Source organism: Sminthopsis crassicaudata, chromosome 1 (assembly GCF_048593235.1).
Source record: "Sminthopsis crassicaudata isolate SCR6 chromosome 1, ASM4859323v1, whole genome shotgun sequence".
Taxonomy (NCBI): domain Eukaryota; kingdom Metazoa; phylum Chordata; class Mammalia; order Dasyuromorphia; family Dasyuridae; genus Sminthopsis; species Sminthopsis crassicaudata.
Window position 1 is genome coordinate 52,242,828 of NC_133617.1, and position 63,443 is coordinate 52,306,270.

At 47.4% G+C, this 63,443-nt stretch overlaps 3 protein-coding genes across 10 annotated transcripts; 1 reads left to right on the forward strand and 2 right to left on the reverse strand.

Moving 5' to 3' along the window:
- Positions 1-690: 690 nt before the first annotated feature.
- On the reverse strand, positions 691-24,497 carry COPE (COPI coat complex subunit epsilon). 3 transcript variants are annotated; one of them, XR_012488272.1, is made up of 10 exons: positions 24,304-24,496; positions 18,866-18,928; positions 17,039-17,139; positions 15,406-15,558; positions 10,662-10,715; positions 4,635-4,716; positions 2,231-2,386; positions 1,770-1,865; positions 1,460-1,564; positions 691-970 (listed from the first exon to the last, which is right to left on the reverse strand). XR_012488272.1 is itself a non-coding variant. In XM_074303114.1 (10 exons), exons 1-10 carry the CDS (start codon positions 24,433-24,435, stop codon positions 923-925), a joined length of 933 nt encoding a protein of 310 aa, XP_074159215.1. In that variant the 5' UTR covers positions 24,436-24,497; the 3' UTR covers positions 691-922. The 3 variants fall into 3 exon arrangements, 2 of the variants coding, with proteins under 2 accessions (XP_074159215.1, XP_074159227.1); XM_074303114.1 differs by having other exon boundaries at positions 1,460-1,534; positions 1,797-1,865; positions 24,304-24,497; XM_074303126.1 differs by lacking the exon at positions 4,635-4,716 and having other exon boundaries at positions 1,460-1,534; positions 1,797-1,865; positions 2,231-2,311; positions 10,688-10,715.
- Positions 24,498-24,580: 83 nt separating this feature from the next.
- On the forward strand, positions 24,581-34,639 carry DDX49 (DEAD-box helicase 49). Of its 3 annotated transcripts, none has more exons than XM_074303054.1 (14): positions 24,750-24,861; positions 25,463-25,610; positions 25,722-25,845; positions 30,495-30,580; positions 30,716-30,837; positions 31,212-31,399; positions 31,822-31,962; positions 32,164-32,239; positions 32,459-32,535; positions 32,958-33,055; positions 33,345-33,419; positions 33,572-33,660; positions 34,043-34,114; positions 34,191-34,639. In XM_074303054.1, the coding sequence occupies exons 3-14, from the start codon at positions 25,733-25,735 to the stop codon at positions 34,467-34,469; spliced, it is 1,416 nt and encodes a 471-aa protein (XP_074159155.1). In that variant the 5' UTR covers positions 24,750-24,861; positions 25,463-25,610; positions 25,722-25,732; the 3' UTR covers positions 34,470-34,639. The 3 variants fall into 3 exon arrangements, with proteins under 3 accessions (XP_074159145.1, XP_074159155.1, XP_074159163.1); XM_074303062.1 differs by lacking the exon at positions 24,750-24,861 and adding an exon at positions 24,895-25,021; XM_074303044.1 differs by lacking the exon at positions 25,463-25,610 and having other exon boundaries at positions 24,581-24,861.
- A 1,324-nt stretch (positions 34,640-35,963) lies between these two features.
- Positions 35,964-45,108, reverse strand: HOMER3 (homer scaffold protein 3). 4 transcript variants are annotated; one of them, XM_074303093.1, is made up of 12 exons: positions 44,947-45,108; positions 43,678-43,777; positions 43,041-43,109; positions 41,287-41,377; positions 41,007-41,163; positions 40,216-40,347; positions 39,983-40,090; positions 39,092-39,213; positions 38,630-38,786; positions 38,019-38,129; positions 37,590-37,676; positions 35,964-36,939 (listed from the first exon to the last, which is right to left on the reverse strand). In XM_074303093.1, exons 4-12 carry the CDS (start codon positions 41,295-41,297, stop codon positions 36,748-36,750), a joined length of 1,077 nt encoding a protein of 358 aa, XP_074159194.1. In that variant the 5' UTR covers positions 41,298-41,377; positions 43,041-43,109; positions 43,678-43,777; positions 44,947-45,108; the 3' UTR covers positions 35,964-36,747. The 4 variants fall into 4 exon arrangements, with proteins under 4 accessions (XP_074159194.1, XP_074159203.1, XP_074159186.1 ...); XM_074303102.1 differs by lacking the exon at positions 43,678-43,777; XM_074303085.1 differs by lacking the exon at positions 44,947-45,108 and having other exon boundaries at positions 43,678-43,945.
- Positions 45,109-63,443: the final 18,335 nt, after the last annotated feature.

Genomic DNA, 63,443 nt, shown 5'->3' on the forward strand with positions numbered 1-63,443 from the left:
CCTGGACAAGTCGCTTAACCCCAGCCTCAGGGGAAAAAAAAATAACAAGGTAACTAACATATAATAAAGTGATTTACAAGTCTTAAAGCACAATATAAATATTACTATCAAAGCCTGTTAAAACCTCTCTAGTCTCCCTTCCTTCTGGATTCCAGTGCAGCCAAACTGGCTCCTGTCAGTTCCTGGTACATGGCTTTCTCCAGCCCATGGGCTTCCCACGTGGACCACTCTGTCAGATTGCTGCCATCTTCCTAACAGTTATGTGGCAGACCAAATCCAATGAGATCGTAGATGTGAACAAATGTCAAGTACTTCACACATGCAGAACAGGTAATATTTCCATCCTGCCCAGAAGGAGAAGCTCCTTGGGAGATGTCACAAGCTCTGGCCCCCAGGGGGAGGGAGCAGGGTGTGGCTCAGGTAGCCAAGTGGGGATTACCCTCACCCACCCACCCAGCTGTACTTTCTGGCAATGAGCCCTGATGTCCTAATTATCTACACCTTTCATTTCCAGAGGAGAGGTTTCAGGGTGTGCAGCACAGGCCAACTGTACCATCCCCCATCAGACAAGCAAGCAGAAGTGAGTAAGAGCCTTGCCCAGGCTCCCACAGGTAGCTCTTGGATCCTTCTTCATTCTCTTCAGCCCCCCGCCAGACCCTTGCCTCCCCACCCAGACACATGCCAGGGTCCTTGATTGCAAAAGAGCCTTTATTGAAAAAGGTACTGGGGGGGCCTCCTTCAGCTCTGGCTCCTGGGCCTAGCACAGCTCAGGAGGGGCTAAGGCCAAAAAGCCTCCGGGGGAGGCCAGGGACTCCAAAAGTCCTGGTCCTTTGTTTTGGGAGGTGGGGCCAACTGGCCAGTGAGGGGTTTTCTTCATTTCTGGGGAAGGCGTCCAGGGCCTCCACAAAGCCCTGAGCCCTTCTCATGCACTTGGAGCATACTGCAGAGCCAGCCGGTCAAAGTCATTCTCCTTCAACAGAAAAAAAAGGCAGAGGAAGCCCCTCAGTTTCAAGCTTGCCACAAAGGTTGAGAAGGAAGCACCCCTGCCTGAAGAGGGAAGCTCCCTCCTTTATGGCCTAGATAAGGGCTCATCCCAGCACCTGCTAGAAGGCTTCCCACCATGGAGAGCTCCAGAACTCATAAAGAACAGAAATCTGTTTCAGAAGCTATGTTCCTGGATCTGCCCTCCGGGGACAGGCTGCACAAGTCTAAATTTCTCTTCCTTGGGGAGCTCTCCATGGTACAGAACAAACCAGGGAATGGCTTCAGTTTGGTCACTCCCTTGGAGCTTACCAAGGGCTCAGTTTTCTTCAATATTAAAAGGACTGGGGGGACCTGAATGGTTTTTGTGTAGGAAGCAGAAAGAGCCCACGATTCAGGGTGGGATGCCCCAGGATGCTCAACCCACAGAGAAGAGGAGGGTCTGCACGAATTGGGAAGGGCTCTGGGCTGGGCTTACCTTGCTCTGGTACTCTTTGATGAATGGATGGGATCGGTGCGCATCTTTCAGTTGTGACAAGTATCTGTTGGTGACCTAGGGGAGAAGAAAGCTTTCTTCCTTATCCTACAGGATGTCTTGCCACCTCTAGTGCTATGTCCTTTTTGCTCTTCCCCAAGCCCCCCCCTGGGTCCCCTTGAAAGAAACTGCCCAGCCCCAAGACACTAGTCACCTCAAGTGCCAGGACCATGCAGCAAAGCTATTTTTGGAAGGCTCCAGCTTTCTCCTGTGTCCTCCCACCTGAGCATGAGGAAGGCAGTGAGAAAAAAGCAAGGGGGAGAGGGAGGAGGGTCCTTACCTCAGGGGGCTTCCCCAGGTGTTGGGACAAGACAATGAAGTTGATTAGGGTCTCTGGGTGGCTGCTATCCTAGAAGCAACAAGGAGAGAAAGACCAGGATAAAGACAAAAGCCTTGTTTGTTTCCCTTCCCAATCTGCCCTCCAGACTCAGTGAGCTCGTGGTGTCCAGGACTTTGTCCTGTCTGTGAGTAACATCCTCTGGCATGGCCCCTTTTCTAGCACTAGTCTTTTCCGGGAGCTACAGGACACTCAGGTGACTCAGAAGGCGGCTTCAAACCCAGGGGTGGGAGGCCACATCCAACTCTTTCAGCAGAGATGGGGCAGCACGGCTGTCACCCCCACTGACCGCCTATGTCTGGTGGAGAGATGATCCTCTGAGCATGAAACTGGCACTGCCAGGGCCCTGACTACCTGCTGCTGGGCTGGAACCTAACCTTGTCGAGTGCCTCTTGGAGAACTCCTTCCGCATCCTCCCACTTGCCCTGGGCCATATAGCAAGCAGCTTGGCCGTTGAGCAGGAGCAGGGTAGAGGAGCACTTATCTGCCATCTCCTGGAAGATGTAATAGGCATCCTGAAGCTTCTCACCACCCTACAAGAAGACACAATTGTTATAGTTTGGAGGCTCACCCTGCCACCACCCAGGACACTCTTAAGCTTCACATCTTTCTATTTAATCATCTAAAAATCCAGTAATAATGGGCTTCCCTTCCCAGACCCACCCTCACTTCCTTGTGAGGCAACTCCATTAATTGTACAGACACAAACAAGCTCAAGATCTGGGAAGCTTCCTAGAGCACTGACTGTCAGAACCACATGGCTTTCTGGAAAGCAGAATATCAGAAAAGACAGAATAGGAACAATCAAAAGTCAGGAACCCTGAGATCATCTACTCCATCTTTCTCCCCTATTTTCCTTGCTCAGACCTGTGACTTCCCTTGGATAGGGAATTCCCAGTATAGAAGAAATGCCCTCCACCGATGGACGGAAATGGATGTCTCTTTAAGAGAGAAAGGAAGACCACTGACCCTGCTAATTTACTGAAGTCTCAAAAAATCTCTATGGGAGCAGGAGGAGGCACTTTAACACAGGGAATGTGTTGATTTCCCATTGCATCTACTATGCTCGGCTTACCCTTCATCCCCCATTTTATGTTTGGGAAAACTCAGGCCCAGAGAAGGGAAGGAATATGAACAAAGTCAGAGACAGAGCCAGGAACAGACTCTGGCCTCTCAGCTGTTAGTCTGTATCCCTCAGAGGCCTTGATGGCTCTGACCCACAAGTCTCTGAAAAGCCAAGAATTGAAGTACACAGCCTGAGCTCTGGAATTCATTCAGGTGATGGAAATGGACTGGTAAGGCAATTCTAGCTCCTCACTGAGAAAAGGCAAGCCCAACAATCCTCAAGTGGGAAGACAAGCCAGGGAAAAAGTCCAAAGCTTGAGGAAACAAATCTTTTAGGCTCCATGGCACTGGCATTTGAGCCAGCCCAGGTAAATGACTGTGAATGCCTTGTGTGTTCCTAAAAGAGTCTTCTGAAAACAGTAATAAGCTGTCTAACAAAAAAGCATGTCAGAAACCTGGAAAGCCTAGCCAGGGACAGCCAGACTGCCAAGAGAGAAGGGCAGAAAGAATCGAAGGCCCTGGCTTCATCACTCTAAAAATGGATTAAAACAGAAAGAGATGGAACTAATGGACCCCCAAGAGAGGATATATGATGTGAGAGGAAGCTGGTCTGTAGTCTGCTTTCCCTTGTTGGCAGGAAGGGCCAACCCTAAGGCAAGGCAGAGAAGCCCACAGCAAGTAGGCCCACTATTATCCTCACTGCTGGACACCCCAGTGGCCTGGGAGAAAAGAGGAGGCGACTGACAACCACAACTCAAAACGGATGCTTAAAATGAAGTCTCCCATTCTCCGACCGAGGGACATTGGCTGACAGTAGTCATAGGGTGATGTGCTCATGGAGTATGTCTAGGATGGGACCTATGGCTTCAGGCCCTCTCATGAACATGGAGCCCCTTGCTATGGACATACTGTACATCCAGTCAAGCGTCACCACAGAAAGTAGCCCCCAAATATTCTTTAGTGGAACAAGCTCTGGAGCCATTCATTTCACCATCTATCTGCTAGTGAGTATTCATGATCTGCATGGCCCCGTACTTGGAGCCTGAGAGCAGGAGATGATAAAGAGACCACCTTTGTGCTCTGGATGAAACAAGTGGGGATGGTTGGCTTGGAGAAGAAAGACAGGGAGAGATGGAGGCTGATGGTTTTAAATATCAAAGGTCCATCATGGGAAAGAGGCACTAACTGTGCTCCCCAGACAAGAGAAGTGCCCTTAATGGGGAATATTAACAGGGAGGCAGAATTCTGCTCAGGAAGGGAAAGAACTATTTAGTGATCTGTCCATTAATAGGTTACATTCCCTGCAATGTCGAGCCAGCCCCCATCACCAAAGGCATTCTACCTCTTGGGAATAGCCCAGAGGAGAATTAGAAACTGATTGGATATTTAGATAATGGCTTAGAGCCACTTTCCTGATATTGGTCTTTGTACTTCTTTATGCCACAGCCTTTTCCTGTAGCAAAAGATGCGAGGTTCCTGGAAATGAAGAGAGTCCACTTCCCTTCAGGAGATTACTGCACAGAGGGACTGAAGGGAGGAAACGTTTTCCATTCCCAGGGCATGGCTACAACTGCAGGTCACACTCCCAGAGGTTCACTCAGTGCAGGAAACCGCTTGCTGACCCCCTGCTCTGGGAAGTGGGCCTGGCCTCCCCCCCTGCCTCCGAAGCATCTCTCTGCAGTGTCACAGCTGGTGGCTTAGAGCTCAGGGACTCACCATGGCCAGATTGACCCAGGCAGTGGCCAGCTGCGTCAAAGTGGCGTCCTCATCCTGCTCCTGCATCTTTTTTAGCTCCTTGCTGTAGCAAAGGAAAGAAGGAAAAGTAGAGCTGAGAAAGAAACTTTGGAAATTTGGCACAATAAAACAATGAGAGTGGAGCTCTGAGTGGATCCAGCTACACTTGAAAGCAACTTAGAATATATATATTTTTTAAGTCTGTACCCTTTAACCCCGAGATCATACTGCTAGAAATATTCCAAGGAAGATAAAGAAAGTTCCTATACAGTCATGACAAAACAAGAGATTAGAGCAGTTCACAAGAATATGGATAACTAACTGATTGCATAAAATTAAAGTTTGTGCATATGCAAAATTATAAGAGAAGCAGGAAACTGAGAAAAATCTTTGCAGCAAATTTCTCTGATAAAGGTCTTATTTCTAAGCTATTTAAGGAACCAAATCGAATTTATAAGAATAAGAATCATTCCCCATTTGATAAACAGGCAAAGGATATGAAGAGGCAGTTTTCAGAGGAAGAAAGACAAGCTATAAATAGCCATCTTTAAAAAATGATCACTAATAACTAGAGAAGTAAAAATTAAAACAAATCTGAAGTACCATCTTACACTCATCAGTCAAGAGATATTTATAAACACTCATGTGCCGGGCACTGTGCTAAGCCTTGGTTGGAAAAAGTTGATAAAAAGGGAAGGTGAGCCGTGGGAAAAGATGCACATTAATGCACTGTTGGTAGAATTGTGATCTGGTCCAGTCATTCTGGAAAGCAATTTGGAACTCTACCAAAAGAGCTATAAAACCAAACTTATCCTCTGACCCAGTAATACCACTACTAGATCTATACCCCAAAGAGACCAAATAAAGAGGAAAAAGCCCCATACATGCAAAAATATCAATAGAAGCTCTTTTTCTGGTAGCAAAGAATTACAAACTGAGGAGGTGCCTATCAAGTGGGAAATGACTGAAGATCTAATGTATAACATATGGTACACAAAGGAGGCAACACGAATGAAAGAGGTGACACAATTGAAAGTAGATGGGCTTTAGAGTCAGGAAGATCTGAATTCAAATCCTGCCTCAGACACTACTAGTGTATAACCTGGACAAGTCACTTCACCTCAGCCTCAATTTTTTTTTTTCCTTTTTCCTGAGGCTGGGGTGAAGTGACTTGCCCAGGGTCACACAGCTAGGAGAAGTGTTAAGTGTCTGAGAGCAGATTTGAACTCCGGTCCACCTGAATTCAGGGCTGGTGCTCTATCCACTGTGCCACCTAGCTGCCCCCAGCCTTAGTTTTTTAAAAATTATTTTTATTTCACTAAATATTTCCCAATTAAATGGAACTCCAAATACTAGCCCTCTCTTCTGTCCCTTATACCTTTTTCAGAAGGCAAACAATTTGATAGTGATTATATGTGGGAAGTCACACAAAACATATTTCCATATTAACCACATTGAGAAAGAAAATACAAAATAAAACAATAAAAAATAAAGTAGAAAAAAAATATGCTTCGCTCTGCATTCAGAGTTCATCAGTTCTCTCTCTAGAGGTGGATAGCATTTTTCATCATGGGAACTTTGGAATTGTTTTGGATCAGCCTTTTTTTTTAATAATAGATTTTTATTTTTCATAATAAGAGTAATAATTTTCAACAGTCACTCTTGCCAAATCTTGTGTTCAATATTTTTTCTCCCTCCCTCTCCTAGGCAACAAATAATTCAATATAGGTTATAAATATGTACAATTCTTCTAAACATATTTCCACATTGATCATGCTACATAAGAAAAATCAGATCAAAAAGGGAAAAAATGAGAAAGAAAACAAAATGCAAGCTAACAACAGCAAAAAGAGTGAAAATGTTCTGTTGTGATCCACACTCAGCTCCCACAGTATTCTCTCTGGGTGTAAATGGCTATCTTCATCACTCTCATTTCTTATAGCACAATAATATTCCACCACAAGCATACACCACAACTTATTTAGCCATTCCCCAACTGATGGGTTTAAAAAAAAAAAAAAAAAGAATTATTATAAGCATTTTTGTATAAACATGTTCTTTTCCTTTTTCTTTAATGTTTTTGGGATATAGGCCCAGTAGTGGTACTGCTAGATCAAAGGATATCCAGAGTTTTATAATTCTTTGGGCTTCATTCCAGATTATTCTCCTGAATAACTGGATCAGTTCACAACTCTACCAACAGTGAACTAGATTTTTCCAAATCCCTTCCAGCATTTGTCATTTTCTTTTTTGTGTGTCATGTTAAGCCAATCTGACAGGTACGAGGTAGTATCCCAGTTTTGTTTTAATTTGCATTTCCCTAATCAGTAGTGATTACTGGAGCAATTTCATGTGATTAGTGATAGCTTTGATTTCTTCTTCTGAAAACTCTCTTGTCCATAACTTTTTTTTTTTTTTTTTTTTTTTTTTTTTTTTTTTTTTTACTGAGGCAATTGGGGTTGAATGACTTGCCCAGAGTCACACAGCTAGGACATGTTAAATGTCTAAGGCCATATTTGAACTCAGGTCCTCCTGACTTCAGGGCTGTTGCTCTATCCACTACACCACCTACCTGCCTCCATACACTTTGATCACTCAATGACTGGAGAAAATCTATCTCAGCTTTCTTAACTATAAAATCAAGATAATAACAGCATGGACCTCTCAGAGTTGTTGTAAAGTTAAATAATATTTGCAAGCTATACAAATGCTAATTATCATTATGACTCTGATGGAATAATATTGTGCTGTAAGAACTGAAGGGGATAATTTCAGAAAAACCTGGACAGATGTATATGAACTGATAATAAGTGACATGAGCAGAACTAGGAAAACAATTTCTACAATAACAACAGTATTGTAAAGACAAACAACTTCATAGTTCAAAAGGACTTATAATGAAATGCTGCCCACCTCCAATTAGAGAACTGATGAATTCAGTGCAGATCAAGGCATTTTTTTTTGAATGTGACCAAAGCAGCTATTTGTTTTGCTTGACTATATATGTTTGTAATTCCCCCACATATACAACTTGTTTTCTTATTGGGAGAGGCAAAGGAGAGAGAAAATACAGACCTCAAAATAAAACTCAATTTAAAAAAAAGGGTTGCATATATTTATGACAGCTTTTCTTTTTTTTTTTTTTTTTTTTTTTTTGCAGTAGCAAAGAACTGAAAATGAGGTGGTATTTATTGATTAGGGAATGGATACGCAGATTGTGCTTTCTAAATGTGATGGAATATTACTGCAGGATGATGTAAGAAACTATGAGTATGATGACTACAGTGAAGCACAGAAAGATGTATATGAAGAAGCAAAGTGAAGTAAACAGAACCAGAGAATATAGATGAATAAAACAATGAAAATTAGATTGTAATGACTGAGCTTGACTCCTGAGATCATAGTTTTAAAATTTTGAATACATCAATAAGTCAGTTAATTTTACCAAAATTTTTCCTTTTAAAAAATTAAAGATTTGTTTTCATGAACAAAAATATATTTTGTCTCATTTTCATTCTTTCCTCTCTATCCCAAATGAAAGGAAAAACCACTGTAATAAATATTCATAGTCAAAGAAAACAAATTTATGAATTGGCTGTATACCAAAAACTGTCTTTTTGTGCCCAATGAGTGGATAGTGGATAGAAGCTTCATGGGAATATGGTCCTCTGTGATCATGAATGATTACTGTGTTGATCAGAGTTAAGTCTTTCAAGTTGTTTATTTTTAGAGAGTTGTTCCAAGAACACAACGTACATAGTAACTAAAACAATTTAAAAGAACAAAAAAAAAAAAAAAAAGATTGAAACTAGACACCGTGTAATTAAAATGACCGTTGTTGGCTCTGAAAAAATGGCCCATCCTCTCCTTTTCTACAGATGTAGGGGAGTGGGGAAGGGAAACAATGGTGTGGAACATAGCATATACTGTCAGATTGGTTAATGTGTTTGTTAAGTTTACTGAGCTGCTTTTCTATCTTTCTTTTTAATTCTTTATAAAAAGGATGGAACTTGGAACCCTGGGATGGGAGTTGGAAGAATGTTATTTTGAAAATGAAGATGAGGTAAAAATAAAAGCTATTCTGAATCACTGACCTCATCGCCTTTCTTCCCTTCCTCTTTCTAACTTCCCCATCACCCTACTGGTTACCCAATCATCCTTAGGTGACTCCTCACTATCTCCCACCATCCTCAACCCCCCCCAATCAGCAGTCAAATCCTATCGATTCTGCCTTTGCCACATCTCTTGCATAGGACTCATTCTCTCCTCTAATGTCATCCCAGTGCTTCTTCACTAGCTGCTGGTTAGCTTCTCTCACCTGTCAAAGTGATCTTCCTGACCATATTACCCCCTATTCAATCAACTGCAAAGGAGGTTTATTCCCTGCAGGATCTGCTTGCCTTTTAAAGCCTCCATCATCTTTATAATTTTCTTAAACCCCACTGCTCCCCCAATACATCCTGTGTTCCAACGGCCCTCCTTCCTTGCTCTTCCTCAAACAAGGCCTTTGAAGGCCAAGAAATACCTCAGTCTTCCTCAGCCTCAGTGCTTCCCTCTGCTTCTTCCCAATGTCTCTCCCTGCCTTTCTTTCATTTGTTCATGATTGCTGGCATGTCACCTGCCCCTTTTCCTATTCTTGAATACAGGAAGGGGACCATGTTTTTGCCTTTCTTTGCATCCCTAGCACTTAGTTCAGTTCCAGACACAGTAGGCACTTAATAAATGCTTGTTGACTTGACTTGGTTTGCTAGGACATGCTTGAAAAGAAGAAGAAGAAATTGCCTGACTGGTTCTCCTTGACATGATGTGTTAGGGTTTGTACAAGGGGTCCTTCAGTTTCTGGGAGGCAGGTGGCACAATGCCACCAACCCACATCTTACCAAGGAGAAGCCTGGTCAGAAGAAAGGGGGCACCTCTCACAGTGGGATCTCCTTGTGTGAAACTCCAATGAAAGGGATTCTCAGCTGTTGCCCACATATCTCAGTGAACTCCCCAAAGGCTTTCGTAGGACCTTGGGAGGAAGCCCAGGAGGAAGGCCAGCAGACCTGGAGGTCCGGAGACTGGGATGTGCACAGAGGCTCTACTCATGAAGTAACATTTGCCTAGTGCTAATAGTTCTATGCAGGATCCCTTTAGGAGCTCACTATGTAACTGCCCTGGGAAGAGAAAAGGGCAAAGACATAATGAAGGGTTTGAGATCCAAGCTAGTGGACCAGAGGCGTGTGCAAGCACCTGGGTGACGGTCCATCACCTCTATAACAATGGGATTTGACTAGAGGATCTCTAATGTCTTCCTGCTCTGGACTTTGGAACCTATACCCTGACTTGTCCAACCTAAGGATGCTCTAGCCCACAAAGGAAGAGCAGAGATCAGAGGACACAGAGATAAAAGCCAAGGCCTATACTTAAATCCATCAAAGAAAACTGTGCAAGTCTAGATATTTTGTGGGGACAAGGTTGAGGCTCTTACTGGTTTACAGTAATTGGGCCACAGGAGCCAAGAGCACAAGTCTAATGTCCAGAAGGAGGAAGCAGGAAGGAGTCAGGCTGGCTGGGTACTCTAACCTGGTCAGACCCCAGAGGAGAAGTACAGTGCTCTGATCTGGGAGCTACACATCAGGAGGGCCACGGTATGGCAGAGTATGCCCAAAAGAAGGCAGTGGAAAAGAACTCCAAAGCAAGTTATGCAAGGATTAGCTAAAGGAACTGGGAATGTTAGGCCTGAAAAAGAACAGATTTGGGGAATACACATTATCTCTCTTCAAGCATCTTGGAAGTCTGTGCCCTGGAAGATGAATTAGATTTGTTCTGCTGGTCCCTAGAAGCAAGAACTAGAAACAACTGGGCAGAAGATACAGGAAAATCCTGTTATCCTCAGCATGAAGGAAAAAGTACTAACAATTAAAGCTGTCCAGAAAAGCTTCCTTTTGGTGGGCAGAGGGAGGAGGCAGAGTGCTCACTGGAGGTATACAAGTGGAAGCCGAAGAGGTCTCTGGCATGTGATCTTACCGGGCTAGGTCCAATCTGTCCAACTTCAGGAGTATCTGCACAATCATGGCCATGCTGTTTGGAGAGATGGACAAAAAAAGAGGTCAGCTCCCACCTCTATCAGCACTTGGCCACACACAGGCCAGGACACACTGACTATTTCCCACCTTTTCCAGGGGCAGTTCTCTAAGCCCTAGTGGCAATGCTGGTGAAAGGAAAGACACTGAGAATATCAGCCACCCTGAAATGCTGGGCCTGCCTAGCACCTTAGCCTCTTTTCAGGGAGCCAGAGCCAGGAGATCTCCACTCTGCACAGCCATATCTCAGGACACAAGCCTTGGGAAAACCTCATTCCCAAAGGTTACAGGGATTGGGAAGAGAGAGAGGGGGAGGGAGGGGTAGAGGAGGCCGGGAGGGAGGAAGGAAATCATCATAGCACCAAGGAGAATTTCAGAAAAACTAGCATCTGAATGGAGAAGACAAAGGAGCAAGGAAGCGTCTCCTAGCTACCCCAAGCCCAATGGTAGGAAAATGAGAAAGGAGGGCACAGAAAAAAAAAAAAAAAAAAAAAGGAAATTCAGAGACAGGAAGACAAAAGGCATGTAGGGTGAAGTCATTAGGAAAGCTTGAAATCGACAGCAGACAGATTATGAACCTGCAAAAGAGACAGGTTAGCACAGCTGAGTAGGGGATGTTGGGTAAGAAACTTTCCCCCTGGAATGGAAGCACAAACCTGATGGGCATCCCAGTACTAACCAATGCAAACCAGGGCCCAAGATGGGATGCCCCAGCTGAGCTAGGAGGGATGCTTGGTATCAGGGCTAGAGCCAGGATGAATGTCTGCAGCTGTGCCATGCCCATGGGGCCTACAGTCCCGGCCTTGGATAGAAAGTTTTTCTCTGTGCCCACAACTGACCCTTCCCTCTTAGCCCTCATGAGTCACTTAGTTCTTTTTCCTTTTTTAAAATAGCATTGATCACAATAACTGACATTTCTGTCCCTCTGTGGCCTATGAGGCGTGTTCCTCAGAGCCAGTCTGTGAGGCAGCTAGGTCAATTATCTCAACTTAGAAAGGAGAGAAGGAGCTTAAAGTCATTTGCCCAGGGTCATATAGCAAACTTGGTCTTCTGACCCCTAGTCCTAAGCCCCCCACTCGACCCGCCGTCAAGTCCTCCATAAGCATGTCATTTGTCAGAACCTCTGTGGACATGCACTTGCTCATTAGGTGGCTTCTGTGGGTCTCAGTTTCCTCATGTGTATAATGGGAATGATCCTCTTCACATTCCCTACCCTGGGTTTATTAGGAAACACTGAAGAGAGAGAAGCTTGAACTGTTAGGACTATTTCTAGGCCTCCTGCTTCTATTCCACTCAAGTCTGTTGGCTTTACTGAAGTTAGGAAGTCTGTAATTTCCTCTCACCTCAGACAGGCTATGGACATGGAGTCCCCACACTGCACCCTATGATCACTCAAATGATTACAATTTTTACAGAGAAGATATTACTGAAGAAGGAAGGGAAGGGCTACATCTTAAGGCAAAGCCTTTGCAGAAGCCGTCACCTCTAGACTAGGAGTGGCAGGAAAAGTATAAAGGGCAAACCTGTCCCGAAGCCTCCGTGGTCGGGGAAAACCTGCTTTCAGGGCATCTCTTCACAATGCCCAGCCAGTAGTTCCGTGGTCCACCCCTGAGAAGCCCTGCAGACACCATCTTATTAGGGGCTTCTCTTTTCAACCATTGAACCAACAATTGCCATTCTTGTTCACAAGTGAAGGGTGAATGCCCTTCTAGGAGGCTTAATGCTTAGTTTGCTATTCAGGGTCATCTACAATCCAGAATGCCCTTTCAGGATGGGTCTAATTTTACCCTGCTCCCCTCCAATGACTCTGGGCCAGCCAAAATGGACATCAGCCTCTCCTTTGTGCCTCCCCCATTCTATCACTGATGCCTGCAGTCCCCAAGCTTTTATCTCTAAAATATGCATTTCTCAAGGACAAACCCCTTGTCATCTAAATTCAACACAACAGATAAATTTATTATTGTTGTTGCTGTTCAGTCTGGTCTGACTCTTGGTGACCCTGTTTGGGGTTTTCTTGACAAAAATACTAAAGTACTTTGCTATTTCTTCCTCCAGCTCATTTTACTGATGAGGAAACTGAGACAAAGGGGGCCAGGTAACTTGTCTAGGGTCACACAGCTAGTAGGTGCCTGAGGCCAGATTTAAACTTAGGAAGATGGGTCCTCCTGACTTTAGGCCCTATCCACTTCACCACCAAGCTGTCCCCAACAAATATTTACTGAGTTTCTAAATGTACCAAATGCCGAGATGAGCAACTCTTCACGAAGCTCAGGATGAGATACAAACATTAGTAATTACAACAACAGATATCAAAGTCTGTCAGAGAAGCACCAAGTCAGGTCCTTAATAACAAGCATATGTCATTATCAACTGGGGAGGATGGGACAGCTCAGGGACAGGGCCATGGCTGGTAGCCTCTGAGCAGGGCCTTAAAGTATAGGTAGGAATTCGACAGAGAAGGGGCAAACAAGGGCAAAGGCTGGGAGGTAAGATGTCAGAGCACAGCAGCACCCCGTCTGTTCCTCCCTGCCCTGGGCTGGATGGAGCACAGAGAGCACAGGATGCATAATTCAGAGTAAAAGAAATGGGCTAAGGCTGAAGTGGGCTACCTGGGCAAGCCTTAACCTCAGCAACCACGCTCTAAGATGAGAAGGCACAGAGGAGGAGCCAACTTGAGCCGGGAGAGGGCATCTCCATCCCCTGGAAGTGAAAGCACAGGTCCTCTTCCTCTCCCCATCTTTTCAGGGTTCACAAAGACCTCTCTTTCACAGTCTGAGGGTGATGGGGCAAGTATCATTAGCAAAGCTCAAAGAAGATCAACGAGGAAAGGAGAGGCTTCAGGAGTGGGAAGGAGGGATAAATGGCAAGGGTCTGAAAAGAGCTAGGGCTGGGCAGGGAGACCAGAGGTGGCCATACATGCTTTTTCTCTGTTAAGTTTCACTAAATGGCAGGGGAGACATGGGATGTCTCAGAGTTTCATCAATACCGACAGATTGAAGGTCCATGAGAGGACTAGGGAAAGATGGGGAGCAGTGGGCTCCAGGCAGGAGAACCTCCTCCTCTGAGAAGGAGATCTGCTGGCTGCTGAACCAGGGGAAGAGCCTGGGAGAGCTCCTGCCTGATAAGCTCAATCTTCTCAGGGAGGAAGGCCTACTCTTCAAAGAGGGGACCTAGGGACAGAGGAACAGGTTTAGAACAGCTGCAGTGGGGAAGGGGCAAGTTGGGCCAGCTGCTCCAGGCTGCTCTGATGTGCACCAGGCAAAATCAGCCAGGGGTCAGGCCCTCCCCAGCGCCAACACTGGGCAGCCTGGGAACAGAAGGAAAGAGCGACCCAATAGTTAGCAGGTGGAGGGTGGCTAGGTAATCGTTGAAACAGCACCGAGTATAGAGGCAAGGGGAGCCAAAGTGAGCGGGAGGGCCTAAGAGGGGGAGAGTTGAAGGCTCAGGGCCACGCTAAGCCCCCAAGGAGGAGGTAAGAGTTCAGGGGCCGCATGGCTGGGGTGGAAGCATCTCTCCTGTGCATGTACCAGGACATATTGTTCTAACTAGTATTTTTGGCACATTATCTCCTGAAGAATGAGGCCGTCAGGGAATCAGAGATTCAGCTCTACAGGAGACCTCAGGGCCTCGAATGTGTCTGAAACCGGGGAGGATGAGGCCAGCAGTGAAGGCACAGCCTGAAGTCATTGCACAGCTACTAAGTGGAAGAATCCAGATCAGAATCCAGACCTTCTGACTTCAAATCCAGCCCCCTTTCCATTGTACCCCATTGTTTCATTTTTACACCATCCATTTAAGGCATTTGCATAGACACTTCCCTAAAACATGAGTCCAACCCTGTCACTCCCCTACTCAAACACTCCCATGGCTCCCCATTGTTCCCAGAAGCAGTAAGAACTCCTATTTGATGTTCAAAGCCCCAAATGGCTTGGCATTCCCACCCTTCCATCTTCTCACACACCTCTCCGCCCACCCTGTGACCCAGCAACACAGACCTCCCGCTGTCCCCTATCATATTCCGTGTCCTGACTAGCACTTTCTCCTTCCCTGCCCCCCCCCCCAGCTCCCAGCTTCTTTCAAGATCCAGCTAAACTCCCCCTTCTAGCACTCCCTCATCCTAATGCCCGCCCTGGTCTGGCCATGCCTCCAGAGGGTGAGGAGACTGTTTTTTGCTTTTGAGTCCCTGGGACTTGGCACAGTGCCTGGCACGTAGTAGGTGCTCAGTGAACAAGTTGATCTGACTCGGTGTCTATTGAACCAAACTAGAGGACAGCTCTGAGCTGCTGCATGTGCCGCTTGGTAAAGGACAAGCTGTCCTGGACTCGGCCTGAGAGAGGAGAGGGAAATGGTGCTGCAGACGGACGGCACCGCAGAGTCAGGGACAAAGCTGCTTTCAGCCGCATGAGGGAATAAAGGTGCTTTCAGGCCTCTGGGCTGTGTCCTTGAAGCAAGTCCCTCACCATGGAGGGAGGAGCGCCTACCCAGAATACAAATGCTGAGCACAGCTTCCAAACACACAGGCTTTGGAAGGGCCTGCATATTTCCAGACAAGTTTCATTCATCTGTTTCTATGACAACAGTCCAAAGAAGCTCTTTGAATCCCAAAGAATACATCTTTGCCCCGGCCTCCTCCTAGTGCTTGCTGAACGGTACTGGGTGGGGAAAAGGATGAAAACAATGGTACTCACCACTCCAAGCTCTCCCCTTGGTGCAATGTACGAAGAGCAGCATCAGGGTTTTTGTCATGGAAGTAGATGGAAGCAGCCATTAACAAGAAGGTCGTGTTGGTCACATCGACATTCTTTGCCATCTTTCGGTCCAAGTCTGCCACAATCGCATCTCTGCAAGACAGAGATGATCAAGTCTTGTACTCCCTTCCCCCCATTCCCTGGGATCTCCTGGGCCCTATTAATCCTGGGGGGAAATATTCTCACAGACTCACAAAGCTACAAGTAGATGGCTGAGATGAAGGGATTTCAGATTGTTGGGAGGAGGAAGGCCATCCCAGATAGATGCTGAGAGCATTTAGGAGTGCGTTCCTCAATTAATATGGTGCTTTGGGAAAGAATAAGTAACTCCTCCTCAGAGAAGCAGAAAGCAAGGTTCCTGCAATCCCTGCTCCCACCTGCTGGGACAGGCTCAACTGGGATACTGATAATGCAGAAGCTGAGATGATGCTGGAATGAAGAAACTAATGACATCAGCCTGTCAGAGTCCAAAACTAGTAGGAGATCCCCCTCTTTGGGTGCTATTTTCTCTATTTGAACAATGAGATGTTGGACTAGATTGGTTTCCCCTCCCCTCCCTCCAGCTCTGCCATCCTGGGTTCTAAGGGCCCTCGAAGTCCTGACATTCTGTGTCTCTCCTAGCTCTGACACTATAAATACTATAGCAACTCTTCTAGCTCCAAGTTCCTTCACAAGCTCCCCCCCCTACCAATATGATTATGACCTCTAAAAAGAATAATTTATATTTCTAAAACTGATATCTAGCACCTTTTAGACTGGAAGCTGGAAGGGAGGATACACCTTCCTAGTACATTCTCCTTTATGAAATTTAAACTCCAAGGTAAAAGATTTAAATTCCAAGTATTAGCAAAGATCCATTTATAATCTCAGACACCTAGAGAGGAAGCCTTTAATTAAACATCCTTCCTGTAGGCTCCTTGGTCTGCTTCTGGAGCAAACTTGGGGCCAAGCAACAGGCCAGATTAGATGATCCTCTTAAAATTTTTTTTTCTGAGACATCTTTTTTTTTTTTTTTTTTTTTTTTTTTTAAATTTTTAAAGCTTTTTATTTTCAAAACATATGTACGAATTTTTCAACATTGACCCTTGCATAGCCAATCCTCTAAAATTTGTGTCCGGGAGCAACTGGATGACTCAGTGGATAGAGCATTGGCTCTGGAGTCAAAAGGACCTGAGTTCAAATCCAGCTGTAGACACTTAATACTAGTTTTGTGACCCTGGGCAAGTCACCTAACCCCAATTTCCTTTCAAAACAAAAAACAAAATTTATGTCCAATGTCAACAGAATTCTGAAAATCTCACACTTCAACAACATCTGGAAGTCACTGATTACAGCCCAGAAACATAGAGACCTACCCTTGCTGGAGGCTCATAAATGCTGACCCTGGAAGCCCTAAGAGACTCTGCTCCCACTCCATGAGAATAAAAAGCCACTGATCTTTTTCTGGTGCCTTGATTTTCACCACAGGCCTGTGAGCTAGGTGGGCAAATGTCATCACCATTTTACAGATGAAGAAACTAAGGCACTGCCATTTTAAGCACCTGTCAACTGGTACCAAAACCTTCCAGCTCACCTCTGGCTTTCATTGGAAAGATACTCTGCAAACATTCGGACGGCCTGGAGCTCTGGGGTAGAGTTGGCTTTGATCTCATCCAGTACCACGCCATACTTTCTCTATGGAGAGCACAGAGAAATTCCATTATATCATTCCTTTTATCTATAAAAAGGCAGTTGGTAAGGTCACAGGAACCAGCCAAAGTTCCTATTTTCTTCTGCAGCCTCAGAGCTAAGGATGGTCCACTCCAAGGAAACAGCTTCACTACCAGCAGCCACAAAGCCTGAGGCAATGGGCTATAACAGAGAGATCCTTGGATTTGGAGAGTCCTAGGGTCTCAGTCCCAAGTTCAGACTCAATAGTTATTAGCTCAATAGTTATTAGGAATGAATGGAGCCCTGGACTAGGAGCCAGGAAGATGTGCATTCTAGTCTCAGACAATTACTAGCTATGTGATCCTGGCAAGTTACTTTACCTCTGTGTCCCTCAGTTTCCTTATCTACAAAATGCATCTCCTACCCAGGATAGTTGTGATGACAAATTGGGATGATATTTGCAAAGCATTTAGCAAAGTGGCAGATAGTAAGTGACAGGTAGTGGTGGTGGTGGTAATGGCAGGAGGAGGGAGAGAGGGGAAAAATATAGAGGTTATAAATTAATTTTATCCCTACCTTGTTTTTATAAAATCTTAATTTCTCAAAAAAATTTCTCTATTCTTGTCCTCCCTTATAACAATAAAAAGGAAAAAAAGACAAAACAGTTCAGTAAAATTAAGCAACATATCAACCTAGCCTTACATTCTAAGTTCTCTCTCTTACCCTCCAGACCCTTAAGGAAGAATTTAAAAGGCTATTAATACACTGCAAAGTAATGCTTTGGGAGGAAACTAGATCAGACTTATTATTCTTCTCTATAGGTAATGTCCACTGTGGGAACTTCTCCATCAACACAGATTAGCAATTTGTAACTTCAGAATCCTAGGATTCTGAGGTATAGAAAGGTTAAGGGCATTATTCCCCATGGTCACAGAATAAATCTGCTCTGAGGAAGGACCAGAACTGAAAGCTTTCTGACTTCAATGTTGCTGTGCTATCTGCTTGGTCTTGAAAGGGTCTCTTAAGAAAAGGGTAATATGAAACTTTAAAAGAAACCCGAAGACATGTCTGAACTGAAACAGAGTTGAAGGGGCCAGTGGCCAGTGTACACACCAATCACATTAACACAAACACAAACAATGCAAAGATTTCAGAATTCAGATCTGTGATTCCATCTTGATTCCAGAGAACTGATGATAAAACATATCACATGGTCAATGGGTAGGTTTGTTTTAACTGTACTCTTTTGTTGTAAATACAATTCTATTGGTAGTAGAGAGGAAGTTATTAGAAAATAAAACTAATTTGAAAAGTATTAATAAAGAATTTTAAAGAACAAAGCCCTGACTTTCTCTCTGAAGCTCTTTTATGACAGAAGGCCTGCCCTGTCTGCAATCTTTAGAAAGCACACCAAAATGAGGGATTTACAGTTTTTGGGCCTTTACTTCCTTCTCCTTCAAATGAGACACTTGGAAGAAAATGAGTTTCTCCTCTTTGAGCTTTGCCAGTTCCCATTCCTTCCAATTGTAAATTTCAATGTTTTATGTTCCAAGGTCCAGTCTGGCTCTTTCTATCATCATCATCATCATCATCATCAACATCATCATCATCATCATCATCATCATCATCATCAAGATTTGTCACAGAAACAAAGCAAATGGATAATAAAGGGGCAACTTAATCCTGTTATATAGGCATGGGAACTCTGACTGAAGGACATGTGAGTTACAAAGTCTGAAGACATCATTACCTGTGCAAGATAAGCTCTGTACAAGAAGACATCTCTTTCAACTTCTTTTTCTGGGCTAGAAAGCTAGAGAGAACAAAAAATCTTAGGATGAACATGTATGGAAACAAATCAATCAATAGCACCTATTATACCAGACACATTGAAAAGTGCTGTGCTAGAAAAACCTACACAAAAGAAAAACAATCTCTCCCCTCAAAGAACTTATATCCTATTAGGGGACTGAAGGATGTCCAATGCCCAAGTCTGTAGCTCATTCTTGACAAAAGTGTAAGCCCCATAACTTACTGAGCAGAGCAGAAAAGGCCACATTCAGGCCTTATTAGCATCAACAATTAGCATCATTTATTGTCTAAATAGCAATGCTAAGCAATTATAACAGAGTCTTAGTTTTCAGTGTAGATGAGGCCCATACTGGGGTAAGTCAACTTGGAATTTTGGAGAAATTTAATTCAATAACAAGTCCCTCCAGTCTGCAATGCCTTCTTCTAGGTAGAGGGGGTACAGAAATTATAGGCTTTGTATGCAAAAAGCTATCCATCTAATTGGGGAGCAAAGACTTATTCATAAATAATTATAATAAAGTTGGGCTCTAATTACAAAGTAAAGATACAAATTGGGTGGTCTGAGAAATCTGGAGTGGGACAGATCACATCTAGCTGAGAATAGGAGGAGGGTTCTAGAGAATGGAGTCTAATTTGAGACGGATAGAATGTACTGTGGATCAAGACACATTAGAATGATACGTTGGATCCATATGATGTAGAATACCAGGATAAGGAATCTAGATTTTGTTGAGCTGGCAGTAAGGAGCTATGAACTGGGGATTAGTTTATTATTAATTAGTGGGATGGTAAGAACTATGTATTAGGAAAAGTATTTGGAAAGAGGACAAGCACAGACGGAAGAAAGGAGACCAGAAGCAGGAAGACCATTTAGAAAGTAGGAAGAAAAGTAAAAAAAAAAAATGCCTGAATGAGGGGGGTAGCAATGAATGGAAAATGAGTCTGTCTGGATCCCACAAGTATAGAATTAACAGGATTTGACATCTAATTGGATTTTAGGATACAGAAGCTAGGAGGGTTCTTTAGGTGATTGAAAATCTTGAATGTAATAATATCTCATGAGCAATCTGGTCAGAACAAAGTGTTAAGGTTATGGCAAGTACTTCTGTCATATAGGGTGAATCAGGGTCTGGAACTTAATGAAATGAAATGATGGTTCAATTCATGAAATAAGTTCAGCTACTGACTTTCTTAGAGTCTTCCTGTATAAAGTGAAAGGTCAGGATCAGGGCTTTCTAATGGGGCAAGGCAACCATCAGTCAATATTATCTATGCAAAGATATCATCCACACCCCAAACAACAGACTAAATAATGCATTTCTGAGATATGACCTGTCAGTTTTTTAAAGCTGAAGAAAGGTAAATACCAAAGGCAAAAGAGACCAAATTCTGAAGAGGGAAATATAGGGGGTAAGGGGCATAGCTTTCAGGATCAAATACAAACATGCCAACTTGGTGTTTTGAGCACTTCCTCAGATGGCCCTAAACTTCCTTTCCAGCCTAATTGAACAGACTCCCCTTCAGTTTCTAATATTGTGTTCCAACCAGACTTCAGTATTGCTCTAGTACTAGAGATCCAACATCCCACCTCTTGCCTTCTGGCCTCTGCCTCTAAGCTTCTTTAAATGTTCAACTCATAGGGGGCAGCTAGGTGGCGAAGTGGATAAGAGCACCAGCCTTGAATTCAGGAGGACCCGAGTTCAAATGTGGTCTCAGACATTTAACACTTCCTAGCTGTGTGACCCTGGGCAAGTCACTTAACCCCAATTTCCTCAGCAAAAAAAAAAAGTTCAACTCACGTCCCAGCTCCTTGACGAGATGGATAGGATCTCAGAAGAGAGTTGCTTGTGAATAATATTCTCACGTAATTAATTACGAAGTCAAACAAATCCATTGAGGAGGAAAAATGGCTTTTGTCTGAAGAGACCAATGTGGATTCACAAGGAACTCATCAATTAACTTACAGTGTAAAAATAAATGAAGAAAAAAATGGAAGTAAAGCCAAATAATGAGAACACAGATGAAGATAAGTTTAAGTAGATTTTAGTACAGCTTTTGACAAAATTTTACCTGCCACTTTTGTGGAAAAACTACACATTAGAAAATAACACAATTAAATGGATTTAGAAATGGTTGATTTCACTGATGGGTGGGCAATGATTCTATGTCAGCATAGGAGGAAGACCTGTGAGGATCTGTGCTTATCCCAAGCTGTTTGACATCTTTATCAATGGTGTGGATAAAGGAATAAGTGGCAGGCTCATCCAGTGTGCAAATGACATCCAGCTTAGAGGAAGATGGTATTCTGGATGACAATCAGAATTCAAAAGGATTTCAATAGGCTATAGAACAAGACTGAATCTACTAAGAGAAGATTCACAGAAACAAATAGAAAGCCTGCACATGGGTACAAAAGTTCAGCTTCATGAGCACAAGATGGAGAGGGATGGAGAAATAGCAGCTGGTCTGGAAAAGATCTGGGGGAGTAAGTAGACCACAAACTCCCTAGAAGTCAGCAGTGTGCTGGGGCAGCCAAAAAAAGCCAATGCAATACGAGCCGCCTTAAGAGAGGGATGACTTTCAGGAACAGGGAGAAGGTACCTCATCCTGATCTCATCAGTCTTCATCTGGAATACTGCATCCAGTTAGAGAGTAACTAGAATGGTGTCATGTCCATGTCAAGGACCTAAGGATGCCATACAGACATCTTCACCAAGTTAAGCCTTCAGAGAGAAGGATGCTGTGAGGCTGCAGAAGAGAAGATTCAAATCTTCATGTGTGTGAAAGGCCGTCATGTGAAGGCACGACTATCATTGTTCTACTTGGCTTCGGAAGGCAGAACCAAGAGCAAAGCAAGGGGAGAGGGAGAGGATTCTGAAGAGGCAAATTTGGGATCGAGGTCAGAAAAATATCACAATGATGAGAGCTGTGAAAGCAGAAGGAATGGACCACCTCTCAGTCATGTTACTGTGGAGATTCATTTACAAGTTGGACTATCTGGCCAATGAATCCCTTTCCTATTCTCAAATTCTCTGACTTCTTTAGGATTACCTATAGAAAAGGTAATCTTTCTCAAAGTATATAAATCCACTTTTTATTTTTCTTGTGTTTTTTTCATTTTGTTATGATTTTTCTTTTACAATATGACTAATAAAATATGATTAATAAAAAATGTAATGTAAACAATGATTACAGGTATAACCAATATTGGATTGTTTGCTGTTTTGAAGAGGGGGGAGGGAAGGAGAAAAAAATTTGGAACTCAAAATCTTACAAATATGAATGCTGAAAAATCACTTTTACATGTAATTGGAAAAATAAAATGCTATTAAGTAAAAAGAAAGAAAAGGTGATCCTACTTTGCTATTGAATATGGGTCTCCTTAAATTATCATGCAAATATTTCTCTGCTTCTAAGTCTCCCTTATGTAGACTGTAAGGATTTCTGTTGTTTTTGTACTCCTGGCACACTTAGCTACCACAAGAGTTTAATAAATGACTGTTGTATGGGATTGGATCCCCAGCAAAGGTGGTGGGCTAGATGCGGGAATCTTATGTCCACGATAGCCACGTATCTTTGGTCTTAGTTCTATCAGTTTCCAGTAATTACCAAGCCAGCTTAACGGAAAGAACAGCAAGAAGATTTGGATCTGGACAGAGGCGGCTCTGTCGTTTTTCAGCTGTACGACCATGGATGAGGCCTCGTCTTTCTCAATCAATTAAGAAATTATATGCAAAGCACTGACATAGGAACAAAAAGTTAAAAACGAAACAGTGGTTGGCCTCCAGGAACTAATTCCCAGATACGAGGGAGCTTTTGCTTCCTACTTCCTAGGGCTCTTGTGAGAATCGGATCAAACTATATATATGTGGAAACACACCGGCCTTCCTTTAGTCGTAGATCCTTCAGATGTCATTCATAACTTCTGCTACTTTGGGTTCCTCTGAAACAATTTCTGCCTGCCGCCTTTGGATAATTTGTTAAATGCTAAAATGACAAATCTGTAGAAAATCCTAAATTGACCCTCTATTTTTGTCCGCTTGTGTTTTTGATTTCCTTCACAGGCTAATTGTACACTGTTTCAAAGTCCGGTTCTTTTTGTACAGCAAAATAACTGTATGGACATGTATCCATATATTGTATTTAACTTATACTTTAACATATTTAACATGTATTGGTCAACCTGCCATCTGGGGGGGAGGGGAAAAGTTGGAACAAAAGGTTTTGCAACTGTCAATGCTGGAAAATTACCCATGCATAAAATGTTTGTAAAAATCAATTTAATTAATTAATTATTAAAAAAAGAAAATCCTAAATTGAATGCAGGACGGGGGGCCTGATACAATACATGAATTTACCTTGGGAAGACACCGTCCAGGATCCTTTGGAGAGACCCAGCTCAGGTTTTCTCAAACACTTGTCCAGGGCAAGTTTTTTTTTTTTTTTTTAATAAAACCACTTAATGGATTTTTAAAACGACACAGGTCCTCTCACCCTCGCTTCTCTGGCTGAGATTAAAGAGCTGTCCAAGGTAGACAATCTAGCTATATAGTCTGGGCAGGGATTTTCCACTTCCTCTGCCTCTCTTTCCCACCTTCCCTCTCAGCAGAGGGAGAACGTGTTGGGGAGATAGGTCTCTTTCAGCAAGGCAGCTCGCACCTAAGTTCTTGTCCCTACTAGAAAATTCCAGTCCCGCTCTCTGACCGCACCTGCCATTCCAGCTACTGACTGGGCTGCCTCGCTCGGGTTCCCCAACAGTCCCAGACGGACTAGCGTTCGTCCTAACCAGCTTCCCCGGAGAGAGATCCTTCACTTCCCACAGTGGCCCTGGCTGCTTGGCAGGCAGGGAGCTCCCAATCCCTGCTCGCGGCTCCTGGGCAGGCCTGAGGTTCCCGGGTAAAACAGGGTTTGGGGGAGGGGATTCCGGCCCACTCAGATTGGGGGGAGGGGGGCTGGACAATTTCTAGAAGTCTCTGCAGTCCAGAGACCCCGTTTTGCCACGCTAGGACTTATCTTGGCCCGTGTTAAGATGTGAAAGTTTAAACGTGCTGCCCCCAGGACAAGGTGCAGGGACAGATCAGGTCTGGAGTCGGGGGTCCTAGCTCTGGACCTGCCTTTGCTATTTACTTCCGGCCGACCTCGAGCCCGGAGGTTTCTTCTAGCAGTGACAGGGGGGGTGGGGCTGGGGGCCGGTCCGCCCCATCCCCGCCGCTCGCCCCGAAGAGCGGGGCCGAGGACTTGGACCAGACCCTTCCAGAGCTGCGAAGGCCCGGCCGCGCCCCCGCCCTGGCTCCGGCCGTGGTCTGCCCTGAGGGGGCAGGCGCGGACAAACCCGCGGGCCCCGGACGCGCCCTCCATCCCGGCCCCGCCGCGTACCTTGACGCGCTGCGCCTCGTTGATGCACTGTTGGTAGCTGCCGATGTAGAAGGCGTTCTTCACGTCGAACAGCTCGTCCACCTCCCCGGGGCCGCCGGGGGCCGGGCCGGGACCGGGAGCCGGAGGTGCCATCTTGTTACCGACACGTCTACAGAGACGAAGAGGAAGTGACGGAAGTCGGTGCCCGCGAAGCCTTCTGGGAATCGTAGTTCTCCTTTGGAGAGAATTGAAAGGAGGGGTTAGAGAAGGGCAGGATGGAAGGAGGCGTGTTCAGGAAGTGACGTAAAAGAGCGCCCCGGAAGTGCTGCAGGACCGGTGCGCGAGGAGCTTCTCCAGCTCGGCTTTAGTTCTCCTCGGCAGCCCACAACGGCGGTGACCGCGGCAGTGGCGGCGGAGGAAAAGGAGGAGGAGGAGGAGGAGGAGGAGGAGGAGGAGGAGGAGCCATGGCCAGTTTCGCGGAGCTGGGGCTGTCGTCGTGGCTGGTGGCGCAGTGCAAACAGCTGGGCCTGAAGCATCCCACGCCGGTGCAGCAGAACTGCGTCCCCGCCATTCTGGAGGGTGAGCGGCCCGGTTCCCCTCCCCCCTTGGGTGACAGAGGAGAAGGTCCGAGCTCAGCCCCACTCCGAAGGCCGTGACTCTGAGCCAGCGCTTTACTTCCCCGCCTGTTTTCTCGTCTGTAAAACGTCCCTAACGGGGGCTGTAGGGAGGCTAAAATGAGGTGATACACATCCGGGGCTTGTCAAACCTTAAAGGAGATAGAATTGTGACCTGTTACCATCCCCCTCTCTTCCCCTCCCCCAGCCACCACTCCGTCCTCCCCTCCTCCTGCCTCCCCCTCACCCCTCATTTCTCCAGCCTCCGGCCTGCCTCAGCCTCCGTCCCCCAGCATGGTGTCCCCCGCTCCCTGCAGTGTCTGACGCTTACGTAGCACTTTCCCTGGCTATTTCTCTGATCTCTACCAGAATCTTGCACTTCTGTAGCATTTCCCGGGGACCTCATTAAGTCCTCAGCTCCCTCCCTCATTCCCTGCTCTCTCCTCTGCCCCCAGAGGCCTTCCTCTTTCTCTTCCCAGGTGTCCCGTGGCCTCTCCCTTTCCCTCCCGTTATCCCTCTGGGAAGTCTCTCCCACCTCCAGAGTCCCTCCCCTTCTCGGGCTTCAGGTTCCTCCAGACTCCGCACCAGCCGGTCCAGTGAAAAGAGGCCTGGAGTGAGAACCGAGAGACCGCCCAGAGTTCACTTGATTGGATGCGCTGCGGCGGCGCTGCGGAACTCCTGGGGCGCCGGGAAAAGTTGTTTCCCCTGTGGAAGGTGGGGTGAACGATACTCGCACTCATTCACAGGGGAGATGTCAGAAATTAGATTTAAAATGACTTGGCAAAGTGCTGTATAAATGCAAGGTTATTGTTGTTGTCGTCTTAGGTCGAGACTGCATGGGATGTGCAAAGACTGGCAGTGGCAAGACCGCTGCGTTTGTTCTGCCTATTCTGCAGAAGTTGTCTGAAGACCCTTATGGCATTTTCTGCCTTGTGCTCACACCCACCAGGTAAGGCTCACCTTTCCACTGTGAGCACCTTAACAAAGGACACTGCGCACAGTAGGGGAAAAATGGGCCCACTTGTCATTTCAGTAATGCCTGACTCTGTGACTCCTGGTGCATCTAGATAGCACAGGGATAGGATGCCGTTCCAGCCTCGGGCATCTCGCTGTGTGACTGAGCGAGTCACTTCCCGTGTGCCTCAGTTTTCTCATTTGTAAAATAAGTTAGAAGGAAATGGCAAATCAAAGAAAACCTTCATGGGGTCACAGAGAGTTGGACATGACTGAAAGAAGACTGAACAAAAGAATATCCAGGAGAGGATTGGCTAAAGAAAGGTCAAGGACATTGAGGGTCTGAGAAAAGATCATTGGACATGTCAATAAAGGGAAAGAGGGCAGCTAGATAGCCCAGGAGAGAGATGTGCATTTCCTCATATATAAAATAGATGGAAAAGAAAATGGCAAATTCTGCCAAGAAAACCACAAATGGTGTCACCAAGAATACAATTATGCAACAACAACAAATAAGGGGAAACTTTTTATTGGTGGGACATTCAAGCCTGACCTTTTAAAACTAAGGATTAATGAGATAACCAAAGGAGGGACTTAAAAAAAGAAAGAGGCCCAAAGACTGATCATATTAAGGGATCAGGAAGAAGATTAGGAGGGAGAGGAAAACATTTGTCTCTGAAATCTAGAAAACCAAAAGGGTGAAGAAAATAAAACCATTTTTAATCACATGAAAAAAATGCTCTAAATCACTATTGATTAGAGAAATACAGATTAAAACAACTGAGGTGCCACTACACATCTCTTAGATTGGCTAAGATGACAGGAAAAGATAATGGTAAATGTGGGGAAACTGGGTCACTAATACATTGCTGGTGGAGTTGTGAACTAATCCAGCCATTCTGGAGAGCAATTTGGAACTATGCCCAAAGGGTTATCAAACTGTGCATACCCTTGATCCAGCAGTGTCTCTACTGTACTTGTATCCCAAAAAGATCTTAAAGGCAGAAAAGGAACCCACATGCATAAATGTTGTAACAGCCCTTTTTTTGTAGTGGCAAGGAACTAGGAATTTAGTGGATGCCCATCAGTTGGGGAATGGCTGAATAAATTATGGTATCTGATTGTTAAGGAATATAATTGTTCTATAAGAAATGATTAGCAGAAGGATTTCAGAAAGGTCTGGAGAGACTTACATGAACTCATGCTAAGTGAAATAAACAGAACCAAGAAAACATTGTATACAGCAGCAAGATTATATGACGATCAATTCTGATGGACGTGGATCTTTTCAACCATGAGGTGATTCAGGCCAATTCCAATAGACTTGTGATGAAGAGAGAGCCATTGCATCCAGTGAGAGGACTGTGGGGACTGAATGTGGAATCACAACATAGTATTTTCACTGTTTTTTTTTTTTTTTTTTTTTTTTTTTTTTTTTTTTTTTCCTTTTCCCATTTTTTCCCCTTTTTATCTGATTTTTCTTGTGCAGCATGATGTGAAAATATGTTTAGAAGAATTGCACATGTTTAAAACTGTATTGGATTACTTTAGGGGAGAAGGGTTGGGGGAAGGGGGAGAGAAAAATTTGGTACACAAGGTTTGCAAGAGTTCATGTTGAAAACTATCTTTGCATGTATTTTGAAAGTAAAAATCTATTATTAAAAATTTCAAAACAAAGAAATAATGAATATGCAACAGAAAGGGGAGGTGAGCAGTGTTAAAGGCTGCAAATGAAGCTTGTAGAACTAGGACTGAAAAGAGGCTCCTGTGGTCAGTGATGAGGATCCTACTTCTTGGGAATCCTTAAGAAAGCTATTACAGGAGAGGGTGAGGGAAAGGACTTTGACAGAAAAGTGGGTCTTTGTTTCACAGGCAAGGTAGAGAAAAAGTGAAAAGATAGAGAAAACTCTTATCTGGAAGTCCAGTGGCCAAGGTGGTAAGAGAGATGAGATTTTAAAAAGCAGGGGAAGATTAGAGATCATAGAGGTATTAAAGTGTTATTAGGCAGATGAAAAGGAGCCAGAGAAAGAAAAGGGAAAACCCGCTTTCTCACTTGTAAAATGTAAAATACTTACATGGTCTTACCTAAAAGGATTCTTTTGGGATCAAATAGTCATGAGGCATTATATAAAATGTAAGCTCTCAATGCTGTTTTTTTTCCTTAAATTTGATTTTCTAACTCATTACAAACATATAGAATCAAGCAAAACAAAGTCTCACCTTGGCCTTGTCTTTAAAAAAATATTCTTCAATCTGAACTCTAGTTCTCTGAAGTGGGCAGCATGTTTTTTGTCTTTATAATATTATTATATAGTCATCTGTTGATCTTTGCTAAGGTTAGGGGCACAGTATCCCCTTAAAAGTGAAAAGCTATACCCCAAATCTTTATTTTCAATAATTCTGATCATATTTATTTAACATGCAAAACAAGTGAAACAACACACTGTACTCATATAAAAGTTGTAGTCTTTATTTGAGAGAGATGAGTATGTTGGACACTTTGAAGAGTCTTCACAGCCACTTCTCCATCAAAGAACAAGGAGAAATGTGGGAGAGTCATGTGATTTGAGTCTAAATGGTAGACAAACTCTGAGGAAGCATTCCCAAAGAGAATCCATGGGTTGTAGTTCTTTAGCACACTGAAACTTTTAACAAAATTTTCCTTTGTATATTTATGATAGTAAATGATAAGATAGATGAATATTAATAAAATGGACTAACAACAATTTATGCATTCATGACTAGATTTTTTTTAAAGTTTTCCTTTTTTTAAATTAATTTTATAATTATAACATTTTTTTGACAGTATATATGCATAGGTAATTTTTTACAACATTATCCCTTGTACTCCCTTCTGTTCCGAATTTTTCCCCTCCTTCCCTCCACTCCCTCCCCTAGTAAAGTTTTCTTTATATGCGCATGTTAGCCTACGATTTTCTACAGTATGTGACAAATCTCCAAAAATTCCCACTTGAGTATTAGTGGCCAACCTCAGAATGTTCAAAGATAACTGATTTTCTTGGTTCTGCTCACTTTACTTTGCATCTCTTCATATAATTTTCCTAGATTTCTCTGAAGTTATTCTTTTTCCCTTCATCATTTCGTTACAGAATTGCATTCATATATTACCAGCTAAGTTTATTTGTCCTCCATTTGATGAGCATGCCTTCAGTTTCCAGTTCTTTTAAGCTATAACTTGAAGAGTTGCTATAAATATTTGTGTTCATTTGGGTCATTTTTCTGTATCTTTGATTTTTTTTTTTTTTTTTAGGGCACAGACCAAGTAATAGTATTTCTAGGTCAAAAAGTATGAATAATTTAGTAGCTTTCGGGGCATAGTTCTAAATTGCTTTCTAGAATGGCTGAACCAGTTCATAATTCCACCAACAGTGCATTAATGTTGCTGTTTTCCATATCTCCTTTAGCATTTGTAATTTTTTTTGGTCATCTTTGACATTCTCATGGGTATGAAGTAATACCTCAGATTTGTTTTAATTTGTATTTCTCTATTAGTGATTTATAGCATTTTTTTCTTATGGCTATTAATAGACTGGATTTCTTCCTCTGAAAACTTACTCATAAACTTTGAACATTTATCAATTGGGAAATAGCTTTTATTGTTGTAAATGAGATCTTTATCAGAGAAATTTGCTGCAAACATTTTTCCCCCCAATTTCCTTCTACTTTTAGCTACAGTTGTTTTTGTGTGTGTGTGTATGTGTATAAAAACTTAGAAATTTTGTGTTACCAAATTGTCCACATTATCTCCTGTAATCCTCTCTCTTTTTTGATTATGAACTCTTTCCCTCTTCATAGAACTGACAGGTAATTTCTTCCATGCAGCTCTAATTTGTTTCTAGTGTCTTAGGAGGGATATCAATAAACTGAGGCATCATCAATCAGGTCACCAGGACGAAGAGTCTCAATACTTTGCTCAGATTGGCTGAAGATGGAATGCTTGCATAGACAAGAAAAGGCATGCTACCTGACCTTGAGCAATTGGCTGTCCCATGAAACAAAGTCTAGACTTACTTTGCTCGTCTCTGAGAGCACTAGATGCAGGCTACAAAGAAACAGACAGAGGCTAGATGTAAGGAAGACTTTACCAGTTGAGCAGGCTTCCTTGGAAGGGGATGGAGCTCCTTCCCAGAAGGGATTGCAATTTGGACAGTCATTTGTAAAGGATTCCTGTTCAAATAGTGATTGGAGGTCCCTCTCATCTCTGACTCCATATTATTTAAGATAGTCTTGGACATGTAATAGGAGTCAAGAAAATGAATGTGGGCTCAATGCCCAATCAAGATGAGAGGCTGTGGTTGAGGGTAGTTTTGGAATTAGGAAGCTCTACATTCACCCTCATCCCTTCCTTGTCATTAGCTATATGACCATTATGGGCATCAGTCAATCACCAAATATTAAGTGATGCTTACAGTGTGCCAGGGTTTGTACTAAGCATGAGGGATAAAAATATGAGGGGAAAAAAAACAAAACAGTCTTTGTTCTCGGTTTTCTCATCAGTAAAGTGGAAATAAGAATACCTTTAGTATCTGCCTCAGAGATTATTTTCAGGATTAAATAAAATATTAGTTATAGTTTCCAAAGCACTATTTAGGTGTAATTTGGTGATGGGATTTTGTCTTGCAGGGAACTGGCCTATCAAATTGCTGAGCAGTTCCGTGTTCTTGGGAAGCCATTGGGCCTGAAGGAATGTATCATCGTTGGGGGAATGGGTATGTGAGCCCAGGCCCAGCTATTTTCCTGAGTAACTTCCAGTTGTTAAACAGAAAGTGCTGCCTTGGGGAAGGGTCTCTTTGGGGCCTGATAGTTACTTTTCTTTTTCCCTTCCTTGCTCTGGATGCCTACAGACATGGTAGCCCAGGCCCTGGAACTGTCCCGTAAACCTCATGTGGTCATCGCGACGCCAGGCCGCCTGGCTGATCACCTCCGAAGCTCCAGCACCTTCAACATTAAGAAGATCCGCTTTTTGGTGAGCTCTGACTTAGCTCCTTCAACTCTCCCCCTTCTTTCTAGTCTGGGGCCTCATGAGAGAGGGACTTTCCATCAGGCCTTTGAGAAGTTGTCATCTATTGTCTCCTGGATGGGAAACTTGCCCCCGGAACACATTGCGTTCAGCAGGCGCTGCTTATGATAGGCTGGCTGGGGCCCTGTGGCAGGCCCTCCTCCTTCCTTCAGAGCATCCAGACCCCCAGCCTGCTCCTTATTCCCCAGGGTCTGCTTCTACTTCCTACTCTTCAGTGGAGCTAAGGCTTTTTATACTCTGTCCAGGCCTATTCCAAGGAAGCCCTGTGCCAACCCCAAGGCCCCAGGGAAGGCGCTAACCCATGCCCCATCTGTTGCCAGGTAATGGATGAAGCTGACCGGCTGCTGGAGCAGGGCTGCACGGACTTCACCAAAGACTTGGAAGTGATCTTTGATGCCGCGCCGGCCCAGCGACAGACGCTCCTTTTCAGTGCCACCCTCACTGACACGTTAAAGGTTCTCCAGGGAATTGCTGCTAATAAGCCCTTCTTCTGGGAGGCCCAGGCCGAGTGAGTGCCCCACCCCACGGAGATGACCCTGGGCTGTGACCCCCATCTCCTGGCCCAATTGCCCCTTTCACATGCTCTGAAGGGCACCATGTAATGGGTCTGGCCTCTTGATAGCTGCTTCTCCCTCATCTCCCTGAAACTCCTGGCTAGAAAACATGACAGGGATCCTGCTAAGTTCTGGGCTCCCGCCTCAGCTTGCTGCTGACATGACAGGAATTCAGGCAGGAAAGCATGTCCACACCTATCCCCAGAGAATCTGGGTGGATGAGGGAACTATGCCCCTTGAAGCCCAGGCAGAGGGGCGGCAGCTCTGGAGGCAAAGGGACCCTCATCCTGGCTGCTCTGGGTGTCTTCCTGGGGCAGCTCCTTTCCAAGTGGCCTCTGCCCCAACCCCAGTAGAACCTTGCATTTCCCACCCTCAGGGTCCGTACAGTGGAGCAACTGGACCAGCGCTACTTGCTGGTGCCCGAGAAGGTTAAGGATGCCTACCTTGTCCACCTGATCCAGACTTTCCACGATGAGCATGCAGACTGGTCCATCATCATCTTCACCAACACATGCAAGTAAGTCCCAGGAAGTCATAGAGGCCATACCTGGGTCACTTGACACTTTGCATGATGAGAAACTGGCAGGGAAGGAGCAGAGGTGAGGCTTGAACCCAGCCCTCAGCTTTGGCTCTTCTTCCCTTACCGTACTGCCTCTCTAAACATTACCCTGTCATTGAGACCCAGTGTGCCTTCAGAAGGCTATATTTTCTTTTGAAGGACTTGTCAGATATTGAACATGATGCTGAGGAAATTCAACTTTCCTTCTGTTGCACTCCATTCCATGATGAAGCAGGTAAGCTATTGGGTCTCTGGGCCCGGGGTGCCCTAAGAGGCTGCTCCTCCCCATCAGGGCCCATGTGCCTGAGCTGGAAAGATGCTGTCCTCCAACTGAGCCCTGGCTCCTCCTTTTTTCATACTGCACTCTTAATGGGGCAGAGGGAGGTCCAGGGGCATGGAGGCAGGACAGAGATGGGGAACATGACTTTATGAGGCATCCCTTCTTCCTCAACAGAAAGCTCGTTTTGCTGCTTTGGCCAAATTCAAGTCTAGCGTCTACCGGATCTTGATTGCAACTGATGTCGCATCCCGGTAGGAGGGAAAAGACCTCAGGCTAATTCCATGCTTGGGCTCCCAGCCTCCTTTTAGCCTCTTTCCAACACATACTCAGGATTGGGGGAGGAGAGGGGATGAGGGGGAGGCCTGCTTTAGGAACAGTAAGAAGGTATTAGAAGGAGCTGGGGTGGATCCTTGATTTCTAGTATGGACTTGGTCACTAATTCCTGTGACCTTGGCAAAGGGACGTCCCTTCCTGGGCTTCAATTTAGCCATTCATCAAATGAGAATAATAGTTCCTTCCCAACAGAATTGTCCAATTTTGGGAGCTTATAAGTTATTATAGATGCTTTGAAAAGGGAGTAAAGTGTTAGAAAAGACGCTTTTATTTAGAAGAGATATTTATTCTGGTGATAAGGCTTTTGCCATGCTGTGACCTTCCCTGTTCTCATTCCCAGAGGCTTGGACATTCCCACAGTGCAGGTTGTCATTAACCACAATACCCCTGGCCTCCCTAAGATCTACATCCACCGAGTGGGGCGGACCGCCCGTGCAGGTGAGCACAGAAGGGTCTGAGGACAGGAACACCAAAGAGGTGGCCACTGGGGAGGACGGGGTGCATTGGCATAAACCGCTTTTGAACTCCTCAGCCCAGTGGGCCAGGCCTGTGTCTGCTGTACTGGTTGGACTGGGGCCATGGTGAGCAGTGGCCCCCCCAACCAGCCTGGGGACCCTGCAGGTACCAGAAGGAGAGAAAAGAGCTCCTTGGATTCCTGGGCTGGGAAAGGCAGGGAGCAGAAGTGCCTCCCATCCCTCTATGGTGACTCCCCTTGGCTTCCTCTCAGGACGTCACGGCATTGCCATCACACTTGTGACTCAGTATGACATCCACCTGCTACACGCCATTGAGGAAGAGATCAGTAAGTAACACCCCAGATCTGCTTGGCTCTGACTCCCCTGAGGGCTCCAGTGGCCTTCTTGGCCCTGATCTCCAAGAAGGAGCCAGAGCTTCTCAGGGCATGCTCTCAGAGCCCCTGATTCTGACCTTGCCCTTGCCCTCTGCTCCCTGCAGAGAAGAAGTTGGATGACTTCAATGTGGAGGAGGCCAAGGTCCTCAAAATTCTCACCCAGGTCAACGTGGTCCGAAGAGAGTGTGAGATTGTGAGTGTGCACAGCAGCCTGGAGCGGGGGATGCCAGGCAGCCAGGGTGGCTCCTGCCACTGTGGGAGATCCATCCAGAGCCACCAAGATAGGTGTAAACCAGCCCCATTGTGGGGAGGTGAAGGAGGTTCGCCTGGACTCAGCTTCTGGTCCTGCCCTTTACTAGCTGTGGGCCCTGAGGAGAGTGCCCGCGTGGCCTGTTTCTCCATTTGTAGAATGAGATTTGATAGAGACGAGTTTTCTGAAGTCTCTGCCAGCTCTGGCTTTTGGTGCTTCTAATTCTCACTGCACCCCAAGGATAAAGAGGGGAGGTTCATGAAGGGTATCTCCCTTGCCCCTATCCCTGTCCTTCTGATGCTTCCTTCAACTCTTTCCTCCCTAGAAACTGGAGGCCACAGACTTTGATGAGAAGAAAGAGATCAATAAGAGGAAGCAACTGATCCTAGAGGGGAAGGTAGGTGCTCCTGGGACCAGTGGGGGTAGGGGGGGACCAGAAGCCGGGCAGGTTGGCATGTGACATGGCTCTGCAGGACCCAGACCTGGAGGCCAAGAGGAAGGCAGAACTGGCCAAGATCCGGCAGAAGAATAAGCAGTTTAAGGATCGAGTGATGCAGACTATGCAGAGGCGGGTGGCCTTGAAAATGAAGAGGAAACAACAGAAGCACAAGCTGCAGCTGCAGCAGAAGCAGCAACAGCTGGAGCAGAAGCAGCAGAAGGACCAGCAGCACGTACAGCAACAGGTGCAGCAGAAACAGAAGAAGCGCAAGCAGCAGCAGCTTCTGTCACCAGTAACCAAGGGCAAGAAGTGAGGACCCACTTCCAGAACTGCCCAGAGTAGGTTCTGGGACTAGTACACCCCCGCCTCCTCCTTTGCACAATGATGGGATAGGTCCAGAGCTATAGGGCAGCTAAAGGGTGCCTGGATCCCCCACAGGTGTTCCCTTTGACCAGCTTACAATAAAAAGAATATTGAGTTGTACAGCGTGTGAATTACACACACACAGAGCGCCTCTCCAGCCCTTTTGGCACTTCTGGGAGCAGGAGGGAGGATGGGGAATGCAGGGATGGGGTGGGGCAAAAACAGGGAAAACCTCAGACTGGGAGGTAACAGGCTTCCCTGACTCGGTGCCACCATGGACAAGGCAAGAGCCTGTAGGCCTTAGTATAGTCTTTCGTATCCTTGCTCCTGGGCTTAATCCCCCAAAGGCAGAAACAAAGGCTTAGTGTATACCAAAAGATGGGAAACAGCAAGTGGCTGGCATCCGGGGAAAGGCTGGACAAACTGCTGTTGTCATAATCGCTGTCATTTCTCTATCTATACCAAGTGCCAGACTCTGCTATGAGCTTTGCTATTACCTCACTGTTCCTCACAACATTCGCAGACTACTTGCTGTTAGTATCCCTCTTTCACAGCTGAAGAAACCGAGGCAGTAATGAATGATGGACCCAGGGTGACAGAGCTCACTCACCTTGTATCCAAGATCATTTTTGAACTTAGGTTTTGATGACTTCAGACAGAGCTATAATCACTGCACCTCTCAGCTCCCCATGTGGATGGAATGGAATATTATTTGCAGAAATGACGAGAATTGACAAGCACGGAATGATGTGTAGAACCAAATCAACAAAAGAACCAAAAGTACAATATAAGGAAAAACTACTATAAATGAGAAATCATTTAAAAGTAGACAGGGTTAATAGTGATCCCAGGGACGAGGGAATTGAAAAATGGCTCCTTTCACATGGCAAAGGGTATCTAGTGGAAGATCCTATCCGCCTTGGGATGCAGTCAAAGGGAAAAGGCTTATTTTGTATAAATTGAAGACATCAATAAAACTTGCTGAAAAGGTAGTGAGTGTGTTGGACCAGAGAGTAGTTCATCATCTTTGTGGGGCGTGCGTCTCTTTGACCATCAGATCTGCAAAACCTCTGATCCCCTTCCCAAATAGTTTATAAGTGCAGACAAAATTAATTCTCTTGAAATAAAACTGGAATTTTCCCCATGTTCATGGCCCCAAGGTTAAGAACTCTTGGACTAGATGGTTTTCCATGTTCTTCCAGTCGCATTAATTTCGGGGAGTGGTTGAGGATGGAAGTTGGTTATTGCCCAGGATGGCTCTGCTCAGGGGATGTTGAAAACATTATCTTGGGATCTTTTGTGGGAGGGGCTGCAACTAGCCCCAAACCCCCTAGAATGCAAAGTGTGCCAAAGAATGAAGGCACTTCAGGGACCTTCCAGAAAGAGGTGACTGGGTGAAAGAATAAATACATGAATTGAGAAAATGACAGGGCTAGAGGCTTGGTAAGTTTAGAAATTTAATTTCCCTGGGCAACCATTGCCCAGATACTAAAAAACCTACAAATCCTAAATTTCACAAATGAATCCTCCCCCACCACAGTTGTCCTCAGCACTGCCCTCACCCTCTCCCCATCCCTTCCTCTCCCATGGGTTCTAGAAAAGGAAGCCAGCTGCCCCTGGCAGTAGTCCTGCCCGGGTCCCCTTACTCAGACCATCCTATCTAATGGGGAGAGGAGCTGGAACTAAGGTCCTGCCCTTGGGGACATTTACTATCCAGCCTGGGACAGACATCCACTTCATGCCAGCTTTAGGGAAATGATCATTTCTAGAGCTTGCAGAGCCGGGGGAATACTCGAGTCAACCAGGTTCCTGCCCTTCTTCCCTTCCTGGGAGGGGCTAGAGCTCTAGGTTCGCCAATCCTAATAAGGCTGCTGCCCCCTCCCTTCCCGCCCTTGCCCCCAGCCCATCAGGACGTGCCCCAGCCTGAGGGGCTGAGTCAGACCCGAGCTTCCGGCCTGGGAAGTATCTCCCTCCTGTGACTCAGAGGCAGGCCTGGCTGGGCCGGCTGGGAGCTCCCCAGTCCAGTCTCCTACCAGGAGCTGGAAGGGTTGAGGGCAGGACTGCTTTAAATATAAAACTACCAGAAAAAAAAATTGCCACCATCCCACCCCCTTATGAAAGCCGTGCCCCCTTACCCACCACAGACCCCATCTGGGCCGGGTTTGGGGGCTGAGGAGAGCATCCAGGCTCCCCCCCACCTCGGCCCAGCAGCCCTATTCCACAGCCAGTCATGGGGTGCCCTCGGCCAATCGGGCCAGGCCCTGGCGCAGCTCGCTCAGCTCGCAGATCTTGACATCCAGCAGTTCGGTGGCCCTGAGCACCTCCGCCCGGGCACGCTCCCGCTCCCCCCGAGCCTCCTCCAGGCTTCGCTGGGTGCCTTGGAGCTGCCTCTCCATCTCTGTGTATCGGCTCTCCAGCTCCTGATATGGAAGGAAACATTGGGATTCCTGCCTCGAGGAGGCTTATGGGCCCTCCCACCTTAATGTGCAGCCCAGGGGTGCCTGGGATAGGCAGGGTGGTGGAGGCGGGGGCAGCTGAAGGCACGGGGCGCCCAGCCCCCCAACATCCCACTTTTGCTGGGCAGGGAAAGGATATTTGTGATCTGGGAGTTAGACCAGAGTTCCTGTGGGACCTTGAGTAGGTCCCCCTCCCCTTACACAGATAGGGGGCCCATTCTCCATGATAACCTCTCTCCCAGCCACCACTCCCCTCACTGGAAAGATCCCTAACCATGACCTTTACTAGTTTTGGCTGAGTTCTCCTGGGGGAGAGGGGGAGTCCAGTGGAAACAGCCCTTTAGGCCACTCAACAGCTACTACCTGTGTGACTCAGGACCAGCCCCTCTGGGCCTCCAGGCCTGCATGAAATGGAGCTGGGGAGAAGCTGGTCCAGGAAGTCCCTTCTGGCTCTGGATAAGCACCCCAGGGTCCTCTGACCTCCCTGGCTCTACTTCTCAGGCTTGCAACTGACAACTAGCCAGGACCTCTGGCCTCCTGCCAGCTCTCCTAGGACGGCTCACCGACGTAACAAGCCACAGGCCGGGGCACCCCAGGGAGCCCTCGGTGCTCACCTGAAGTTTCTGGAGCGCCTCTTCCCGTTCCCGCTCACTCTCGGCTTCCCGGTGGCTGCCCTTTTGGCTCTTCAACATCTGGATCTCCTAAGAGTGGGAGGGGTTGGGTTTGGGAGTCAGGGTGGAGGGTAAGGTGTCTGGTGCAAGGGTCAAAGGTCAGGGATGAAGAAATTAGGGGGTTAGAGAAACATCAGGGCTAATGCCAGGGGGAAACTCTCTGACCTGGGAGCCCCTGGCTCCTCTCATGACCTCGATCTAGGGGCCTCAGGCATCCCTTCTCAGAAATGGGAACACTACTACTAATGGGCCCATCTCCTTGGGGGTCATGAGGAAAGGGCTTTCTGGTCCAAATAGAAATGGAGGTGAAGGTGGGGAAAGGAGGGCCCAGTCCTGCCCCTAGCCCTCCGGCCCTCGTCCAGGCTCACGCACCTCGTCCTTTGCTTTAATCAGCATCTCCAGCTCCTCCAGCCTCTGGCTCAGCCCATCTTTCCCACTCTCCCCAGCTGTTTCCGGGGGCCCCTGGGCCTCGAGTTCGGCCACCTGCAGGGCAGAGCATGCTGGCCCCGGACTGCGTCCCCCTTCTTCTCCCGGCACCCTCCTCCCCCCAAAGTGTCTGCCTCTTCTTGTTCAGTCTTAGATGGGAGCTTTCTGAGGGCAGGAGCTGTCCCTAGTCCTCTCAGAGGATCAGAGCTTGCAGTGTCCACAATTCTTATGCCAGGGACAGGTGGGCCCCGGAGTACAAAAGGTAACCTGGCAAGTCCCTGGAGGGGAGGGGCAGCAGGCCTCAAGCTCCTGAATCAGAGTGGTCCCAGAGGGACCCCGGTCTTACTCCTAGACCAGAGATTCTTTCCCTGCCTAGCAAAGTGGGATGTTGGGAGGCTGGGCGCCCTGTGCCTTCAGCTGCCCCTGCCTCCAATGGTTGTCAGAAACACCAGGCAAGAAACTTGTGTTTTCCTAGAGGGCAACACCTTGTGGCAAAGTCCCCACTTTCCTGTCTTAGGTACTTGTTGTGGCGCCCACCTGGGCACCCTTCGGCCTACCCGGAGCCGGAGCCGCTCTGTCTCCTCCTGATAAGCCTCCAGCTGCTCCTTCCACCGTTCCACATTGGTGTTCGCCTCCCGGAGGGCGGCCACCAGCTTGTTGTTATTGTCCTGAAGAGTGAAGAACTCGGCTTCCCATTGCACCTCGCCCACAGAGCTGGGGAGACATGCAGAGGCATGGGGGGCAGGGCCAGAGGGAGACCACCAGCCGGGGAGGGGTGTGATGTGTGAGTAGGGCTGTGGACATGGGGGTATCCGAGTATGAGTGAGTGTGTGAGGGGCGGATGTGAATGTGTGCAGGGGGTGAGGGGCGCATATGAATACAAGTTTGCAGGAGTGAGCGTGTGTGCATGTGTGTGGGGATAAGTGTAATGTATGTGAATACATGTGTGAGAACATGCTGTTTGGTGTGTACATATGGGCACAGACCCCCCTCGCCCCCATGAAGAGCTACCCCTTTACCCCTCTGACAGCATCTTTTTAAGCCGCTCCCTTTCGGTGGGGCCGGGGCCATCGGCGCTCTGACTTCGGAACAGCTTCTCATCACCGGGGCCATTGGTGCCAATCAAGGGGCTCGGGGGCACCTGGCAGAGAAATGGGACAGGTTGTAGAGAGGCCTCCCAACTCCAGCCGGTTGGCTCTGGGGAGGAGGCAAAAGCAGGAATCGGGGGGAGCTTGGGAGGTAAAAGGCCAGCTCTGGTCAGTGAGGTGGGCAGGTTCAGGCTCAAAGCCAGCAGCAGACACCTTTCTAATCCAGGAGCCCAAGGCCTGAGTCAGCGAGCTCACCGATGGTTAGAGAAGGGAGCGGAAGGGGGAAGGTAACCCTAATAGCAGTCACGGGCTGGCAGCGCTCTCCAATGCCGCACCAAGGGGAGAAAGAGCAACAGGAGAAACAAGAAGTGAGCAAGAAGTGAGGGACAGAAGCTCCCAACTCTGACCTCCTAGGTTCTAAGGGCCCTCCCAGCCCTGACATCTAGGCACAAACTGGACATTCCTAGAGCACACCTAGAGCTAGGGCGAGGGCTGCCCACTCCCTCCTATTCCCTGGGTGGGGATTTTCCTTTCTTCACAGACAGGAGCTCCCTAGGCCAGAACTAAGTGTGGTTCTCCCTTCTCTCACAGGCCCCAGAACAAGGCTGGGCCTTGGGAGGGGGGCAGGCTGTGGCAGCTCACACTAAATCAGATTAAAGGGAAGAAAGTGGAAGAGTACAGGGGCCAGAGGAAGGGTCTGAGGAAACGAAGGGAGGGGAGACTGAGGACATGATGTGCTTCTGCATTGGCACCCAGCAAGCAGGCTCCAGCTTAGCTTCTCTCTCTCCTCTCTATCCCACTTCCCCTAGGAGGGGGCCTGACCTGGTGGGAGGAGAGACCAAGAGCTGGGGTGCTGAGCTCCCCACCATCCTGAGACTTCTCTCGAGCCAGCCGGGCCGCCTCCTTCACCTCCTGGAACTTCTCTGCAAACTAGACAGGTATGATGGGGGTCAGGAGAAAAGGGTCTGGGGCAGTGGGCCCCCCTTCCCTCCCTCCCTCCCTGTCCCCACCCCAGACCCCCTAGCCCTTCCCTCCTGCTCTCCCCACCCTCAGACCTGGGACAGATGCTGCTCAGATGCAAAGCCCAGCCCATAGACTGTGTTGGCCCGACTGTCTGCCCACTGGCCGAACTTCTGGGAAGTCTTGGTAAAGGTCATATTGGGGGTGACGGTGCTATTAATGATGGCCTGGAGAGAAAAAAGGCCAGGAAGCAGATAGCCCAGAGAATCTGGAGAACAGTTTGCTAGTGTTCACTGGGAGTCACAAGAAAACTCCATGGGAGTGTGTGTGTGCTTGTGATTGTGAGTAATTGTGAGTGTGTATGTGTGAGTGCATTGTGCACTTGTGAGTGTTGGTGCCCATGTGTGTGCATGGTATGTACACATGTGTGATTGCATTGCATGCATGAGTGCATTGTGTATGCACACATGTGTGAGTCTGCGTTGTGATTGTGTGTCTGTGCAATGTGAGTATCCACAGATTGTGTGTCGGTATGTGCATGTGTGTGAGTGTGTGCATGACCGTGGTATGACCATGGCTGTCTACCTGTGCGCTTTCAGGGCCAGGCAGGAGCAAACTCTGGATGTGGGATGCGGGGGGTTCTCCCCACCAGGGAGAAGAGCAGCTCTGGTACGAGGCCAAGCAGCTAGGTCTGGGTGTGAACCTCGCTGTGTCCAAGCCAGTGCCAGGAGGGAAGTCGGGGTTTGGCAAAAACAGATTCTTAGATTTCAAGTCGGAAGGGACTTTCTCTCGCTTGATAGACGAGGAAACTGAGTCCAGGAAAGGGACACATGTGGCGTCGGGGCTGGGGGAGACGGGGTCACACACACACAGAGGAGTCACAGACCTTGGTCCCGCCCACGCTGATGATCCGGTACACATTGCGGGTAGCATCATAGAAGTAGGAGACAGTGAGGGCATGTTTGCCCGCAGGGATCCAGTTCCGTTTAGTTGCTGGGTCGATTTGGAAGACGTGGGCCCGAGTACTGAAGAGGGGCTGCTCCCTGCAGAAGAAGCTAGCTCAGCCCCAGGGGATAGTCAGGGTGGGGGGCGTTGTGGCTCCCCAAAAGGGGCTCCCTGAGCTGGGGGAGGGGGCCGAGGCAGAAGGGGCAGGGCTCGTGGCTCACCTCGTGGACATTGGTCAGGCTGAAGCAGAGGAGCCGAGGGAGGGGGCTCAGGGAAGGTGAGAGCTGGCTTCTGGGCCCTGGCCTTCGGTCCCTGGGGGGGAGAGGAATCCAAATGAATCCAGACAGCCAAGTACAGAAGGAACCTCCAAATGCATCCAGGGCAATCTGATCAGGAACCCTCCCATGGGGGGGGGGGGAAGGAAGCCAGCACCTCCAGAAGCATCTGTCCAAGCAACTAGGGCTCGACCCTGAGTTTAGAAATTCTTCTTTATGTGGAACCAAAATCTCCCCACCAAGTCTACTCTGTGCTCCGGTTTTGTGCTCTGGGGCCAAGCAGAGCAAACCTCAACCCTCTCCCCTGGACCATGTCCTTGAATATGGACACGCTCTCCACTAAACCTCAGCTCTAGGATGAACACCAGTCAATCAACAAGTGTTTATTTAGTCCTACTCTCCATGGGTTCCTTTAACTGTTCATTTCACTGTATGACATGCTGGAAATTATTTAACAATGGGGTTTTGGGGGTGGGGATTACTCACTCGCAACACACTTTTAAATTTAATCTCCATTATGTACATTACCTCCATCACTTTAAGTATAGACAAATACCAAAAATCAGGCAGACCTTTGTCAATCTCCAAAATAAATAAACAAAGCCAATAATTAAGCAGGCCTTTGTCAATTTCAAAAACAAAAAACAATAACCAAGCAGGCCTTTGTCAGTTTCAAAAACCAATAATCAAGCATGCCCTGCTAGGTAATATGTTTTGTTTTGAGGCAACTGGGGGTAAGTGACTTGCCCAGGATCACACGGCTAGGATACATTAAGTGTTTTGAAGTCAGCTTTGAACTCCTAGATTCAGGGCCGGTGCCCTGTCCACTATGCCATCTAGCTGCCCCTTGTCAATTTCTTAGAAGTAAATTACACTGACAATCTGCCAGCTGGCTGGAGGGCGGTAGGTTGGAGCTGGCTCCAACACATCCCTGTTCCATCCTGGTTGCCCTCCTTTGGACCGGAGACCCTCCCTCTCATTTCCTACCCTGACAAGGTAGATTTGGGGGTCAGCACCTCTAAGTGAGAGCTGCCTGTTACCAGTTACTAACATGACCTTGAATAAGCCTCAGGAAGCCTCCGTTTTTTCTTCTGTAAGATTAGATAACTGGGCTGTTAATTCCAAATGTAGGGTCCCTGTTCAGCTACAGAGAGTGAAGGAGAAGAGGCCTGAGGCTTCAGGTCAGATCCCAGGGCCAAGAAGACTACCCCTGGAGAAGGTTCCTCCTGCTCCCTGCACCCTGTCCCTTCCCAGGACTCACTGGGACTCATGGAGCCTCCATCAACCAACTAACCCAAGCCCCACAGGCAGCCGGGAGAGGCAGGGATGGGGAGAAACCAAAGCTCTGGTCTGGGGGACCTGGTGAGGCAGTAATCACAGCTATCACTTTCACTCAACACTTCCTTGTACCCCAGGCCTTCTCCAGGGGGCCGGGAACCAGGGATATGAGCAGAAATAGACGTGAGAGATTCCCAACTTCTAGCCCTTCATTTTACAGGGAACTAACCGGGACCCCGAATGTTAAGCATTTGCCAAGGTCACAGGTGATAAGGCATTCAGATGAAATTCAATTCCAGGGCCTGATCCTCCATCCAATATTCCCTTTATTAAGGTTTTTGCTCTCAGAACCCAGAAGTCTCTAATACCACCTCCCCCACCCCCCCGCACACACAGATACACATGCAAACACACCCACAAACCTGCTGCTAGGGTCTAGGCAGGAGAGAGAGGGGCTTAAATTGGCTGAATCCCCTTCAGTCTGTGAATCCCTGTGAAGAGGATGATCCCGAGGGAGCTTGGGGGTATTTCAGTCCCGCTGAAGAGAATTCCCTCTACCCAGCCAGACCCTCTTCCCTTCCCTCCCCTCCCTTTCCTCCCTTTGCAGCTGTGCTGGTCACATGGGCACAGCCTGAAACCGGACCCCCTTCCGCCCCCACCCTGAGGGGCAGCCAACCCCCATCCATGTATATTGCTACCTCCAACCCCCACCCCTTCCTGATTTCTGCTTCCTGTCAAGCTTTTCTAGAAGGAAATAATGAACGGAGACCCCTGCCTAGCCTACTTCCCCTTCCTCCATGCTCCCTGAGAGCTTCCCCATCCCTGCTGTTCCCAATTTGATATGGGCTCCCTATCTCCTCTATGCCCCTGCCAGTGCTCTGGGGGCTCCTTGTAGGACAGGGTGAGAGGTGCCATCCCAAAGGGCAGTAAACCCCACCCGCCTCTCAGCTGGCTCTAATCCACTCCCAGGGGGTTCTGTGGGACTGTTCTGTTATTTTGAAAAAGTTCTTTGGGGTCAGAAGCCAGACCAGGAAAAACAGGACTAGAAATCGAACCTACTTTCTAGTTCTAGTTTTCTCAGTGACTTGTATGACTCAGGGCAAGTTCTGTTCTCTCTGTCTCTCTCTCTCTCTCTGTGTCTGGGTCTCAGTTTTTCTTTCTGTAAAATCAGGGTGCTGGCTGAGAGTTCCATCCAGATCAGGAGTTCTGCAATTTGATAACCCCAGCCCCCATGAGGGGTGGGCTGGGTGTAGACCTAGGACTACTGACTCCAAACTCTAAGGGCTCTGAGAGAGCCCTGATCCAATGAACCAAGGGGCAAAATCCTCCAAGAACCTACAACCCAGTACCAAAAAAGTGTCTGCTCACCTACTGCTGGGAAATCAGACCACCGGGGCTGCCCCTCCCCCAATGTCACAGCTTCCAGGGGCCCCTGCAATGAAACCCTTCTCCGGGCCCAGGGCCTTAAGGTCCTGGCTAGTGGGACACCCAGCCTCCTCCTGCCCTGATACCTGGGCTGGGCACAGAGGGGGTGGTGCCCACAGTAGGAAGCAGCTGCTGAGTTGAGTTGGCAAGTTGGGACATACAACTAGCCCTGGGCAGAGGCGTTCTCAGAAATGAGGGAGGTGAGGCTCCTATAGTCCCCCACCCTGAGTCCCCCCCAATCTTGTGCCCAGGCTTAGAAATGTGGGACTCTGAGACCCAAGAAGTGTCTCCCACTGCTTTGATCCCCCCGGCCACCCACCCTTGGGTCCTGTAACTGGGGAACCTCCCTTGCTTACCTTTTGCTAAGATTTTCCTCCAATCTCTAGCCCCCCATCTTCTCTCTCAACTCCAGCCCCTCGGCTGGGAAACCTTTTTGTGTCAGGGTTCCTCTCGCCTATTCCTCTATGTCCGGCTCCGTGGCTGGGGACCTTGACTCTGCCTGGCTCCCCTCTACCTTTCCCCCCATTTTCTGTGTGCCTGGGGACCCTTACTCTGCCTTACTCTGGGTCCCTTTCATCTTCCCTCTCATCTCCTGTCCCGGAGCTCGGAGCCCCTTCTCCGCCAGCCCTCATCCTCTTCCTTCTCCCGAGCTAGCAAAGGAGGATGGGAGAGGGGCGCTTCCTCCTTTTGGCCCCCCAAGCCTCTCTCAGCTCCCCAGGTCCCAGAAGGGGCCTGTCTGAAGGGGTCGCGCCCCTTCCGGATCCACGCCGGGACGGTCCCCGAATACCCCGTGCCTCCCGCCGCCCGTTCGCCTCCAGACCGGGGCTGTCCCCCGCGCCCCAGCCCGCGACACGAAGGCGCAAACTTTGGGGAACGCGAGGGCGCCCCGCTAGGCTGGCTCACCAGCTGGCCGCCGTGCCCGTGCGCGGGCTCCGCCTGTGCTGTCCGGAGCTGCCGCCGGCCGGCTCCCGTGCGCTCCCCGGCGCCGCGTCGCTCCAACTTCGGGCCGGGGCTGCGAGCGCGCTGCGCCCCCGGCGGGCGGCCTCAGCGCCGCGCCCTGCCCCGCGCCGCCGCCGCCGCCTCTGCCGCCGCCGCCGCCCCGCAGCCTTTGTCTTCCCGGAGTGCCCGCCCCAGCCCCAGCTCCAGCCCCAGCCCCAGCGCCAGCGCCAGCGCCAGCTCCAGCGCCCCAACGCCTCCGCCTCCGCCCGCAGCCGCCAGCCCCATAGCGGTCCCGGCCCCGCGCTGCCCCCCCGACTTTATCTGCCTGCTCTCGGGCGCACTCAGCGGCGCCACCTGCCGGACACCGAGCCCCGCCCCGCGGGGACCGGTCACCGCGTGGTCAAGGCTGGCTCCGCGTGGCGCGGCGGCGCGCGGAGTGGCGGGCGGCCAGGGGCGCCGCGGGGCGGGGAGGAGGGGCAGGCGGCGCCCTCGGGCTCCCGGCGCAAGCCACAGACCCGCCGGAAGAGATTCAGAGTTTGGAGAGAGCGGGAAACACTTACACAACGCCGGGCACGTAGTAGGCACTTACAAAGTATCTACTGACCAACGGGGAAAGAGACCGGCCAACCACTCAGTCCCTGCGTTAAAGCTCCTACTACGGGCTCGGAGCTCAGGAGGCTAATTGAGGGTGTGGGTATCCCTGGGGACAATGCTGTCCTTGCTCTTTAAAGCTGCTGACACTCACCACTGTCCAACCAGTGAGTGTGTCTGTGTGTGAGTGTGTGATTGTGTGTGTGTGTGTCTGTGAGTGTGAGGGATTGTGTGTGTGAGTGTGAGGGTGTGTGTCCGTGAGTGTGTGTGATTGTGTGTGTGAGTGTGAGTGAGTGTAACTCCCCCTCAGACTTCAGGGTCACTGCAGGCCCTTTAGCCGGCTCTCCTTTATCTAGGCTTCCCTGGGATGGAGAACTGAAACTCCACCCTCCTGCAACCTTAATAGCACTGAATCCTGTCTCCCTTCTCAGTTTCCTGTATGTCACTATCAACTCCCTCCAGAATGCCGGGACTCCTCCTCTGGGAGAGGGCCCACAAGAGCCTGGATTCCATCTCCCTGGAGATCCCAATCTCCTGATGGTCTCTGGGCCTCGGGCTCCCCATCTGTAAAATGTCCTGTTGGACAAGAAGGCCTCCGAAATCCCATCTATCTCCAATCCTGTGTTCCAATGATCTTTCCAACTTCCTTCCCTCCATGGGTATTTTTAGACTGAACTGGGGTAATTGGGGCCTCTCCAGTTTTATTTGGTTGTGTCTCTCCCCCCCCCCACCAGAATTCTGTGCCTTTCTTCCTTCCTGTTGCTGCTTAATGTTTTTCTTTGCTTCTTTAATTTTTAACAAATTTATTTAGCAACTGTGCCTTGCAATCTGAGGCCCTGCCCCTCTTGGGCTCACAGCCTCAGGGGAGGAGAAACCCAATACAAGAGAGATAAAATGGGCTACAAGTTAAGGAAGAGTGGTCTGCTGGAAAGACAGATGGGTTCAGATGTAAAACTGGGTAAGCCCCATCGAGGCTACTGCTTAACTATGACTGTGTGCCAGTCACCTACCTTATCTGAGCCCCCATTACTGAGTCATATCCCAGTCCCATAATCCATATCCCAGATGAGATGATGTATAGAAAGCACATTACAAAACCCAAAGGGTTCCACACATAGGAACGCCAGCTATTAAAGTAGAAGTCACCTGAGTCCCAATAAAGAGGAGGTTTCCCATGTGGATTATAACTGGGGCCCCTGCCTCCACACACCTTCAAATTCATTCGTTTTTTCTGCTCCCCTAGAGCTACGACTTTTTTTTCCCCCTCCTTACAGATTATTAATACTATTCTTTTTTTCCCCCCTGACAAGCAAAATGCTTTGGGGAAAAGAGCTTCAGAAGGGACCCATAAGGAAAGTTTACAGTCTTATGGTACACGTGGCAAAGAACAATGGACTTGAACCTATAGGATCTGGATTCAAATCCTGATTCTGCCACTTACTGCCTGTGTCATCTTAGATACGTCACTTCTGAGGTTAGTGTAGATCCTTTCCCTACGGAAGGCCTGATCAGAATCCCTCAGTGAGATCACTGTGAACTGTGGCAGGACAGACAGGAGAGCTTTCTCTTCTGGGGACAGTCTGTCCCATCTCTCTCACAGGGTTGTTGTGAGCACATTAAACCTAACAAAGGCTACATTTTGAGGATATGTGGTGGGCATTGGAAAGTGCTAGCCACTATCTCCAAAGAAAGTTTATACTGGGCAGAACTTCCCATCACTTTTTAATGGGTTTTGATGAAATCTGGTCCGTGGGCAGAGGTTACAGAGATGTGTGATTGCATCAAGGGAAACCCACGGTTCACAGAAGTCTCGAGTTTTAATTTGTTTACAAGGGGTATTTTTAATTTTCCACAGTATGGTTTTTTGATGAGGATGACTTTAAATTTGCCCTTCATGTTTGCCTTCCCTGGTCTCCTTGTGACTCTCTCTTGAAATCGGGTTCTTGTCCTGATTTCATCCTTAACAGGCTTGAGTAAATCAGTGGCCTTCTCTGACCCTCAGCTTTCCCCTCCGTGAAAGGAGCACATTCATAAAGGATCGCCAACGTCCTTTTGGCTTTGAATCATAATAACTAGTCTGAGGTATCTGGAATGGAATAAATCTCTCTCCCTCTCCCTTCATATCCAACCCATTGCTAATTTTTTGTCTAGTCTACCCACGCGATATATCTCCCATCTGTCCTCTTCCCTCAGTCACTGCCCTAATTCACACTCGTCACCTTACCAAGGACGCCAAAATCTATCGTGTATGTTCCGTACTCTGGGATGCCACCCAGCTCTGACCAAATTAGTTAACTAAATATACGTGCATTCCAACAGGAAAATATAGCAACTCAAAATGATAAATTGAGGAGACCCCTCAACACCCATTATATCTAGCTCAGTTTCCACCTCCAAACCCCATCCATAAAAAAATCTTCGTTTGATCTTTCTATCCCGTCCAGATATAGCTTTGTCATCTGGCTTATAATGCTATCAGTGTAAACTGCGGTCTCTCCAAAGTCCCTGAATGATCGCTTCTTTGTTGAATTGGAAGGCTGCTCTTCAAGCCTCCTTCTAATGGTCCTTCCCGCAGTCACTGACTCCAGGGACCACCCCCTCCTCCTTGGCTTTCTGGGCTCCCATTGGCTGGACGATCTCCCTCGCCCCACCCCTTGCGTGGAGGTGTCCTCTCTCTGCACAGTTCCCCGGACAGTTATCACCTTTACACTGGAGACTCCAAGGTCTTGATAGACTTACTCTTCTTCCTAAGTATCACCATCAGTTTATTAGCCAGATCCAGCTGGATCGGATCAGAGAATTAGCAGCAGAAGGGACTTCCAGGGACCTCCTCGTTTTACAGAAGAAGAAACAGATTCTAAGAGTGGTCAGAGTTCCTAAGTGCCAGCGGTGAGAAGTGAGGCAAGGTGTTGCTGAGTCCGAGTCCTGAACTCGTCCAAAGGAGACTCATTAAGTTTCTCCCCACCCCACCCCCAACACTTCCCTCTATCTGATTTTCCCACTTCCTTCCCCTCACTCTGGTTCACATCCTCGGAGTCCTCTCCCCCGCCTCTCCACACCCCCCATTACTTGCTAACTCTTGTCTAGCCACCTATCACCTGCCACCAGGCTTCCCCATTAAACACCCGGACTGTGCCCAAAGCCTCCAGGTCATCCCTCACTAGTTGACATGTAGAGATCCTAATAAAATAGGTAAGATGAAGTCACTCCTCTCCTCAAGAAGCTAGAAGGGCTCCCAAATGTCTGGAGCATTAAATACAAACTGCTCCGTGTGGCTCTTAAATCTGGCTGCCCCCTCCATCTCTAGGCTTATTGTCTCTGATGCTCCATTTCTAATCCACATAGCTTTGCAGAAGCCGACCACCTTGCCTGAAATCACTGCCTTCTCATCTCTGCCTCAGTCATTTCTTAGCTTTCTTTAGACTCACTTCCTCCAGGAAGCCTGTGATAATTAATCTCCCTCAGCTGCTATTACTCTCCTCCACTCCCCATCCTGGGAAATTACTTCGTATATATTTTGTACTTAATTTCATTGTATCAACCAATAAGCATTTATTAAGAGCCTTCTATGTGCCAGGCACGGTGCTAGGTTCCAAGGATATAAAAACAAAGAACAAAATGAAACAACATCCCATACCCTCAAGGAATTTATATTCTCTATACATGGGTTCCCCACCCCACCCCACCCCAAATGCTCCACCAGAACAGGAGTGCCTTAACAGCACAGATCTTAGTTTTGCCTTTGCATTTTTAGAAGAAAGGAAGGGAGGAAGGCAGGAAGGAAGGCAAAAAAGGCAGAAAGGAGGGAAGGCAGGAAGGAAAGCAGGAAGGAAGGAAGGAAGGAAGGAAGGAAGGAAGGAAGGAAGGAAGGAAGGAAGGAAGGAAGGAAGGAAGGAAGGAAGGAAGGAAGGAAGGAAGGAAGGAAGGAAGGAAGGAAGGAAGGAAGGAAGGAAGGAAGGAAGGAAGGAAGGAAGGAAGGAAGGAAGGAGGGAGGGAGGGAGGGAGGGAGGGAGGGAGGGAGGGAAGGAAGGAAGGAAGGAAGGAAGGAAGGAAGGAGGGAAGGAAGGAAGGAAGGAAGGAAGGAAGGAAGGAAGGAAGGAAGGAAGGAAGAAAGGGAGGGAAAGGAAGGGAGGGAGAGAGGGGAGGGAAGGAGGAAGGGAGGAAGAAAAGAGAGGGAAGAAGGAAGGAAAGAATTTTTCCCAGTACTGACATTGTGTTCTAAAGGCACTCCCTGACATTCTATATTCTGAGGTCTCTTCCAACTCTGACATTCTATATTTTAAAGTGTCTTCCAACTCCAAGGATCTGTGACTCCGTCCTATGATAACCACAAGCCCAATGGGTAATGAAGGACAAGGAGCCCAGTAACTGCTTCTTTTAACCCTAAAGAACCTTAGTTTCCTGCTCATATCACATTCAAAGTCACTTTGAGGTGAACTGGCGTTGCAGCCTCTGGAGGCTATGTGTATGTCAGAGGAACAACAAGGAGAGCTCTGTTTAATAGCCCAAGTATCTGTATTTTAAGAGGGGAGCGTGTCAGCTCTGGGACCCAGGGTCTTCTTCTCTATAAGGAGGGAGGCTGGATCCTTCTTTCTCCCATATCCTGAGATCACCTGGAGCTCATATTGCCTGCAGACAGAGCCTGAGTAGAACAAATGGCATTCTGCACTCACAGAGAACTTGGATGAACAAGCCAGGCCTGGGAGCTGCCGAAGTGAAACATCCGAACATTGTGGGTAATGAAAAATACCATCTGTGCGTGATGGCTTTTCCTGAACACCCAAAAAAATAAGTTCCTTGTTGGAAATGTTGTCTTACAATGGGCTAAGGGATAGGCTTGCATCTCAACCTAGTGCTCAACTGTCTCTTGGCAAAGGGTCAAAGTGGGAAACTGGTCCCAGACGAGTCATTCTCATCCAGAAGGGCTGTTTGCCTGGAAGTTGGCTCAATCAAGCAGATTTCAGGTTCACTAGGAAGTCCTTTCTGTGAGGGGACAGTTTGATTTTTGTCCTTTCCCCCCAATGTAGCACCTAAGAAGTACATTCAATGGAACACAGGGTCTAGAGCTGGGAACATTCAGGTTCAAATCCTGTTCCACCACAGCATAAGATCCCGGACTTAAACCTGAAAGGGACTTTAAAGATCAACAAAGGAACAGCCCTAGAGTCACAGGGGGAGCTGACTTAAAATTGCACTTCAGACACTTACTAGTTATGAGATACTGGGCAAGTCACTCGACCCTGTTTGCCTCAGTTTCCCCATCTGTAAAATGAGCTGGAGAAGGAAATGACAAGACACTCCAGTATTTTTGTCAAGAAAACCCCAAATGGAGTCACAGAGGCAGATGTGACTGAACAGTGTTTGTTGAATTGAACAAAAGAAAGAATTTCCCAACAATTGTAGCTATCGCACAGAGGAGTAGGCAACAGCATCCTCCCAGTCCCTTTGGCTCACAACTTGGGGATCATACTGAATTTTTTTTTTATAAATTGTGCATTTTATTGATGTCTAGTTCTTACACCACAATTGTGCCTTAATTTACTACCTCACCTCACTCCACTCCATGACTAATTTTTCCTTTTTTTTTTTTATTATAATAGTTTTTATTTACCATATATGCATGGGTAATCATACTGGATTCTTCACCATCTCTCACCTTTCATGTTCAAGCCATTGATTTCACCTTTGCAACATCTCTCTAATGCACCCCCTTCTCTCCTCTGGCACTGCTACCCCTCTCATGCAGACGCTCATCACCTCACTCCTGGATCATTACAAAAACACATACTCTTCAATGCAGTGATTCTGGCCTCCTGGCTGTTCCATGAACAAGACCCTCCCTCTCTTGACTCTGGGCATTTTTTCCTGGCTGTTCCTCATGCCTGATAGGCTCTTCCTCCTCTGCTCCCACTATTGATCTCCCTGGCTTCCTGTATACCCCATCTGAAATCCTACCTCCTCTAGGAAGCCTTTCCAACCCCTCTTAATTCCAGTTCCTTCCTTCTATGAATTATTTCCTATTTGTCCTATATATAGCTTATTTTGTTTGTTTTAGTATTGCTTCTGTCATTCGCTTCTAAGTTCCTTGAAGGCAGGGATCATCATCTTTTGCCTCTTTTTGTACCTCTAGCAATTAGCACAGTGCCTGGTATATAGTAGCCATTTAATGTTTATTGATTGCTTGATCTAAACCAACTTCGCACCCAGTGTTAGAATCTCCTCTGTAATGTCCTTAACAGGTAGCCACTTAGCCACTACTTGAACGCTTTCATTTATGGGAAGCTCACCATCTGCCAATATTTTCTTGTTGGATGCTGAAAACCATTAAAAAGTCTGTCCTCATGTTGAATCAACATCTTCCTCCCATAGCTTTTCCCCACTGGTCCTAGTTTTGTTCTCTGTAGTACCACAGAATAATAATGCTAGCTAATATTTATATAAGCCTTTATCGTTTGTAAATACCTTACAAATATCTCATTTTATCCTCATAACAACTCTAGATGGGAAATTCATTTTACAGATGAAGAAATAAGGTAAATAGAGGTTAAGTGACATATCCACATATCTAACTCAGGTCTTTCTGATGCCAGGTCCAGAATTCTCTATTTACCCCCACCCCCAATTCTCCCCAACTCTCTCCCTTTAATATAGTTCACACATATGCAGTCATGTAAAACATACATCTTTATTAGCCATATTGCAAAAGAAAAGATAGACCAAAAAATCCCCGAAAGCAAAACGAGAAAAATAAAGAAAGTTTAAAAAAAATCTGCTTCAATCTGCATTCAGACTCCATCAGTCCTTTCTGTGGAGGTGAATAGCATTTTTAATCATGGTTCTTTGGAATTGTCTTGGATCATTGTATTTATTGATAAGAAGAGCTAAGTCATTCATGACTGATCATTGTACACTGTTCTAGTTCTGCTCATTTCACTTTGCTTCAATTCACATAAGCCTTCCCAGGTTTTTTGAGGGCATTTTGCTCATCATTGTTTATAACATAACAGTATTCCATCATAATCATACACCACGACTTCTTCAGCCAGGTCCCAATTGAGGGGTGTCTTCTCAATTTCTAAGCTTTAAAGCACCCATGTCACATTGTTAGCTCATATGGAATGTGCACTACCCAAGGCCCCTTTCTGGAAAATGGTCTAATCATACCTTCCTTGTTCTGTATTTATGCAGTTGATATATAAATACTTATTTGCAACTTTATGTTTACCCCGTGAGGTTTTATCTCAAGACTGTCCACTCTTTTTTCCTCCTGAGGCAACTGGGGTTAAGTGACTTGCCCAGGATCACACAGCCAGAAAGTGTTAAGTGTCTGAGATCGGATTTGAACTCAGGTCCTCCTGACTTCAGGGCTGGTGCTCTGTCTCTGTGCCACCCCCAGACAGTAGTCCACTCTTGAAGCCCATGGAAATGTGTATCCCTGAGTCTGTCATCCGAAGCCATCCCCATTTCTTGTCCTCTGTAAACTTGATTATGGCACTGGAAGTGAACTTGTCAAAGTCACCCACATGAAGCTCTCTTCCCTGGGGCAACATCAATCTCTTTGATTTACGGTAGCAGGGACTTTGCTTCCATCCTCTGCTCTAATTTCTGATGAAGAAGAGGCCAAGGTCAACCACTCTCCACATTATCTCTAGAAAAAATTGCCCTTATAATGATCCCTTCTCTCTCCTCTATCTTCAATCTTTCCTTGGCTAATGAATTTCAGTGTTGGAAGGAATCCCAGCCTCCAGCCCAACCTCTCCCAAAAAGGAATCCACCCCATAAAACACCTGAAAAATGGTTATCCAGCCTCTTCTTGAAGATGCTTTAATCGTTCTCCCTGCCCCTGGTTCTCTCCATGCTAGCCCAGCATTCTCCATACAGCAATTTAAGGGGCCAGTTTGGCCATGTCACTTCCCAATTCAGAAACACTATGGCTTAAGCCCTCTGCGACCCTTCGGCCTTCCTACACATCCCACCTCTCTGTACCCAGTATGGCCCGGCTAATCTGGCCTTCACGCTTCCTCACACATGGCACTCCATTTCCAGTCTCCATGACTTTGCACCTGCCCTACACTTGGAAAGTACTCTGTCCTCATCCTTAGTCCCTAGTTTCCTTCAAGGATTGATTCAAGGAATATCAGCCTTTAACACCTCCCCCACCCCGCCTACCTAATTCTAATTAAAAAGAGGTCATTCTTGACCTGTCTTTTTTTTTTTTTTTTTTTTTTTTTAACCTAATCCTTAATCACTAAACTGGGCATTGCCTCAGTCACACTGAGACCTATTAAAGGCCTTAGCTTAACAAGGTCAAGGTCTCCCATTGCAGCCAGGGCCAGCTCCAATTGTCCTGACCTACATGTCCTGGACCCAGACGGCTGGAGGAGAAGATGAGGCAGGTGGTCTTGCCCAGCCCTCCCTCACTTAAATGCAATTCACTCACATGTTACAGCATCCTCCCCTGCTGTCAAGGAGAACGGAAGGCAGACAACAACTTGCACAAAACTATAAGTAAACACAGGCAGCTAGGCCATCCAGTGGACAGCAGCATGCTAGGCTTGGAGTCGGGAAGACCACAGTACAAATCTAGCCTTGGACACTAACGGAGCAAATCATTTAATCTTGGTCGGCCCGAATCCATTGGATAAGGAAATGGCACTTCAGTATCTTTGCCAAGAAACCCCAGTGGTGAGCTGGGGTCCACAGGGTCATGAGGGGTTGGACATGGCAGAATAACAACAAATATATTTCTCTTGTTAGAATGCAAACTCTTTGAGGGCAGGTATTGTTTGGTTTTGTATTCCCAGCACCCAGCACGGTGCCTGCCGCATGGTGGGCATTTAAGAAAGACTTGTTGACGACCTTCTTCATGGAATTTCTGAAGGACACATGCTCACTCATTAATTCAGCCCATGAACGTTTATTAAGCACATATGGTGTGTGAGCACTGAGCTAGGTCCTGGAGAAGGTACACGTTTTAGCTAAGATGAAATCCCTGTTCTTATGACATCCACAGTCATATAGACAGCTGACATTTTTATAAAGTGCAAAACATTTTACATAAATTTCCTCATTTGGTCCTTCCTAGGAGGTGGGTGCTAGGATTTGCCCATTTTGCATATGAGTAAACTGAGGTTTTAAGATAAATTAAGCTTATAAGTGTCTGAGTTGATTGGAACCCAGAGTTCCCTGATTATATGTCTAGCCCTTTTAAGGGCATCTAAAAAATAATGATAATAAACCACTTGACAGGCTTCAAGAGTCTTGGTTCTTATGTCTATGCCATCTAAGAATCAAAATGAATATTCTCAAAGTTTCAAATGCTTTCAAATTTCTCCATAGTTTCAAAATATTCCCAGGAGGTTCATTGTCTGTACCTTTCGTATGATAATTTATCATGCAGAGCCTTGAACTATCTCTTCTATTGTTTTCTTGAAATGCATTTTAAATAGGCCACAAAGTTACTTTACTTTTGACAGATTTGTGTTTTGGCTGTTGTCTTTCTCCTCCAGGACTGTGGAAGTAGGTTCTGGTCAGTCCTTCCAGGGTGGAGAGGCTTCTAAATCAGGCCTGGAGACTAGACCATGTTTCTGTTGTTCAAGATCCAGTCTAGCTAAAAAGAAAGGTTCGTCCTTAGGGCTAGCCAGAAGACAGAACAATAATTAGCAGGGCCTGGAAGCAGGATTTGGATCCAAGGTGTTGACATGGGATGGGGCAGACTCAATGATACAGGGGTAAGGGCACTAGTTCAAATCCCATTTCTGACACCCGGGGGACCCTGAACAAATCATTTTTCCTCCCTGAGCCTCAGTTTACTCCTCCCCAGAAATAGAGCAGTAGACAAGCTCCGGATCTGGGCTTTTGTGCCCTGGATGGACTGTTCTTTGCACAACTTTCTACAATCCATTCCTCAATTTTTCCCCCCAAGGTGAAATAGTTCCCTGGTTTACCATTTACACTGTAAACAGATGATGCATTTTCTCAGTACAGCAAGTCATGAAGGGGGTTGCATTCTTATATTTGTAAGCAGGTCTTCCCAGAGGATATCATGGATATGTTTATGTATTAAAATAGAAAACCATCATCACCAGCATATTATAGAATAAGGGGCACTGGACTCAGAATCAAAATATATGGGGTCAAATTCCTCACTTCATACCTCCTGGCTATGAGATAGACTATAAATTTCACTTTAGGAGAACCCCAATTTCTTTATAAAAATATGGTTAATCCTCATACAAGACTGACCCCACAGGCTTGTATTAAGGAAAAAAATTTTGAAACTCTCAAGTTGTCAAAGGTCACAGTTGTGAGGTAATGTATTGGAAAGTCCCTTGCACACAGTGTGAATTCACAGGATTTTAAAGTTGAAAGAGTACTTAGAGAACATTTAGTCTAAACCTTTTTCTTAAAGAAGAATGCTGAGAGTCTCTCTCTCTCTCTCTCTCTCTCTCTCTCTCTCTCTCTCTCTCTCTCTCTCACACACACACACACACACACACACACACACACACACACACACACACAACTGGATTTCAGAGTTTAGGGAGGTCCTAAAGAGCAGGCTTCGCTCTCAGTGGTTCCCATCTGCAATTTAAAGTCTTTACACTATAAGGCAGAGTGACTTGTCCAGAGTCATAAAGCCAGTATTGTCAGAGCCTGGACTGAACCAGTTTTGAGGCCAGTTCTCCACCTACCACATCACACATCCTTTTCTTTCTCTCTCTCTCAACATACACACATAACATTGTAAATATTGGACTTATTTCCTCCATAATTTAAAAAAGTTTATTAAATGATAGATTTTGAACTGGAAGAAGCTGTAGAGACCATCTGAGTTCATCCTCCTCATTTTACAAATAAGGAAATTGAGGGGCAGAGTGGGAAAGTCGTACAGGTAATCAGACTTTCAAATCAAAACCCAGTGTTCCACATGTCCTCTAGTAAGTTTTCAAAGTTTCTTTTCAACAACAGAACTCATGAAAGTATCTTTACTTTTCCTGCCCCATTTTCTTTGTCCTTCACACACACAGCATTAGCCACCATCAATGACATGGAGCTGAAAATAAACTGCGTGTAAAGCACCTTGGAAATAGGCCACGTAACTTCCACGTCAACTTACTGATACAGGGCTATCTCTGGAGTACCTTGGAGGCTAATTATCTCACATGGCAAATTAGGGTAATTAGATCTGCAGGAACTGAACTAAAAATCAAGAATTTGGGATCTTATGAGGGATCTCTTCAGTAGGTTCTAAACTTTGGACCTTGTCCCTTCCTGTCTGTCCTCAGAGTGACCACTGGATACATTACAAAAGGGAAACGTTTATGACCCTTTTACCAAGATCGCAGTCTTTATGGCACAGTGTTGTAATGCAATGAGCTTTGGGCGCCCGGGCCTGATACAGCGAATGCTGCAGGAGGACCTGTGTTCAAATCTCACCTCAGACAGTTATTAGCTGTTGTCACTCTTTATCAGGCTCAATATCCTTATCTGTACAATGGAGATGAGACCTACATTGCACAGTTATCCTGAGGCCCAAATAATGCACATAAAGTGCTTTGCAATCTTTAAGGTATGGTATTAATGTGAGCTATCATTAAATTTTGTAATGATATAAACATGGGACAACTAGTAGTATTATAGCTACATAATAAAAAGGAAAAACAACCATCTCTGAGAGGAACTAATCCTTTGGGACAGAGTTTCTGATTCCTATAACATAATCAACTATGCCTGGACAAAGTGAATCATAGAACATCAGAGCTGGGAGGGCCCTTAGAACCCAGGAGGTCAGGGCTGGGAGGGCCCTTAGAACCCAGGAGTCAGAGCTGGGAGGGCCCTTAGAACCCAGGAGGTCAGGGCTGGGAGGGCCCTTAGAACCCAGGAGTCAGAGCTGGGAGGGCCCTTAGAACCCGGGAGGTCAGAGCTGGGAGGGCCCTTAGAACCCGGGAGGTCAGGGCTGGGAGGGCCCTTAGAACCCGGGAGGTCAGAGCTGGGAGAGCCCTTTGAGCCCGGGAGGTCAGAGCTGGGAGGGCCCTTAGAACCCGGGAGGTCAGAGCTGGGAGGGCCCTTAGAACCCAGGAGGTCAGAGCTGGGAAGGCCCTTAGAACCCGGGAGGTCAGGGCTGGGAGGGCCCTTAGAACCCGGGAGGTCAGAGCTGGGAGGGCCCTTAGAACCCGGGAGGTCAGGGCTGGGAGGGCCCTTAGAACCCAGGAGGTCAGAGCTGGGAGGGCCCTTAGAACCCGGGATGTCAGAGCTGGGAGGGCCCTTAGAGCCCAGGAGGTCAGAGCTGGGAGGGCCCTTAGAACCCAGGAGGTCAGAGCTGGGAGGGCCCTTAGAACCCAGGAGGTCAGAGCTGGGAGGGCCCTTAGAACCCGGGATATCAGAGCTGGGAGGGCCCTTAGAACCCGGGAGGTCAGAGCTGGGAGGGCCCTTAGAGCCCAGGAGGTCAGAGCTGGGAGGGCCCTTAGAACCCAGGAGGTCAGAGCTGGGAGGGCCCTTAGAACCCAGGAGGTCAGAGCTGGGAGGGCCCTTAGAACCCGGGATATCAGAGCTGGGAGGGCCCTTAGAACCCAGGAGGTCAGAGCTGGGAGGGCCCTTAGAGCCCAGGAGGTCAGAGCTGGGAGGGCCCTTAGAACCCAGGAGGTCAGAGCTGGGAGGGCCCTTAGAACCCAGGAGGTCAGAGCTGGGAGGGCCCTTAGAACCCAGGAGGTCAGAGCTGGGAGGGCCCTTAGAATCCGGGAGGTCAGAGCTGGGAGGGCCCTTAGAACCCAGGAGGTCAGAGCTGGGAGGGCCCTTAGAGCCCAGGAGGTCAGAGCTGGGAGGGCCCTTAGAACCCGGGAGGTCAGAACTGGGAGGGCCCTTAGAACCCAGGAGGTCAGAGCTGGGAGGGCCCTTAGAACATAGCATGTCAGAGCTGGGAGGGCCCTTAGAACCCAGGAGGTCAGAGCTGGGAGGGTCCTTAGAACCCAGGAGGTCAGAGCTGGGAGGGCCCTTAGAACCCGGGAGGTCAGAGCTGGGAGGGCCCTTAGAACCCAGGATATCAGAGCTGGGAGGGCCCTTAGAACCCAGGAGGTCAGAGCTGGGAGGGCCCTTAGAGCCCAGGAGGTCAGAGCTGGGAGGGCCCTTAGAACCCAGGAGGTCAGAGCTGGGAGGGCCCTTAGAACCCAGGAGGTCAGAGCTGGGAGGGCCCTTAGAACCCAGGAGGTCAGAGCTGGGAGGGCCCTTAGAATCCGGGAGGTCAGAGCTGGGAGGGCCCTTAGAACCCAGGAGGTCAGAGCTGGGAGGGCCCTTAGAGCCCAGGAGGTCAGAGCTGGGAGGGCCCTTAGAACCCGGGAGGTCAGAACTGGGAGGGCCCTTAGAACCCAGGAGGTCAGAGCTGGGAGGGCCCTTAGAACCCAGGAGGTCAGAGCTGGGAGGGCCCTTAGAACCCAGGAGGTCAGAGCTGGGAGGGTCCTTAGAACCCAGGAGGTCAGAGCTGGGAGGGCCCTTAGAACCCGGGAGGTCAGAGCTGGGAGGGCCCTTAGAACCCAGGATATCAGAGCTGGGAGGGCCCTTAGAACCCAGGAGGTCAGAGCTGGGAGGGCCCTTAGAACCCAGGAGGTCAGAGCTGGGAGGGCCCTTAGAACCCGGGAGGTCAGGGCTGGGAGGGCCCTTAGAACCCGGGAGGTCAGGGCTGGGAGGGCCCTTAGAACCCGGGAGGTCAGGGCTGGGAGGGCCCTTAGAACCCGGGAGGTCAGGGCTGGAAGGGTCCTTAGAACCCGGGAGGTCAGAGCTGGGAGGGCCCTTAGAACCCAGGAGGTCAGAGCTGGGAGGGCCCTTAGAACCCAGGATATCAGAGCTGGGAGGGCCCTTAGAACCCAGGAGGTCAGAGCTGGGAGGGCCCTTAGAACCCAGGAGGTCAGAGCTGGGAGGGCCCTTAGAACCCAGGAGGTCAGAGCTGGGAGGGCCCTTAGAATCCGGGAGGTCAGAGCTGGGAGGGCCCTTAGAACCCAGGAGGTCAGAGCTGGGAGGGCCCTTAGAGCCCAGGAGGTCAGAGCTGGGAGGGCCCTTAGAACCCGGGAGGTCAGAGCTGGGAGGGCCCTTAGAGCCCAGGAGGTCAGAGCTGGGAGGGCCCTTAGAACCCAGGAGGTCAGAGCTGGGAGGGCCCTTAGAACCCAGGAGGTCAGAGCTGGGAGGGCCCTTAGAACATAGCATGTCAGAGCTGGGAGGGCCCTTAGAACCCAGGAGGTCAGAGCTGGGAGGGCCCTTAGAACCCGGGAGGTCAGGGCTGGGAGGGCCCTTAGAACCCGGGAGGTCAGGGCTGGGAGGGCCCTTAGAACCCGGGAGGTCAGGGCTGGGAGGGCCCTTAGAACCCGGGAGGTCAGAGCTGGAAGGGTCCTTAGAACCCGGGAGGTCAGAGCTGGGAGGGCCCTTAGAACCCAGGAGGTCAGAGCTGGGAGGGCCCTTAGAACCCAGGAGGTCAGAGCTGGGAGGGCCCTTAGAACCCAGGAGGTCAGAGCTGGGAGGGCCCTTAGAATCCGGGAGGTCAGAGCTGGGAGGGCCCTTAGAACCCAGGAGGTCAGAGCTGGGAGGGCCCTTAGAGCCCAGGAGGTCAGAGCTGGGAGGGCCCTTAGAACCCAGGAGGTCAGAGCTGGGAGGGCCCTTAGAACCCAGGAGGTCAGAGCTGGGAGGGCCCTTAGAACCCAGGAGGTCAGAGCTGGGAGGGCCCTTAGAACCCAGGAGGTCAGAGCTGGGAGGGCCCTTAGAACCCAGGAGGTCAGAGCTGGGAGGGCCCTTAGAACCCGGGAGGTCAGAGCTGGGAGGGCCCTTAGAACCCGGGAGGTCAGAGCTGGGAGGGCCCTTAGAACCCAGGAGGTCAGAGCTGGGAGGGCCCTTAGAACCCAGGAGGTCAGAGCTGGGAGGGCCCTTAGAACCCAGGAGGTCAGAGCTGGGAGGGCCCTTAGAACCCGGGAGGTCAGAGCTGGGAGGGCCCTTAGAACCCGGGAGGTCAGAGCTGGGAGGGCCCTTAGAACCCAGGAGGTCAGGGCTGGGAGGGCCTCAAAGACCATGTGGTCTCTTCCTTCTATTTTACAAAGGTAAAAGCTAAGCTCCAAAGAGCATCAAAGTCTTGCTTAGAACAAGTCAATGGCAGATGAGGCCATTTTTTTTTTTTTTTTTTTTTTTTTTTTTTTTTTTTGGTCATGGCAATTCTACATTGTTTATTTTTTTTTTTTTTGCAAGAGATTTTTTTTTTTTATTATATATATATATATATATATATATATTTTATAATATTATCCCTTGTATTCATTTTTCCAATTTACCCCCCCTCCCTCTATTCCCTCCCCCCGACGACAGGCAATACCATACATTTTACATGTGTTACAATATAGTCTAGGTACAATACATGTGTGCGAATATCATTTTCTTGTTGCACAATAAACATTAGATTCCGAAGGTACATGCAACCTGGGCAGACAGATATTAGTGCTAACAATTTACATTCACTTCCCAGTGTTTCTTCTCTGGGTGTAGCTACCTCTGTCCATCATTGATCAACTGGAAGTGAGTTGGATCTTCTTTATGTTGAAGATTTCCACTTCCATCAGAATGCATCCTCATACAGTATTGTTGTTGAAGTGTACAGTGATCTTCTGGTTCTGCTCATTTCACTCAGCATCAGTTGATTTAAGTCTCTCCAGGCCAGATGAGGCCATTTTTTGTTCAGTGCTTTCTCCTACCTTACAAAACTGAGGCACATTGGGGAGGACAAGCCCATAACCAGTGACATCTGCCTTGCCCTACCTGACAGCCATGTTATGACTGTTCCATCATTTTCTGATCCATTTCATCAGCCTCAGCTCCTGTGGCTCATCTTACCTCCTGTCTCCCCAGTGTTCAGTTGCAGACTTACCTCTTTGGTCTGGAGGCTCCAGGACTTGCTCTTAGGTCCTGTATTAGTTCCCAGATTTCTTGAACCCCTTAGAATTCTTCACCTAAGTTAACACTGTATTTTTTTTTTTTTCTGTCCTGCAACCTGAGAGGAGAAATAAAGAGGGCTTGGTGGTACTTTGCATTTAAATTTATGCTTATAAATCCTAGAATCCTCAAACTGGACAGGTCTTGGAGATCTCATTAAATCAGCCTTTTGCCTTTAGAGAATGTTATAGTATTTAAATAAAAAATTTCTGATGCTTAAACCACTTAACGGAGAGTCATCCATTAATCTCTTAAAGAACTCTAGGGATGGAGGAGTCCACACTAACCCTTGATTTCTCATTATTCTAGCTTGTAAAGGATTTTCTAAAAATTTTAGTGCAGTTTTAAGCTTTAATAATTTCAGAACTATAAATACAGATTTACAGAAAAGTTAAAATGTGTAAAATATTGATGTTTCTTAGTAAAATTCAACTTCACCACTGTCTTGTGTTATGGTTATAGCTGATTTTTGAATATTGTAACAATTTCTTAAGCTACTTAATGTCTGAAAAGATTGCATTTATAATCCTTTCCTTAAGATCGTCAAAGAGTAGGGTTTTGGTGCATGCATGACAGTTTTGATGAGATTCCACAAGAAAAAGTCTAATACAGATAGATCAGCTAGCCAAGGTGCCAAACAAGAGGACCTCCTTTACAGAACCACTTGTCTGAGAAAGTGTCATGAAGAAACTGTCTAACACATCGTGCATAAATGGCAGTGTCCCATTTTGTTAACATGAAAAAAAGATTCAAAATTTTTAAAAAATTGAGAAATTTAAATAAAACTTTTAAATGAAAATTTGGTAAGTTTGTAACATTTATATATGAAAGGTTTTTTTTTATTTTAAAGCTTTTTATTGTCGAAACATGCACAAATAGTTTTCAACATTCACCCTTGCAATACCTTGTGCTCCAAATTTTTTCTTCCTCCCTTCTCCCACCCTCTCCCCTAGATGGCAAGCAATCTAATATGTGTTAAATATGTGCAATTCTTCTATACATATTTCCACAATTACCACACTGCACAAGAAAAATCAGATTCAAAAGAAAAAATAAGAAAACAAAATGCAAGCAAACAACAACAAAAAGAGTGAAAATACTCTGTTGTGATCCACACTCAGTCTCCACAGTCCTCTCTCTGGGTACAGATGGCTCTCTCCTTCACAAGTCTATTGGAACTGGCCTGAATCAACTTGCTGTTGAAAAGAGTCACCTCCGTCAGAATTGATCATTAATCTTCTTGTGTAAATGTTCTCTTGCTTCTACTCATTTCACTCAGCATCAGTTCATTGAAAGTCTCTCCGAGCTGGAGTTATTAAAGTTTAAAATGATACTAGGTCTCTGGGGATACCCCAGCTTGTGTGATCCTGGGTCTTACTTAGTTGCTTAATACACTTATCAGATTGTCAGACCTCTGAAGTCTATTTGTTGTCACAGACACAGAAATCTGAATCACAGGTTTTATCTCACTGTGCAAATTGTAAAAGAGTTTTTAAAATGGGAATAGCTGATGTTGTCAGTCTCCTAATTGGGCTTCCTGTCTCAAGGCTTTCCAATCCATCTCCCAGAGCTGCCAAAATGATTTTCCTAAGGTATCCATCTGATCATGCTCCTCTCTCATGCAATGATTGGGCCTGTGTGATCAAAAGTGCCTTCTTTTTGCCTTCATAGTCCTTCACAACTGGGCCCCAACCTACATTTTCAGACATATGGATTACTCTTTTTCACAGACACACGCACACACACACACACACACACGCATGCAAGTCTCCCTCCCTCCTTCCCTCTGTCTCTGACTCTCTCTTTCCTCTCTTTCTTTGTGCCTCTCTGTGCTTCTCCTCTCCCTCCCTCCCTCTCTCCCTCCTCCCCCGCTCTCTCTTTCTCTCTCTCTGTCTCTCTGTCTCTCTCTC

Bases quoted from the DNA above. Each gene is read 5' to 3' on its own strand.
- COPE (XM_074303114.1), bottom strand. From the start codon at position 24,435: ATGGCACCTCCGGCTCCCGGTCCCGGCCCGGCCCCCGGCGGCCCCGGG. The intron at 15,559-17,038 runs GTGAGCTGGAAG...TCTGTCTTGCAG, and splicing joins CTTTCCAATGAAAGCCAGAG to AGATGCGATTGTGGCAGACT. The intron at 1,535-1,796 runs GTAAGGACCCTC...CTTCTCCCCTAG, and splicing joins ACCTGGGGAAGCCCCCTGAG to GTCACCAACAGATACTTGTC.
- DDX49 (XM_074303044.1), top strand. From the start codon at position 24,747: ATGGCCAGTTTCGCGGAGCTGGGGCTGTCGTCGTGGCTGGTGGCGCAG. The intron at 31,400-31,821 runs GTGAGTGCCCCA...TCCCACCCTCAG, and splicing joins TTCTGGGAGGCCCAGGCCGA to GGTCCGTACAGTGGAGCAAC. The intron at 33,661-34,042 runs GTGAGTGTGCAC...TTTCCTCCCTAG, and splicing joins TCCGAAGAGAGTGTGAGATT to AAACTGGAGGCCACAGACTT.
- HOMER3 (XM_074303076.1), bottom strand. The intron at 39,214-39,982 runs GTCAGGCCCCCT...TTTCTCTGCCAG, and splicing joins TTGGTCTCTCCTCCCACCAG to GTGCCCCCGAGCCCCTTGAT. The intron at 37,677-38,018 runs GTGCGTGAGCCT...TCCCACTCTTAG, and splicing joins TGATTAAAGCAAAGGACGAG to GAGATCCAGATGTTGAAGAG.